Genomic DNA, 72089 nt, shown 5'->3' with positions numbered 1-72089 from the left:
GGGGTTTTATTGTACCTAGAGATTTTACTGTGGGATGGACTTTTAAAAACTGCAATAATAAACAAGTGCAGAGTTTTAAAAAATCATGAAACTGTAGCAAGCAAACTTGACTGTACATCATACAAAGAATAAAACAAAGGAAACTGATATGAGTTGTGGTACAACAATGAGAAGGGGCAATATTAAGATTATATATGAATTATTTGTGATTTCCTGAGAAGTAAAGACCACACTTATCATTATTCTTGTGTATTTTCAAACATTTCCAAACTTGAAATGAACAAAAGAAAGCAAGTACAAAACACATAAGATGCCAACATTGAGAAACAGTGGTTACATTTGACTTTTAGGTTCATTCTACCATATATATTTCCCAGTCTCTGTGGGAGAGTGGAAGCCTAACTTTGGTGGGCACTAAATACCACACAGAGATGTCCTAATCACAGAGAAAAACCATTGCAAACTCAGGAATAACTCAATGCTCTGGAAGCACCCCATAGATCAACCCCACCTCAGCACTGAGAAACTCTCCTGCTTTTTGTTTCAGTGAAGCTGAGCCCAGACTGAGTCCTGGTCTTTCTCCCTTATTACAGTAGTCTTCAATATCATCTTCCTTCCCTATTTAACTCTCTTGGGTGCAATTTTTAAAATTAATTAAGTAAGTAAGTTATTTATTTATTTATTTATTTATTTATTTATTTTTGGCTGCACTGGGTCTTCGTTGCTGTGCCTGGGCTTTCTCTAATTGTGGAGAGCAGGGGCTACTCTTCCTTGCGGTGCACAGGCTTCTCATTGCGGCGGCTTCTCTCCTTGCGGAGCACAGGCTTCTAGGCACGCGGGCTTCAGCAGTTGGGGCACGCGGGCTCAGTAGTTGTGGCGCACGGGCTTAGTTGCTCCACGGTATGTGAGATCTTCCTGGACCAGGGCTTGAATCCGTGTCCCCTGCATTGGCAGGCGGATTCTTAAACACTGTGCCACCAGGGAAGTCCTTGGGTGCAATTTTTGCTTTGACGAAAGTAAAATGTATTACAGAAGTCTTACAGCAATATAGATTTTCTTACCCTTTGTTCTTTATGTTATAGTTGTCATATGTAATACCTCAGCGTGCATTGAACTTGACCTTCTGAGATTGTGGTGTAATTTTTTCCTTCAAAAGTCATACTTATAGTAAAAGAATTTAAGAGGAGAAAACTAAGCTATCTCATTTATCCAGATGCTACCCCTTCTGTGGCTCTTTCTTTCTTCCTGAAGTTCCAACTTTAGGAACTCTTGTGTCATTTCACTTCAGCCTGAAGAAGTTCCTTTCCCATGATTTTATATCTAGCCACCTGATAATTGACTATTTTGTCTTCTTTCATCTTCATCAGCCTTTGTTTTATTTTCATTTTTGTTTTGCCTTCAATCTTTAAGGATATCTTGGCTACATCAGTATCCTGCGGTGATAGTTTTCTTTCAGTAGTTTAAAGTTATTATTCCAATCTCTTCTAGCCTCCGTTTTCAGATGAGAAATCACGTCTCGAAACTGATATTCTTTTACATTTAACTGACTGCATTCAAGGTTTTTCTTCCTCTTTGATTTTTAGCAGGTTGATAAAGATGTGTCAGGTTGAAGGTTTTCTGATTTTATTTGAGATGAATGCCAACCTCGGACACTCCTCAGGTTGTCAGAAATCACGAGTTGTCATTGGCTGTATCTACATGTGAGGTCATAGCCACTGGAGAGAGAAAATAATTTAGCAGGTAGACCGAATCCTTGGCCCAATCAGAGAAGGCACCCACATTTCCCATTTGCATTTAAGTTGGTTTATGTCTGCTCTTTCCACAGTCAATAAAACCTTTCCCCAGAAATCCTTCTTGAACTCCCAACGTAGGACCTAGGAACTGGGCCTAGATGAGATTTTTCAATACCCAACCTGAAGAAGTGGATTATTTCCTCATTTTCATAAATGAAAGTATAGCCTGGGGTATATATCTTGAACAGACTGTCCAATATATATTTCTGTGATGGAAATGATGTATATCTGTGCTGCCCAATATGGAGGCAACGAGCTCCATGTGGCTCTTGAGCCCTTGAAATATGACCACATTTCTCCTGCCACATGTAGAAATTCTAACATTTTGAAGATACTGAATTAAAAATCTATTATTTACATTGACTTCACCATTTTCATTTTCCTGGTGTGTTCATTAGAAAATTCAAAATTACATATGTGCCTGGCATTATGTATTTTTTGGTGAGCAGTGATCTAGAGGATGGAAATGTATGCCTCCTTCGACTCCTTAAACTTAACCCCACTCTGGGGCAATGTCCCAGCCAGGCAGAAACTGCAGGTGGAGCTGGAGACCTTGAAAAGTTTGGCTATACTTCCAACTCAGCCCAAAGCCCAAGGATGATTCTAGACTTCCATTCTGACTCGTGCATTTCAGATCTTTCTGGGTTTGGACCTGGTATATATGTCCCTCCTAGCCCGCCCTGGCTGCCCCTTCAGTTGTCACCCCATCAGGATCTGGGTGGCTTAGGCACTTCTGGGTTTTTTTTGGGTTTTTTTTGTACTTCTGTTCTTAGCGGCTCTTCCCTCCAATGTTACCAGGCGGGAGGGCAGGCGGACGCACAGGCACTGATGCCGAAGCTGCCACCTCGGGCGGCGGCTGCTGAGCCAGGTACCCTGCTCTTCAGCTTTCCCGCTCTGGTGGCCGGGGACCCATCCTGTACAGTTAGAGCCGGCCGAGGGAGAAGGGGCAGCTGCCCTGCCAAGAAGCTCATCACCCTCAAGGCAAACACCTCCAACCCGCAGACCCTGGGAGATCTGGAAGCACCTATGCAGCCTCAGGTCCTCACGTGTCCTCCGCGCATGCGCCATCCCTCTGGAACCTTTGCGCGCGCCTGTTCCTCATGGGCCCCGGGCACGCGCGCCCATTCTTCGCTCACAGGTTCCAGAGCTGCGTCCCAGCAACAGGTCAAACAGTGCGCACTTCGCCTTTGGCCGAGTTGGCAGCTGAAGGAGAGCGCTCGGAGCCCAGCTCTCTGTCCAAGGACCGACCTCACCCAAGTTCTCTAGAGGCAGTTACCTAGGCAGGCCCTGCCCCTCACCCCCGCCCAGGGCACTGGGGGACCAGCACCTCCCAGGAGGGCTCTGCCGCCCCCAGCCCGCTCCCCCCGCCCACCGACTTCCCGTGGCCGGCCCGGGTCACCCAGCTGTCCATGGCCCGCTATCCACTCGCAGGCCAGCCCACAAGTGTCCAGTGACTCTGCATCTGCGCTTTGCCACAGAGTCTCTGAGACCACATTGCAGCATCCCGCAGACCCTGCGCTCCTTTCTGGGGGTCCTTATCGCCATCTGCAGGCGAGGCCATCGGAAGAAGGCGGTGATGGGTGCTCACACCTCCACGATGTCCCGCAGCTCAGTGTCTCCAGTGGACACAGTCACTGTCAGTGTGGCGCGGGGGCAGCCAGTGCCGCCCACGACACCCAGGTGTGTCCCGAACAGTAGTCGGTGCACAGAGAAGACGGCATTGAGGGTCCTGGGAGAGAGCGGGAAAGGGATGGCCAAGCAGGAGGAAGTCCCCACAGTCACCGGGAGGAATGACGACCGGAGAAGCGGCCCCGATGGCACCGGGGGCACACGATCTGCATTTAGGCCCCTGGGGGTCTCTTTCTTCGTGCCCAGGCCTGGACCTCTGCAGATACACCTCGACGCCAAGAGCGCAGAAGACAGGTACAAGAGGAAACTCCAGACCGCTTTTATGAGGTCCTGCCGCCAAAGAAACGCCATCACGAGCTCATATAGCTCCACCCGAGGTTTCCCGCCAGTGCAGAGAAGGAGGGGTCCCGCCATACCGCAAGGGCTGCCCCAGACGTCCTCAAAGAAAGGGAGCGAGGAGGGCCGTCCATCGCCCTCTGCAGCTCCGGTGGTTTCCCAGAGCAAAAGCCAGCCTGACAAGGATGCAGAGGCAACAAGAGGGCAGAAGCGGACCTGGAGGAACTGCTCACCCACATCTGACAGTCCCAGGGCCCGAAAACGCAGGATTCCTCTGCTGCCGCACAGGCGAGGGGAGCCTCTGAGGCTGCCCTCACCCCCTGAGCTGGGTTTCCGGGTCACCGCTGAACACCTAGACGCGGAGAAGGAAGCAGCGCTCCGGCGCATCAACAGTGCGCTGAGGTGAGACCCAGGCCATCGGGGGCCTCGGCGCCACGCAGCCTTCCTGTCCCTTCCCCCTGCCTGCCGCAGGGGCTGCTTCTCCGCCAGCCGTCCCTCCAGACCCCAGCAGGGATCCACCGCTGGAGAGATGCAGTAGGAAGCAGGACTCCCCAGCCCCAGTGGACATCCCGGCATCCGCTGGAGGGGCGGCCTCTGTGCATCCCTTGTCTGGGAGGCAGCACAGCTCACCCGGCCGCCTCTTCTCCCTGCCGCAGCCTCTTCCAGGCACCTCTTCACACTCACGGCCCTCAGCCCCTCTCACCTTGCTGACCCCCGCTTCCCCGCCAGTATCAGGCAGGGCTGGCCTGTGTGCTAGGCCCCCAGACCCCTCCGCCCCTACTCCCTCCCCCGTGCCAGGCATGGCCGGTGCCATCAGAAGCCTGGCTCCTGACTGGCCCGCTCCTCGGCTGCTGCGGCTTCCCTTCCCTGCTTCAAGTTGAAGCTCATCTCGGGGCCTCCTACGAATGGGGCAGGAGGAGGCCGTTTACAGCCCAAGGCATCCGTCACAGCTGCCGTGGATGCCAGACCTGCCTTCTGTGCAGCTCCCAGCACCTCCCGAATGGAGTCCCGCACACCCGTGTGCGTGGGGTCTCCTGTCTTCACCCCACAGAGCCTCCCTCCCGTCACCAACCCTACTGGCCCCCCCCCCCAGCCTGCCCATTATGTGTACTGTCAGTTCCAGACCCTCAACCAGCACATCTGCAGGCCTGGCTCCCCAGGCCGCTTCTGACCCTGAGGTCACCCCCATGGACACCCCTCCACCCTCCCAGCCTCTCCTCTTGGGGTCCGCCCCTGGCTCCAATGGGAACCTCTTCTTGTCTTCCCAGGCCCTGCAGAAGCCCCCCCAGTGACAGCACATCCTCAGTCACAGTCACCAGCGACCTGCCTGCACTCAGGTTCTGCGGGCCCGCCCAGACTCTGAGATTTCCTCTTCAGCCTGGAGCCACTACCCAGCCCATCTCTGGGGCCCCTGATGGGCAGCAGCGGGGAACCACCGCCTGTGGCAGCTCTCCCCACCATAGAAAACGACAGCGCCAGCCTTAGCCTCTGCTCCGGGCCCCCCAGCTTCGGGCAGCCCCACACAAGCATCTTCTGGGAGTTCATCATCCACAAATTCCACCGTGGGCACCCATGCCAGCACCCAGCTGGGTTTTGGGAGTGGAGCGGCTGCCCTAGATCTGAGCTGCATCTTTGCAGCTCTCAGCATCGCAGCAGGAAGCAGGGGACCCCCGAGCACCACACACAGCAATGGGGAAAGCGTGGGCCTGAACTCCTGGGGCCCTCCTCACCAGAGCACCCCCATGGTGACCACGGGACCCAGCACTAAGAATAAGCCTGGGTTTGGAGGCACTACTGCCCCCATCTTAAGTCACATCTCTGGGGGCGTGCCCAGGCAGGACTCCCCTACTTCCAGCGGAGGGCCCAGCCCATGCCAGCCAAGGCTGCCTTTAGGGGCATGTCGGTTCCAGCCTCTACTCCTAGTAGCCCCGCCTCCGCGGTGGGCACAGCAAGGTGCAGCCTTCCTGTTAGGGCCCCCTCATCACCTGCCCAGGGGACATAAAACCATTGGACCATCGACCAAGTCATTCTCCTCCAGGTCGGGATTCATTACCTTGGGGTGTAAGAAGAGAAAGTTGGCCTGAGCCAATAATTTTGGGGAGAAGCCATCAGTGTCCACCTCCTCCCAGGCTGGGCCTTGAGTGGACCCTGTTTCCATGTGAAACGGACATCTTAGCCCTAACCTCTGTAATCATGGAGCAAACTGGGCACCCAGAGATACAGCATTCCATTCCCATCCCCGGCCTGCAGTCTTCCTCCCAAAGGTGGGTGGTTTGAGGCTCTTGTCCCATCCCAGCGGTCAGAGTCCTCAGGACAGTAGACAGAGGCCCTAGCCTCGTCTCCTTTAGTCCTGGAACAAGGGGATGCCCCCTGTTGCCTGGAGCTGACTCCTCCCCTCTCCCTGTTTTCCTTCCAGAACCCTTGTGTTGTGTTCATAACTTATAATAAAGCTTTGTTCTTGTTTATTTGCATAATCCTCACCTGTCTGTGATCTGTAGATCAAGTGCGGAAGAGCACTGGCTTGTATGAGTGGTAACATGGAAAGCCAGACCTGTTTACCGTTTCCTGTGACCCTGCTCATGGGTTGTGAAGAGTAGCACAACAAGATGGCTACAAGGGCCTTGTATCAAAAGTGTGTTTTGAATTTAAATGATGCAGTCCAGAATAAAATGGGCCCTGGGGGAGGGGTAAACAGGGAGGATCATCCTTGTCTGTTGTAATTGCTGCTTCTCACCCACCTCTCTGACCTGGAAGGGGCTGGATCATCCCGAGCATACACCAGCCGCCCGTACTCTACACGTTTAGTCTTTTCTAATGTAGCAGTTTCTTTGACTTTTTTTGTTTTGCTTTAATAAGTCTTAGGCAAATCACCTACATACACGTCTCACTCAGAGAGTATATGTCCATACAACCTAAAGCAATTTACAGATCCAGTGCAATCCCTATCAAAATTCCAATGACTTTTTTTTACATAAATAGAAAAAACAATCCTAATATCCGTATGGAACTGCACTAGACTTCAAAAGCCACAGCAATCCTGAGAAAGAAGAACAAAGCTGGAGGCAACACTTTTCCTGATTTCAAATTATCCTACAAAGCTATAGTAATCAAAATGGTATGGTACTGGTATGAAAACAGACACGTACACCAGTGGAACAGAATCAAGAGCCCAGAAATAAACCCACACACATACAGGCAACTAATTGACAGGGATCCAAGAGTACTCAACAGGGAAAAGATAGTCTCTTCAGTAAATGGTGTTGGGAAAACTGGATACCCACATGCAAAACAATGAAACTGGACCCCTATCTTACACCATTTGTACAAATTAACTTGAAATGGATTAAAGACTTCAATGTAAGACCTGAAACTGTAAAACTCCTAGGAGAGACCATAAAGAGAAAGCTCCTTAACATTGGCCTTGGTGATGATTTTTTGGGTATGACAACAAAACCACAAGCAACAAAAACAAAAAGCAACCAATGGGACTACACCAAACTAAAAAGCTTCTGGAGAGCAAAAGAAACAATCAACAAAATGAAAAGGCAACCTAGGAATGGGAAAAAATATTTGCAAACCACATGTATGATAAGAGGTTAATATCCCAAATCTATAAGGAATTCACACAACTCCATAGCAAAAAAACCCCAAATAATCTGATTCTAAAGTAGGCAAGGCAGGGGACTCCCCTGGTGGTCCAGTGGTTAAGACTCCACGCTTCCACTGCAGGGGGCACGGGTTTGATCCTTGGTCAGGGAACTAAGGTCCCGCATGCCATGCAGTGTGGATTAAAAAATAAAATAGGCAAAGCAAGACTAGGAAACAACTCAGTGTCCATCAACAGGTGAATGGATAAAGAAAATGTGAGAGAGAGATATATAATGGAATTTTATTCAGCCACATAAAAAGAAGGAAATCTGCCATTTGTGACAACACAGATAGACCTTGAGGGCATTATGCTAAGTGCATTAAGTCAGACGGCGAAACACAAATACTTATGAGATCACTTATATGTGGAATCTTTAAGAAAAAGAAAAAAACCTCACAGATACATAGAACAGACTGGTGGTTGTCAGAGGTGGGAGGTGGGTGAAATAGCTGAAAGTGGTCAAAAGGTACAAACTTCAAGTTATAAGATAAATAAGTCCTGGGGATATAATGTGTAGTGAAGTGACTATAGCTAACAATATTGTTGTATATTTGAAAGTTACTAAGAGAGTAGATCTTAAAAGCTCTCATCACAAGAAAAAAATAATTTGTAACTATGGGTGGTGATGTATGAAAAGCCATGGAAGAAGCTTAAATGCATATTGCTAGCTTAAAGAAACCAGTCTGAAAAGACTACACACTGGATGATTCCAACCATATGACATTCTGGGAAAGGCAAAACTATGAAAATAAGAGGACATGTGGCCCCAGTGGACATCACTGTCTCTCCTTTCAGGAGACTCCAGATGCTGGAGACCTTCCCTCCTGAGATCCAGGTCTTCATGAAGGACTCCAGCGGCCAGAGCAAGCCTTATGCCATTGACCCTGAAGACTCCATCCATGACTTGAAAGAGAAGATTGAAGAGGCTGGAAGACCTTACATGGAGGATCAGATACTCAGGTTCTGGGGCCAGAAACTGTGGAATCAATAGCTTCTCAGACCTGCACATCAAGGATTGTGACACCATCATGCTCGTTAAGAGAGGCCCCACATCCTCATGAGTGCCAAGATCTGGCTGTTCATTTTGTAGACTTCTATGGTCCTCTCCCCCTAGCTCACCCCTTTCTACCCAGACCACTGTGCTCTTTCTGAAGCATAAATAGAAACAGAATCCTCCCCTGCTTAAAATCGTCCAGTGGTTCCTATTACCTACAGAATCAAGTTCAAGTTCCTTTGCTTGGCATTCAGGGTCCTTGACCATTTAGCTCTTGCTGACCTCTCAGTCTCTCCCCATCACTCTCAAAACACACCAGACGTGGCCAAACACTTGCAATTCCAGAACACTGAATGCTGCTCACAACTCCATGACTTTGAGTCAACTGTCCTTCTCCCCCATTTTGTCATCTTTCAAAGCTCAAAACTCTAAGTTATTAATTCTCAAAAGTATGGACCCCAGACCAGCAGAATCAGCATCATCTGGGAACCTCTTTGAAAAAAAAATTCTCAGCAACTACACCAGAATTATCTGAGTTAGGTTCTCTGGTAGTGGGACTCAGCAATCTGTGTCTTAAGAAGCCTTCCAAGTAATTCTGAGCAAATATGGAAGTTCCAGGGAGTTAACACCCCAGGGGGTAAGCCTTGGCCCATTGAAAGACAGGAACCAGCGAGTGCATACTCCCCTCCTCCACCTCTCAGGTGGATAATTTTGAGGCACGTTCCTCAAAAGTTTTTGAGGCATTTGCTCCTTACGCGTTGCTCCTTAGAGAGTTAATTTCTTCAACTCATGAGGGCACGTATTAGAACAGTGTGTCCTCAAAAATGTGGTAACCGGGGACTTCCCTGGCGGTCCAGTGGTTAAGATTCCATGCTTCCACTGCAGGGGGCATGGGTTTGATCCTTAGCTGGCGAACTGAGATCCCACATGCTGCATGGTGCAGCCAAAAAATGAATAAATAAATTGTATTTAAAAAACTTTTTTAAATGTGATAACCGTACCACTCGGGGGTGTAGGGAATGATTTTTGATGGAACATGGATGGTGAATTTTAATTTTAAAGTTATGTGCTTATTTTAGTGGGTCTTGAGGGGAAATAATAAACACTCAACCTCATGATTTTGTGAATATGACTGCTTGAGCCAAAACTATAGAGGGATGACTATTAGAACGAATCTTAAAAAAAAAAAAATATGTAACCAAAGATAGGGTAAAAACCTTGAAGGTGATATTAAAATAACTGGGGTTTGGGAAGCACTGTTCTGAAAGGAGAAAAATAAAAACTCTTGGGGTTAGCAAAGCAAATCTTGGGGTCAGCATAAACATATGTTTATGTTTTAAACATGAAAAAATCAGGAACCATGAAGGGTAAGGTTGTGGGTATCTCAGGGTTGTTCCGAATTCCCCAGATGGTACCCACTGCCTATTCCCACCCATCCCCCACCTGCAGGAAAGCACATCTGGAAGTAAAGCATTGAAAACAGCATCATTATAGAAAGAAACGTGAATGTTCTCAAACTTATTTTTTAAGCAAATAATCTGCCAACTTTGGTATTTCACCAATAGCTCAGATTATTCTCCAACGTCCCTGATAACTTATGGCCACCCAGTGGTGATGCCATGCTGTGGCTGAGAACTGCTGGTCTCCAGAACCATGCCACGTGGTTAAATTAAAACCAGCTTGGGTATCAAGAAGCTGAACTCAGACTGTAAACGGAGAGAGTTGGCTCCAGCTCTTTCTGCTGGTGTTTCAGCATCTAGAGTGCTGCTAAGGCCTTTGTCCTCTGCTCTCCTAATTCCACAGCTCCCCGCTCCCTGGAAGAGAAAGCCATTCCAGGCTGGAAACTGCAGAATGACAAGCTTCTGAAGCAGCAAGCATGGGGTTAGGTTGGATGGTGGGGGAGAGAGAAGTTCTCTCATGCACATGGTTAAGAGGAGAAGCTCTTTTCCTTTGGCAAATACTAAGGAGCTGAAGGCTTTTCAGATTGCCAATGGCGGGGGTTCTCACTCAGAAACTGGGGTAAGATTCAGGAGGGCTATGGACCCCCTGAAATGACTGGCAAACCAGTGAAACCAGTGGGTGTGTGTGTGTGTGTGTGTGTGTGTGTGTGTGTGTCTGCATGCACACACATGCGTTTGAGTATTTCCCCAGGGGAAAGTCCATGGCTTCCATCAAACAGTCAAAGGGGCTGCATTGGGTTTTGTCAGCTGTTTGGAGCTTCAGTGATATGGAATCTTAATGCAAAAGGCAAGAGAAGGGAAGCAGATGCATCAGTTAAGAGCGGAGAAGGTGATATGGGGTGTGGCTGGGATAGAAGAAGAGGTTTAAGAAATACTTCTGTGGAGTAAGTTATTTTGAAATTATTCTTGGGATCATGAGACTCTTTTCTGTTGATCTCAACAGCTCTTGAGACTGGGTCATACGGAACCCTGCGGTATAAGCACTACATCAACACTCCTCTCCATCTCTCTTTTCTTCTTCCAGGTGCTCATCCCCTAGAAGGCAGGAACTCTGGCTAATTACACATCATATCCTCCACCATCTCCGAAGCCGCTGCTTGCTAAACCCTTGCGGAAGGAATGACTGTGCCGATCTTTAGGAGTCATTGGTCAAAAGGGCATGAGCTTTGCATCCAAATGGACATGGACTTAAATTGTGATCTCCATCACGTAGTCAAAAGGTTTTCTTGGGCAAGTTATGGAGCCATTTTCATCCACAGTTTCCCATTTGAAAGATGGGGGTGAACATTTCTAGTTGGCATGGCTCTCAAGATGATTAAATGAGTGAGTGGATTTCATGAGCTTAACGCCATTCCTGGTACATGTGAGGCACGCGGCCAATCGTAGTTATTGCTCTGAAAACACATTTGTTTGAAAGACCGACCCTACTTAATTGTTTAAAAATCATTTAGGGTCAGCAGCATAAATCTCAAACAGAAAGATTTGCTGAGAGCCTTCTGCATGCTTTCTGTGTAGGGCAGCAATGATGCAATTCTTGCTTTCATAGGCTCCCGAAGGAGAAGCGATGGGTAAGTTGTACTTTGCAAGCTCAGTGAGAGCTTGATGCCATGAGCAACCCCCTGGACTTGGGGTCAGAGAAGAATTCCAGATGCAAAGACATGAGAGAAGAAGATGTAAGAAAAGAGCTGGAGACGTAGCGAGGGAAAGGTGCTGAAAGAGGATTGCAGGTGAGGGACCTCCTTGTGAGGAACCCTGAGCCAGGAAAGGGCTTGGTGAGTTAAAGGATCTACCAAGGATCCCAGTGGGATGAGACAAGAAATCCCTCAGAACGTCCTGTGCTAGGACTACTGCAGGGTCTCCTACCTGTTCTTAGTCCTGTTCTTCCAGCTGCCTTTTCCATCCTGCCCACAGCAATCAGAGAGAACATTGAACAATATAACTTGGATCCTGCTGCTCCTTTTTATGGCTCCCTGCTGCCAGCAGGATGAAGTCCAAGTTCCTTTTCTTACCCTAACTGACCCCTGCCGACCTCATCTCTGGCCTCCTGACACACCAGGCTCCTCTGTGATTCACCACACACACTGTGTGTCAGCCTCCTAACAGCATCCTTCCTCTTCCCTGTCTGGCCCACGTTTGCTCCCACCCCAGGGCCTTTACACCTGCTCTTCCCTGTGCCTTGAATGCTCTGCTTCCTCCAGTCCTGGCCTTGCTGCCTCCCTCTCTCCATTCATGTGTCGGCTCTGCTGTCCTCTCCTACTTGTTTTCTCCACGTAGATCCCACAGTTGCCCTCTGTCACATCACCCTATGCTTCCTTCACATTCCTTACTATCTTCTAACACTTGGTTGCTCTGAATCAGACCTTTACATAAAAGGAAATAGAACTTTCTTCTCCCGACTCTACAGTGGCTACATTTATCCAGCGTCATCAGGGCATCCATGGGTATTTGCCCCAATTGTCATAGAAAACTTGATTTCAAATCCAGAAAATCCCTGACAAATCATAAGGTCCAAGATTTAGAAATTCTGATTAACTGGATTTTCCAGTCAATTGAAGGTTAATCAGGAAATCTTTTGCGCTTTAACCCCTCTGGCTGGTTATCTTTCAATACGTGTTGTGGTTCTCTCCTGCTCTGAATCCCAGCTCTATCCCTGAGGAGCTCTGTAGCCTTGGGCAAGTTACTGAATATCTTAGTTATCTATTGCCACATCACAAATTTCCTCAAGCTTAGTGGCTTAAAACCACATGCAATCAATATCTCGCGGTTTCCATGAGTCAGTAGTCCAGGCATGGCTTAGCTGGGTCTTCTCAGGGTCCCACGATGCTTCAGTCAAGGTGTCAAGTAGTCTCCTTCCCAGAGCTCAGGGTCCCCTTCCAAGCTTGCAGTGTTGTTGGCAGAATTCAGTTCCTTGTAGCTGTAGGACTGAGGTTCCCATTGTCTTCCTGGTTGTCATCTGGGGCTGCTGTCAATTCCCAGAGGACACCTACAGTTCTTTGCTATGTGACCCTCTTTCAACATGCTAACTTCCTTAGCATTAACTTGTTTAGTGTTCACCATGATCCTCTGAAGGAGATGCAATTATTATTCCTACTTAGCAGATGAGGAAACTAGGGTTTAATAATGTGCTACGATTGGTACAAGGATATCCATCTGGCAAGTGGCAGAGCCCAAAACAAAGTCAAGTTTGTCTGGCTACAAAGCCCATGTGCTTACGTAACCACTACAAGATCCTGCGTGTTGTGTCTTATTAAAACCTGGCTGAGGGCTTCCCTTGTGGCGCAGTGGTTAAGAATCCGCCTGCCAATGCAGGGGACATGGGTTTGAACCCTGGTCCGGGAAGATCCCACATGCCACAGAGCAACTAAGCCCATGCACCACCACTACTGAGCCTGCACTCTAGAGCCCACGAGCCACAACTACTGAGCCCACGTGCCACAACTACTGAAGCCTGCATGCCTAGAGCCCGTGTTCCACAACAAGAGAAGCCACCGCAATGAGAAGCCTGTGCACCACAATGAAGAGTAGCCCCCGCTCACTGCAACTAGAGAAAGCCTGCGCGCAGCAACAAAGACCCAACGCAGCCCCAAATAAATAAATAAATAAATAAATTTATATATATAAAAAAAAAAACCTGGTTGAGCTTTATTTTGTCTTTTTTATTCTAGAGTATAGCTCTTGCACACAGGATAGAGATGTTCTTGGGGAAAGGAGCCAGGTCTCAAGTTATATGTGTCCTAGGTCCATAACGCAAGTTGTAGCACATAATGAGTAATTAATAAACGTTTGCTAAATGGATGGATGGATGGGATAGATGGGTGGATGGATGGATGGATGGGATAGATGGATGGATGGATGTCTGGATGGATGGATGGATGGATGGATAGATGGATGGATGGATGGATGGGATAGATGGGTGGATGGATGGATGGGTGGATGGATGGGATAGATGGGTGGGTCTGAAGGGAGGTGGAGTGGGTAGAGGAATAGATGCATGAAGAATGGGGTGGGTATTAGGTTGGATATGGACTGGGCAGTGGGTGGAGGGATGAATGCGTGGCTGAGTTGGTGGGAGATGGGGATGCGTATGAGATAACTGAGTAGAAACAGAGAGTAACTTCTCCCTGAATAGCTTCCTAGACATTTTCTACTTTCCCCCTGTAATCCTCTTATACTATACACATCATGTATCTACAAGATTCAGGCTGGCCTAAGTTCGTCATTGGCTTGATACCCATAAATGTATATTTAGATTCAAGAATTCACAAATCCTAGGCTATTACAGGGACTGGCAGAGCCCTGTTTCTCAGGAATGGAGCAAGCTGAATGGCTGTTTAATAGGTGGATGACCCCAGACCAAGAGGCTGATCCTAGGAGAAATTCCCTGCCCAGTGCATCCCAGAGCTTTGGAGGGCTGAGGGATACCTCAGCTCCTACCTGCCTGGAAAGGAGAACAATTTTACTTTTCTAAGAGCCTATGATATCCCACTGATCGAAAAACTGTGCATAGCCCTCCCAATAGCAGGGGTGGGTAACCCACTGCTGTAGCATCAAATGGAGCATTCTGTGATATCCTAGCCCCATTCCGGAGTCTCAGTCTTTACCCTGACCTCATTTAGGACATGTGTAGTTACAATAACAGTTTAACAAGCATTAGCAAAGTACTGTGCCAAGGGCATTAATGTACATCCCATTTAATCCTCAAAGTGGCCCTAGAACCTGGTACTGATATTCTCTCCATTGGTTGAGGAATCAGGTGAGGTCATCCTTCAAGGTCACCCAGCTGCCAAGAGGGGAACTTGGGCTTCACAACAACTTCGATCTGACTTTAAAACTCTCGTTCTGCACTTGTGTTCCAAACTGCTCCTGTCCAAGGAGAAGAAACGCCTTGTCTCTTGACTAGCAAGATACTTGGAGAGGACAGAACAGAGCTGGGCCTCTTGTGAACAATCTCTTGGAACACATGGTTTTGATAAAGACATTGGGAGGCAACAGATTCAAACAAATATTCTCTAAATCCCCCTCTCAACCATAATAATCTTGGGAATGGCTCTTGCTTGGCTGATGTATTGCGGAGGGGGGAAATTCCTGAAATAATTGTAGGATTGTTCAAGGAAGCCCTTCTGTCTAAGTCCACGGAGAGATCCCAAAGACCATTCCCAATCACTGGCCAGAGCAAGAGAAAACCAGGGAGACTGAGAAGGTGCCCAAAGGGCTGTACATAGATGGGGCTCCTTGTGCAAAGCCCCGCAGTGCTTTGTTAATTCAAGTGCCCCACACCCCCTCTTTCGTTCTTAACTGTGCTGCCAGCTTGGGGTAAATAAGAATCAGATGGACAAAAATCATGCCATCTTCTTGCTGAGCTCACACTGTATCCTGTGCATGGTGCTGATTTATCTTTTTGTGCATTATCTCATTTAATGATCATAGCCGCCCTGGGCAGGGACTTCTATTACTATCCCTATATATGAAAACTGAGGCTCAGAGTGGTGGAGTAACTTCCCAAGGTTACTCAGCTTGGAGGTGAAAGAGCCAGGATTCCACGCCAGGTCTGCCTGACTCCACAGCCTCTTAAGGACTGCACTTGACAGCCCGGCATTGCAGTAAAAACAAGGGCTTTGCAAACACGGACTCATTTCGTCCTCATCTGTGCAATTGGTTCAGTTAATTGCCCATTTTACTGAGGAGAAAACCAAGCATCAGGGAACAGAGCCCAATTTCCTCAGAGAATCACAGGTAGAAAACAGCACAATGGAAATACAAATCCAGTTCTGTCCACTCCAGAACTTAATCTCTTTCTTCCATGCCTCATCGCCAATCAAATCTACTCTCTCAACGAGATGATGTCCTGAGCAGGTCCCAGTGGGAACTCTGGGCAGCTGTGTCCACAGCTCCCTGGACAGAGGTCGGCCTCCTCCACCCTCTGCCTCGTCTCTCCTCTAATAGCCTGGCCCCTCTCCAGGCCCTGCAAGCTCTCCACCCCCATGTCAACTGCTTTTCAGGCTGCCTGTCACCCATGGTTTACAGCTCACTCGATGAAGAGCAAATTCGTATTGATCTCAGAACAGCTCAAGCTGTAAATTACTGGTCATGATTGGCTTGGTCACCTCAAGATGAGGATCTATCCACTGCACCAGGGGTCTAAATCTAATTATCACCCCAGAAAACCCACTGGCACTGTGACCCAATGTCTACGTGAAAAGAACTATTAAGATGGCCAAGAGCTACCTGTAAAAATACATACCACATGATTCAGAGCTGGCCCTGGTCTTGGCTGATGGATCAAAGTCTTAGCGGCTTACTTTGGCCATTGAATTAAGTTTGAGACCTGACCGTGAGCCATTTCTGTTATTAATAATAGTGGTAATAATGACCATGGCACAACAATAGCTAATACTCACTGACCCCTTTCCATGCAGTATTTTATCCTCACAAAAAGCCCTGTTACTTATTAGCTATGGGATTCTGGGCAAGTTACTTAGCTTCTCTGCACCTCTGTTCCCTCACCTGTAAAATGAGGAATAATATTAACAGCTCCCTTATCACAGTGGGGGAAAGGTTAAATGAAGTGATTTATGTAAATTGCTAAGATCAGGAGCTAGGTGTACTCTTACCCTCACTATTCATAAAGAAACAGAAGCTCAGGGATGTTAAGAGACTTGCCCAAGGTCACACAGCCAACATGGGGTTTTATTATAGATCGCAGTGCATTGTTTTTAAAATGTTCAACTGCCAACACCGAAAACTAGAGATGACTTCCTCTTTCTCTTGAACACTGGGGGAAAAAACTGGCAGCACCGGGCTCGCCTTTCTTTCCGCCATATTTTTCTGCTAACCAAATCTGTTCTCTCCCATCAGCTCAGCCCAACAATGCCTAAATCTGCCCACAGACTCTTGAAAAAAAAAAAGTCTGGGATTTTGAGGTTTACTAGAATGCCTGGAGCAAATGCCTGAGTGCCCTGGAGCAGGTGACTCTGGCCAGCAGCTGCCACCATTTCACGGAGTTAGGGCTCCTGGTTTACCACAGTTCCCACCACTCCCTGCTGCCCTACACCTGGCCTACTTCTCACGTTCACAATGCCTGCCTGGCCCCTGGAGGCACCTGAGACTGTGGAATACATTAGCGCACTCGAACCTCTGAGGGATGTGCCATCGTCATTCCCAGGTGCAGAAGCACGATCAAGGAGACCGTGACTTGCCCAAGGTCACCCAGTCAGTGAGCCTCAGGACCAGAATTCCAACGCAAGCCTACCTTCTCCCAGAGCCAACCTTCTTTGTCCTTTGCCGAGTTTCCTTCCCAGGCTCGCGGGCTACGTGAAAGTCTGCAGGCAGAGACAGGAAAGAAAAATCAATATCAATCTCTCACCCTGGGGAAGGAATGTAAAAAGAGAGAGTCTTCAAGTCGTCTTTCAGGTCTCACAGCCTCTCCTGCAATGACTCTTCTGAGGACAAAGGGCTGTTTCCAGTGGTTAATGGCTTGGTCTGTGAAAGACCCATATCGGGGAGAACACAGAGCTTACATGTGTCCCTGTTTTGTGACCGTCACAAAAAGGCTCCCACGTTCAGGTTGCCTTCCCTTTTTCCATCTTCAGACTTCGCAGGAAAGAGGCAAGGAGGGCTGTGGCTGACAGACACCCCACGCCCAGCCCCGACCCCAGTAGGTGACAGCACCAAGGCCCGTGAAGAGACGGCTCCCCCGACCCCAATGAAAGCAGCGCCCCTTCCTGGCCCCAAGGTTCGGGAGGTGGGGCGGAAACGGAGGCGGCGCCCGGAAGAGAGATTTCATTTTCTCTCCTCTTCCAGAGCTGACAGCTTGGACAGTAGCTTCCGAGGAACAAACTTTATTCTAAGGCAGACCGACAGGCCTGAGCTTTACGCGATGCCATGAATATTTATGGCTTTTCTCCCTGCTTCTTCCTCAGCCTTGGCCATTACACAAGGTTCCCGCTCACTGCCGGCAGATGCCTCGTTATTGCTCCGCGGAAGCCGCTTCTCTGTGCCCGGGATGAAGAGCCACCAGGTGGCGCTGTTGTCTCTCGTGAATGTCGGCGACGATAAATCTACATCAGCCTCTGTAGTTTATGGAGTGTGCTAAGGGCTTTACACAGGTTACATCATTTAATCCTCGCAACGACCCCGAGGAGGAAGCAGTGAGGCGCAGAGAGGAGAAGCTGCTTACCCAAGGTCACACAGCTAGGAAGCATGGAAGACAAGATTCAAATCTATACGCCGGCGGCAGAAAATTTCTGTAGCAAAAATGTCAGTGTACAAACACCAGCTGTCCCTGCCTGGGAAAGGCTATGGTTATTTTTTTTTTCCTGAAATTATGTCCTTCTTATGTTTAGGTGTTAAGATGGATTTTCTTTTTGGAAATGATGGAGATGGGATGCGTGGTGGGTTTTCATGTCTTTAATAAGTAAAATTTTAAATTTCCTATCCAATGGACCTAGAGATTATCATACTAAGTGAAATAAACCAGATAGAGAAAGACAAAAATATCATATGATATTGCTTATATGTGGAATCTTAAAAAAAATGATACAAATGAACTTATATACAAAACAGAAATAGACCCACAGACATAGAAAACAAACTTAAATTACCGTAGGGGAAGGAGAGGGGAGGGATAAATTAGGAGTTTGGGATTAACACATACATACTACTATAGATAACCAACAAGGACCTGCTGTATAGCACAGGGAACTATACTCAATATTTTGTAATAAACTATAAGGGAAAAGAATCTGAAAAAATATATATACGTATAACTGAATCACTTTGCTGTACGCCAGAAACTAACACAATTTTGTAAATCAGCTATACTTCAATAAAAAAAATTTTAATAAGTAAAATTTCCTATCCAAAACTTTTTCCCCCCAATTTTCAAGCCCCAGATATTCAAGATCAAGGACCATTTCCCTTAATGGACAAGCTCTGGTGTTCAGTTAGGAGGATATTCAAGTTTGTACAACAGAACTCTGTTGGTAACCCAGTCACACAGGAGTACAATCAGTAATGCATCGTCTGGTACAAGTGGATGTAGACAGGGGACCCAAGGTCTCTGGGCCTCAGTCTCCTCACTAGTAAAATGGGATAATTACAGCAACTCACGGTCTTGTGATGAGGACTCAGTGAGATGATGCGTGTAACTTGCTTATCACGTTATCTGGCCAACAGTAGGTAATCTGGTGTCTGATTTCCTTCCTCTGTGAGGTTCGTCTATCTTGTTCCATGCAGTTGTGGTTTGCTCATTCTCTGCGTGTGTAGCGTCCCACTGTGTGAATATGCCACGCTTTATTCATTCTGCCATTAATGGGCATGTGGACTGTTTCACATCTGGGATTTCACAATCTTAGGGACTGTGGTCCTATGAACATTCCAATACATGTGTATTTGTGAACATAAGTACACATCTGTGTTGGGATTATGCAGAGGGGAGACTGTGGTATCCAAGGTATGGATGTACTCACTTTTAGGAGATACTGACACATAGCTTCCCAGAGTGTGTGTCAACTTACCCAACTGTCAGCCCTGGAGGAGTTCCAGTTCCTCCACATCCTCAGCAACACTAGATATGACAACTTTTATATACTTTTGACATTCTGGCAAATGTGTGGAACTGTCACATTGGGGTGTCAAACTGCATTTCACTGAAGACTAATGAGCACATTTTCATTTGAGTTTTAGCAATGGATATCCTCTGTTGGGAAATGTCTATTCACATCCTTTGTTCATATTTCCTTTTTTTTTTTTTGCCACATCCTTTGTAGGAAATGTGTTTTGCAGAAAGTCTTTTCCATTGCACTTTACTGTTTCTTTCACTTAATTGTGTCTATTGATGAATGGAACTGCTTATTTTAAAATAGTCAATTTTTTCCCTTCATGGTTAGCACAATTTTATCCTAGTTACGTAATCTTTGCCTACTCCCAAAGTCATGAAAACATTCTCCTTTGTTTTAGTCTACAAGTGTATTGTTCTACCTTGCATAATTAGATCCACAAGAGACCTGGAACTGATTTTGAGGTCGGTTTAAAGACTTCCATATGGAAAATTTATTGAAAAGCATGGTCAAATTTATTTTTATTTTCACTTCCAAGAGTGAGGTGTTTTAGCTGCAATCATCTTTAAGTGCTTGTTGTAGAACCTGCAGTAGTTTATTCATTTATTCAGCCAACATTAACTGAGGTTGTACTTTGTGCCAAGCTCTGTGCTGGGCACTGTGGACACTCGGGTGCTGCCCTCAAGATTCCCTGGGGAGTGGACACAGGACATACTGTCCATTGAATGGGTCTGTCATTCACCTCTGTATTCTCCAAGCCCCACACAGTGCCCAGCCCATAGTAGGAGCTCAATAAATAGCAACTGCCTTGGGCAACAGAACAATATTATGTCTCTGGCATCTGGACTTGGACAAAAACTTTGTCAAATCACAGCCTGTCCAGTTATGTGCTGTGTGACTCTGGGCAGGTCACACCATCTCTCTGAGAGTCGATTTCCTGGTATGTAGGATGGGAATTTACATCGCAGGGTCTCCTGGGGGTTTAAGGAGCTAATCCATGAAAAGAGCCTGGCACACACTGAGTGCGTGACAAGTTACAGCTTTTGGAGTTACTATTGTCACCATGATGTCAAGAAGCCCTGGTAAATACTACGGTCTCCTTTCTCCCTTCTGGAAAATAAGGAGGACGGACCACATCGCCTCTGTCTCCTCCACACCAGGACCCTAAGGGATCAGACATGGCTGCTGTGAGACCTTCAAGATGGCGGAAGAGTAAGACGCGGAGATCACCTTCCTCCCCACAAATACATCTACATGTGGAACAACTCCTACAGAACACCTACTGAACGCTAGCAGAAGACCTCAGACCCCCCAAAAGGCAAGAAAACTCCCCACGTACCCGGTTAGGGCAAAAGAAAAAAGAAAAAAGAGACAAAAGAATAGGGACAGGACCTGCACCTCTGGGAGGGAGCTGTGAAGGAGGAAAAGTTTCCACACACTAGGAAGCCCCTTCACCGGCGGAGACACGGTATGGTGGGGCGGGGCGGGGAGGGGGGCTTCAGAGCCACGGAGGAGAGCGCAGCAACAGGGTGCGGAGGGCAAAGCGGAGAGATTCCCGCACAGAGGAGCGGTGCCGACCAGCTCTCACCAGCCTGAGAGGCTTGTTTACTCACCTGCCGGGACGGGTGGGGGCTGGGAGCTGAGGCTCGGGCTTCGGAGGTCGGATCCCAGGGAGAGGACTGGGGTTGGCGGCGTGAACACAGCCTGAAGGGGGCTAGTGCGCCACAGCTAGCCGGGAGGGAGTCCGGGAAAAAGTCTGGACCTGCCCAAGAGGCAAGAGAATATTGTTCCGGGGTGCGTGAGGAGAGGGGATTCAGAGCGCCGCCTAAACGAGCTCCAGAGACGGGCGCGAGCCGCAGCTATCAGTGCAGACACCAGAGACGGGCATGAAACGCTAAGGCTTCTGCTGCCGCCACGAAAAAGGCTGTGTGGAAGCACAGGTCACTCTCCACACCTCCCCTCCCGGGAGCCTGTGCAGCCCGCCACTGCCAGGGTCCCGTGATCCAGGGACAACTTCCCCGGGAGAACACATGGCGTGCCTCAGGCTGGTGCAACGTCACGCCAGCCTCTGCCGCCGCAGGCTCGCTGCGCACTCCGTACCCCTCCCTCCCCCCCGCCTGAGTGAGCGAGAACCGCTTAATCCGCTGCTCCTTTAACGCCGTCCTGTCTGAGCGGGAACAGACGCCCTCACGCGACCTACGTGCAGAGGCGGGGCCAAATCCAAAGCTGACCCCCGGGAGCTGTGCGAACAAAGAAGAGAAAGGGAAATCTCTCCCAGCAGCCTCAGGAGCAGCGGATTAAATCTCCACAATCAACTTGATGTACCTGCATCTGTGGAATACCTGAATAGACAACGAATCATCCCAAATTGAGGCGGTGGACTTTGGGAGCAACGATATACATATTTTTTTCCTTCTTCTCTTTTTGTGTGTATGTGTATGCTTCTTTGTGTGATTTTGTCTGTATGGCTTTGTTTTACCATTTGTCCTAGGGTTCTGTCTGTCCGGTTTTTTTTTGTTTTTTTTTTTCAGTACAGTTTTTAGCACTTGTTATCATTGGTGGATTTGTTTTTTGGTTTGGCTGCTCTCTTCTTTCTTTTTTAACTTTTTTCTTTTTTTTAATTACTTTTAAATTATTTAATTTTAAATTATTTTTTATTTTAATAACTTTATTTTATTTATTTATTTATTTTTCTATCTTTTTTTCTCCTTTTTCTTCTAAGCCGTGTGGCTGACAGGGTCTTGGTACTCCGGCCGGGTGTCAGGCCTGTGCCTCTGAGGTGGGAGAGCCGATTTCAGGACATTGGTCCACCAGAGACTTCCCAGCTCCACGTAATATCAGATGGCGAAAGCTCTCCCAGAGAACCATCTCAACGCTAAGACTCAGCTCCACTCAATGACCAGCAAGCTCCAGTGCTGGACACCCTATGCCAAACAACTAGCAAGACAGGAACACAACCCCACCCATTAGCACAGATGCTGCCTGAAATCATAATAAGGCCACAGACACCCCAAAACACACCACCAGACGTGGTCCTGCCCTCCAGAAAGACAAGATCCAGCCTCATCCACCAGAACACAGGCACCGGTCCCCTCCACCAGGAAGCCTACACAACCCACTGAACCAACCTTAGCCACCGGGGACAGACACCAAAAACAATGGGAACTACGAACCTGCAGCCTGCGAAAAGGAGACCCCAAACACAATAAGTTAAGCAAAATGAGAAGACAAAGAAACACACAGCAGATGAAGGAGCAAGGTAAAAACCCACCAGACCAAACAAATGAAGAGAAAATAGGCAGTCTACCTGAAAAAGAATTCAGAATAATGATAGTAAAGATGATCCAGAATCTTGGAAATAGAATGGAGAAAATACAAGAAACATTTAACAAAGACCTAGAAGAACTAAAGAGTAAACAAACAATGATGAACAACACAATAAATGAAATTTAAAAATTCTCTAGAAGGAATCAATAGCAGAATAACTGAGCAGAAGACCAGATAAGTGACCTGGAAGATAAAATAGTGGAAATAACTACTGCAGAGCAGAATAAAGAAAAAAGAATGAAAAGAAATGAGGACAGTCTCAGAGACCTCTGGGACAACATTAAACACACCAACATCTGAATTATAGGGGTCTCAGAAGAAGAAGAGAAAAAGAAAGGGACTGAGAAAATATTTGAAGAGATTATAGTTGAAAACTTCCCTAATATGGGAAAGGAAATAGCTAATCAAGTCCAGGAAGCACAGAGTCCCATACAGGAAGAATCCAAGGAGAAACACACTAAGACACATATTAATCAAACTATCAAAAATTAAATGCAAAGAAAAAATATTAAAAGCAGCAAGGGAAAAGCAACAAATAGCATACAAGGACATCCCCATAAGGTTAACAGCTGATCTTTCAGCAGAAACTCTGCAAGCCAGGAGGGGGTGACAGGACATGTTTAAAGTGATGAAAGGGAAAAACCTACAACCAAGATTACTCTACCCAGCAGGGATCTCATTCAGATTCGATGGAGAAATTAAAACCTTTACAGACAAGCAAGAGCTAAGAGAATTCAGCACCACCAAACCAGCTTTACAACAAATGCTAAAGGAACTCCTCTAGGCAGGAAACACAAGAGAAGGAAAAGACCTACCATAACAAACCCAAAACAAGAAAATGGTAATAGGAACATACATATCGATAATTACCTTAAATGTAAATGGATTAAATGCTCCAACCAAAAGACATAGACTGGCTGAATGGATACAAAAACAAGACCCGTATATATGCTGCCTACAAGAGACCCACTTCAGACCTAGGGACACATACAGACTGATAGTGAGGGGATGGAAAAAGATATTCCATGGAAATGGAAATCAAAAGAAAGCTGGAGTAGCAATTCTCATATCAGACAAAATAGACTTTTTTTTTTTTTAACATCTTTATTGGAGTATAATTGCTTTACAATGGTGTGTTAGTTTCTGCTTTATAACAAAGTGAATCAGTTTTTGGTCACAAATACATATACATATGTTCCCATCTCTCTTCCCTCTTGCGTCTCCCTCCCTCCCACCCTCCCTATCCCACCCCTCTAGGTGGTCACAAAGCACCGAGCTGATCTCCCTGTGCTATGCGGCTGCTTCCCACTAGCTATCTATTGTACGTTTGGTAGTGTGTATATGTCCATGCCACTCTCTCACTTTGTCACAGCTTACCCTTCCCCCTCCCCATATCCTCAAGTCCATTCTCTAGTAGGAAATAGACTTTAAAATAAAGACTATTACAAGAGACAAAGAAGGACACTACATAATGATCAAGGGATCAATCCAAGAAGATATAACAATTGTAAATATTTATGCACCCAACATAGGAGCACCTCAATACATAAGGCAAATGCGAACAGCCATAAAAGGGGAAATCGACAGTAACACAATCATAGTAAGGGACTTTAACACCCCACTGTCACCAATGGACAGATCTTCCAAAATGAAAATAAATAAGGAAAGACAAGTTTTAAATGATACATTCAAACAAGCTTTAAATGATACATTTAAAGACAAGCTTTAAATGATACATTAATTGATATTTATAGGACATGCCATCCAAAACCAACAGAATACACTTTCTTCTCAAGTGCTCATGGAACATTCTCCAGGATAGATCATATCCTGGGTCACAAATCAAGCCTTGGTAAATTTAAGAAAATTGAAATCGTATCAAGTATCTTTTCCGACCACCATGCTATGAGATTAGATATCAATTACAGGAAAAAAATCTGTAAAAAATACAAACACATGGAGGCTAAACAATGCACTACTTAATAACCAAGAGATCACTGAAGAAATCAAAGAGGAGATCAAAAAATACCTAGAAACAAATGACAATGAAAACACGATGACCCAAAACCTATGGGATGGAGCAAAAGCAGTTCTAAGAGGGAAGTTTATAGCAATACAAGCCTACCTCAAGAAACAAGAAACATCTCAAATAAACAACCTAACCTTACACCTAAAGCAATTAGAGAAAGAAGAACAAAAAAACCCCAGAGTTAGCAGAAGGAAAGAAATCATAAAGATCAGATCAGAAATAAATGAAAAAGAAATGTAGGAAACAATAGCAAAGATCAATAAAACTAAAAGCTGGTTCTTTGAGAAGATAAGCAAAATTGATAATCCATTAGCCAGACTCATCAGGAAAAAAAGCAAGAAGACTCAAATCAGTAGAATTAGAAATGAAAAAGGAGAAGTAACAACTGACACTGCAGAAATACAAAAGATCATGAGAGATTACTACAAGCAACTCTATGCCAATAAAATGGACAACCTGGAAGAAATGGACAAATTCTTAGAAAAGCACAACCTTCCAAGACTGAACCAGGAAGAAATAGGAAATATAAACAGACCAATCACAAGCACTGAAATTGAGACTGTGATTTAAAATCTTCCAACAAACAAAAACCAAGGACCAGATGGCTTCACAGGTGAATTCTATCAAACATTTAGAGAAGAGCTAACACCTATTCTTCTCAAACTCTTCCAAAATATAGCAGAGGGAGGAACACTCCCAAACTCATTCTACGAGGCCACCATCACCCTGATACCAAAACCAGACAAAGATGTCACAAAGAAAGAAAACTACAGGCCAATATCACTGATGAACATAGATGCAAAAATCCTCAACAAAATACTAGCAAACAGAATCCAAGAGCAGATTAAAAGGATCATACACCATGATCAAGTGGGGTTTATCCCAGGAATGCAAGGATTCTTCAATATATGCAAATCAATCAATGTGATACACCATATTAACAAATTGAAGGATAAAAACCATATGATCATCTCAATAGATGCAGAAAAAGCTTTTGACAAAATTCAACACCGATTTATGATAAAAACCCTCCAGAGGGCTTCCCTGGTGGCACAGTGGTTGAGAATCTGCCTGCCAATGCAGGGGACACGGGTTCGAGCCCTGGTCTGGGAAGATCCCACATGCCACGGAGCAACTGGGCCCATGAGCCACAACTACTGAGCCTGAGCGTCTGGAGCCTGTGCTCCGCAACAAGGGAGGCCGTGATATTGAGAGGCCCGCGCACCGCGATGAAGAGTGGCCCCCGCTTGCCACAACTAGAGAAAGCCCTCGCACAGAAACAAAGACCCAACACAGCCATAAATAATAAATAAATAAAATTTAAAAAAAAAAAAAAAACCCTCCAGAAAGTAGGCACAGAGGGAACTTACCTCAACATAATAAAGGCCATATATGATAAACCCATGCCAACATTGTTCTCAATGGTGAAAAACTGAACCATTTCCACTAAGATCAGGAACAAGGCAAGGTTGCCCACTCTCACCACTATTATTCAACATAGTTTTGGAAGTTTTAGCCACAGCAATCAGAAAAGAAAAAGAAATAAAAGGAATCCAAATCGGAAAAAAAGAAGTAAAGCTGTCACTGTTTGCAGATGACATGATACTATACATAGAGAATCTTAAAGATGCTACCAGAAAACTACTAGCGCTAATCAATGAATTTGGTAAAGTAGCAGGATACAAAACTAATGCACAGAAATCTCTTGCATTCCTATACACTAATGATACAAAATCTGAAAGAGAAGTTAAGGAAACACTCCCATTTACCACTGCAACAAAAAGAATAAAATACCTAGGAATAAACCTACCTAAGGAGACAAAAGACCTGTATGCAGAAAACTATAAGACACTGATGAAAGAAATTAAAGATGATACAAACAGATGGAGACATATACCATGTTGTTGGATTGGAAGAATCAACATTGTGAAAATGACTCTACTACCCAAAGCAATCTACAGATTCAATGCAATCCCTATCAAACTGCCAAAGGCATTTTTCACAGAACTAGAACAAAAAATTTCACAATTTGTGTGGAAACACAAAAGACCCCGAATAGCCAAAGCAACCTTGAGAAAGAAAAACAGAGCTGGAGGAATCAGGCTCCCTGACCTCAGACTATACTACAAAGCTACAGTCATCAAGAGAGTATGGTACTGGCACAAAAACAGAAATATAGATCAATGGAACAGGATAGAAAGCCCAGAGATAAACCCACGTACCTATGGTCACTTTATTTTTGATAAAGGAGACAAGAATATACAATGGAGAAAAGACAGCCTCTTCATAAGTGGTGCTGGGAAAACTGGACTGCTACATGTTAAAGAATGAAATTAGAACACTCCCTAACACCATACACAAAAATAAACTCAAAAGGGATTAAAGACCTAAATGTAAGGCCAGACACTATAAAACTCTTAGAGGGAAACATAGGCAGAACACTCTATGACATAAATCACAGCAAGATCCTTTTTGACCCACCTCATAGAGAAATGGAAATAAAAACAAAAATAAACAAATGGGACCTAATGAAACGTAAAAGCTTTTGCACAGCAAAGGAAACCATAAACAAGACGAAAAGACAACCCTCAGAATGGGAGAAAATATTTGCAAATGAAGCAACTGACAAAGGATTAATCTCCAAGATGTACAAGCAACTCATGCAGCTCAATATCAAGAAAACAAACAACCCAATCCAAAAATGGGCAGAAGACCTAAATAGACATTTCTCCAAAGAAGATATACAGATTGCCAACAAACACATGAAAGAATACTCAACATCACTAATCATTAGAGAAATGCAAATCAAAACTACATTGAGATATCACCTCACACCAGTCAGAATGGCCATCATCAAAAAATCTACAAACGGTAAATGCTGGAGAGGGTGTGTAGAAAAGGGAACCCTCTTGCACTGTTGGTGGGAATGTAAATTGATACAGCCACTATGGAGAACAATATGGAGGTTCCTTAAAAAACTACAAATAGAACTACCATACAATCCAGCAATCCCACTACTGGGCATATACCCTGAGAAAACCATAATTCAAAAAGAGTCATGTGGGGCTTCCCTGGTGACGCAGTGGTTGAGAATCTGCCTGCCAATGCAGGGGACACGGGTTCGAGCCCTGGTCTGGGAAGATCCCACATGCCATGGAGCAACTGGGTCCATGAGCCACAACTACTGAGCCTGAGCGTCTGGAGCCTCTGCTCCGCAACAAGAGAGGCCGCGATAGTGAGAGGCCCGCGCACCACGATGAAGAGTGGCCCCCACTCGCCGCAACTGGAGAAAGCCCTCGCACAGAAACGAAGACCCAACACAGCCAAAAATAAACATAATAAATAAATAATAAATACAAAATTAAAAAAAAAAAAAAAAGTCATGTACCACAATGTTCATTGCAGCTCTATTTACAATAGTCAGGACATGGAAGCAACCTAAGTGTCCATCAACAGATGAATGGATAAAGAAGATGTGGCACATATATACAATGGAGTATTACTCAGCCATTAAAAAGAAATGAAATTGAGTTATTTGTAGTGAGGTGGATGGACCTAGAGTCTGTCATACAGAGTGAAGTAAGTTAGAAAGAGAAAAACAAATACCATATGCTAACACATATATATGGAATCTAAAAAAAAAAAAAAAGGTTCTGAAGAACCTAGTGGCAGGACAGTAATAAAAACGCAGATGTAGAGAATGGACTTGAGGACGTGGAGAGGGGGAAGGGTAAGCTGGGACGAAGTGAGAGAGTGGCATGGACTTATATACACTACCAAATGTAAAATAGATAGCTAGTGGGAAGCAGCCGCATAGCACAGGGAGATCAGCTCGGTGCTTTGTGACCACCTAGAGGGGTGGGATAGGGAGGGTGGGAGGGAGACGCAAGAGGGAGGAGATATGGGGATATATGTATATGTATAGCTGATTCACTTTGATATACAGCAGAAACTAACACAACAATGTAAAGCAATTACACTCCAATAAAGATGTTAACAAAAAAAAAAGAAAAAAAGAAATGGCTGTTGTGTTGGGTGGGTGTAGAGTGGCATCTAGTGGAGAGGAAGAAAAAGTGACAAAGTGTCACAAGGATATTTGGAAGAGAATGTTTTCAAGGCTGGCAGAAAATCCAGGAAGGTGACAAACCACTTTTCCATACAGTAGAAATTAACACAACATTGTAAATCAACTATACTTCAACAAAATTAAAAAAAATTTTTTTTATATATCAAAAAGAAATCATGTGATTAGATGACTCTTATAGATTCAATGTTTTAGCAATGGGAATAAAGACTCGGGGAGATGGTCTGTAAGAGGCCAGGTTAATTCTCAATGGTTGGATTAAATTGTATTGCATCTAGAAAGTAATCACCCGGTGTTTGCTTTTTGCTGGATCCTTCGGTCATTGTAAACACAGAGCCCAGCGCTCCTGTATTATCTAATTAAGAAAAACTGAAAAAGACGCATCTCCAGCTAAAAACTGTGACCCGTGTTCTGTGAGGTGGGGGCTAAATTTCAAGTGTAAGAACAAAAGACAGTGGAAAGTATTTATCTCAGTATAAGAACAAGTTTATACAGCATACGGCCCTCCCGTGCATATGAGCTGGGCTTTCAGTTTTCGTGGAGCCAAATACGGTCATCTCTGGGCTGAAAGGAGGGCATGTGGATGTCGCTGGAAGAGGGAAAACAACACAGGCTAGTTTTTTGTTTTTTACCTTTTGGCCCTGCTACGCAGCATGGGGGATCTTAGTTCCCTGACCAGGGATCGAACCCACGGCTCCTGCATTGTGAGCGTGGACTCTTAACCACTGGACCGCCAGGGAAGTCCCTGTTTATTAATCCTGTAGATGTAACTTGTAGGCAATAGGAGGACCCTGATGACCGCGCTAATGGGCAAACGCACAGTATGTCCATGAGGTGGCGCGAGGACCATATTCTGTGACCTGTGGAAGGATGTACGGTATTTGCGGTATTTGCCTGCGGTGCTCCCAGCAGCTGTGCTGATGAGCATCCTGCGTGGCGGGGACGGCTGGGTGCTGAGACCAGGATGAAGGTAGTCATGGTTTGGGGGAAAGTTAACAGAGAGCAAGGAGCTGAAGTCTTGGAGCAATGACGGGGTAGGCCCGGCAGCTATTGCGTCCCTGCGGTGAATCCATGTATGGCCCTAAGCAAGATGCACAGTCCCCAGCAGAGAGGTCCATCAAGGCAGCAGTGTAACCAAGGAGACGCCAACTCCGGTGATGGAAGCAGCGGGTGGAACCTTCAGAGAATCAGCTCAGGACACGTGGGAACTGTGGGTGAGTGTCCACGATTCTGAGGCAGCCGGAGGAGGGTGGACGGGAGGCCAGGGGGTGAGGCGCTCCAGGCCCCACCTGCACAGAGCCAGGGGTGATCCAGGCAGTGGGTGGGCTGTGAGGTCGACACCTGGGGGCAGGAACATCAGACAGCAGGTGTGCCAATTTTTCAGATGCTGGTTACTACTATAATTAATTTTGTGAATGATGGAAATATTGATGACATCATCGCTTAAAATTCACGGTGGGTAACATTTGCTTTGTTTCACCAAGAGCCCAAATTGACCTTTTTTAGTCTTTTATATGATGTACATATTATTTTGATAATGTTATTTAAAAAATAAAATTTCCAAATTGTGTTACATTTTTAAACAATATTGAATATTTTTAAATTACATTTTCAGAAGTTTCTTTCCTGAGTGTTCACCAATTTCACCATGTATTGCTTTCGTCCAGTGTTTATTTTTTTATTTTTATTTTTTCTGGATGCTGATTCCTATTTTATTTTATTTTTTTTTTTTTTAAACATCTTTATTGAAGTATAATTGCCTTACAATGGTGTGTTAGCTTCTGCTTTATAACAAAGTGAATCAGTTATACATATACAATATGTTCCCATTTCTCTTCCCTCTTGCATCTCCCTCCCTCCCACCCTCCCCATCCCACCCCTCTAGGTGGTCACAAAGCACCGAGCTGATCTCCCTGTGCTATGCGGCTGCTTCCCACTAGTTATCTATTTTACATTTGGTAGTGTATATATGTCCATGACACTCTCTTACCCTGTCACATCTCACCCCACCCCCTCCCCATATCCTCAAGTCCATTCTCTAGTAGGTCTGTGTCTTTATTCCCGTCTTGCCACTAGGTTCTTCATGGCCTTTTTTTTTTTTTCCTTAGATTCCGTATATATGTGTTAGCATACTGTATTTGTTTTTCTCTTTCTGACTTACTTCACTCTGTATGACAGACTCTAACTCCATCCACCTCATTACAAATACCTCCATTTCATTTCTTTTTATGGCTGAGTAATATTCCATTGTATATATGTGCCACATCTTCTTTATCCATTCATCTGTCGATGGACATTTAGGTTGCTTCCATGTCCTGGCTATTGTAAATAGAGCTGCAATGAACATTTTGGTACATGACTCTTTTTGACCTATGGTTTTCTCAGGGTATATGCCCAGTATTGGGATTGCTGGGTCGTCCAGTGTTTATTGATGTTGCTTTGACCTTGAGGAAGAAGTTTACATTATCAACAAAATTAAATCTAGACATTCTACGTCATTGTTGCATGTACATATATAATTATTACTGTATAAATACATATATAAGTATAATATAAATATAACATTAGATATATATATGTGTGTTTGTATATGTGTGTGTAAATATTTCATGCTTAATCTTTAGCCAGTGCAATAGTGGGTTTTTAAAAAAAAAACAACTCTCATTTTAACTTCACTTGATGGCTTTTTAAGATTTAAAAAGTTCATTATCACATAAATCATATCAATGTTTTGTTAGGTCAGTCTCCCAAGGCAATAGAAGTAAAAGCAAAAATAAACAAATGGGGCTTAATCAGACAAGTTTTTATACAGAAAAGGAAACCATAAACAAAATGAAAAGAAACCTACGGAATGGGAGAAAATATTTGCAAATGATGTGACTGACAAGGGATTAATTTCCAAAATATCCAAACAGCTCATACAACTCAATAACAAAAAAACAAACAACCCAATCAAAAAATGGGCAGAAGACCTAAATAGACATTTCTCCACAGAAGACATACAGATGGCCAACTAGCACATGCAAAAATGCTCATGATCGCTAATTATTAGAGAAGTGCAAATCAAAACTACAGTGAGGTACCACCTCACACTGGTCAGAATGGCCATCATTAAAAAGTCTACAGATAACAAATGCTGCAGAAGGAGTGGAGAAAAGGGAACCCTCCTACACTGTTGGTGGGAATGTAAATTGGTGCAGCCAGTATGGAGAACAGTTCGGAGGTTCCTCAAAAAAAACAGAATTGCCATATGATCCAGCAACCCCACTCCTGGGCATATATCTGGACAAAACTATAATTCAAAATGATACATGCACCCCAATGTTCATTGCAGCACTATTTACAATAGCCAAGACATGGAAACAACCTAAATGTCCATCAACAGATGAATGGATAAAGATGTGGTGTGTGTATACACATACACACACACACACAACGGAATATTATTCAGTCACAAAAAAAGAATGAAATAATGCCATTTGCAGTAACATGGATGGACCTAGAGATTATCATACTAAATGAAGTAAGTCAGAAAGAGAAAGACAAATACTATCTGATATCACTTATATATGGAATCTAAACTATGACACAAATGAACTTATCTATGAAACAGAAACAGACTCACAGACAGAACGGACTTGTGGTTGCCAAGAAGGAGGTGTCGGGGAGGGATGGATTGGGAGTTTGGGATTAGCAGATGCAAACTATTATACAGAGAATGGATAAACGACAAGGTCCTATTGTATAGCACAGGGAACTATATTCAATACCCTATGATAAGCCATAATGGAAAAGAATCTGAAAAAGAATATATGTATATGTACAACTGAATCACTTTGCTGTACAGCAGAAATTAACGCAGCATTGTAAATCAACTATACTTCAATAAATTTTTTAAAAAAGATTTTAAAAGTTCAGTGTTGTTATTATTCACTCCATTGTTCATTCATGATATAAATTTTCACTTGCTTTAGCTACAGTACTTAGAAAATGTAGGTCCAGGAAGAAGAACGGATGGCATGTTTTCCAAATAATCATGTTGTATTGTGATCTAAAGTAAAGTGAGATGGAATCTGAAAATGTTTTATTGCAATCTGATTCTTTTCCTTGGCTTCATTTCCAAGCAATGAGTAGAAAGAAGGAATCTTATTGTCTTGTTTTACCCCTTGATTAAATGTAAAAAAATTTAATGATCAAAAATAATGAAGCTGATTCTCTTTTTATAAATTTATTTATTTATTTATTTATTTTTGGCTGTGTTGGGTCTTCGTTTCTGTGCGAGGGCTTTCTCCAGTTGTGGCAAGCGGGGGCCACTCTTCATTGTGGTGCGCAGGCCTCTCACTGTCGCGGCCTCTCGTTGCGGAGCACAGGCTCCAGACGCGCAGGCTCAGTAGTTGTGGCTCACGGGCCCAGTTGCTCTGTGGCATGTGGGATCTTCCCAGACCAGGGCTCGAACCCGTGTCCCCTGCATTGGCAGGCAGATTCTCAACCACTGCACCACCAGGGAAGCCCCTGAAGCTGATTTTCAATATTTTTTAAACTCATAGAAATGAATAGGCCGTAAGGGCAGTTCACAAATTGCAATAATTATTTAATATCTTTAGAAATTACTGGGCACTCTCAATGCAATTTGATGGTGTGTGTCAAAGATCCTGCACAGGTGTTAGTGACAACTGCAGACCCTTTGAACATAGTAAATGACCCTTTGACTAATAAATTTGTGCTAAAATGAGCAGCAACCGTCAGGGGTCGTTATATCACCATTTACAAAGGGATGGGTACCTCCCTCTTCTGATGCAGGTTCCAGGATTCCATTCTACTTTCTGAACACCCACCACAGTCCAGGACTAAGGTGAAACCATCTCTGCTCAGTTCAGTAAACATATGTGCCTACTAAGACCTAAGACTTGACCCTGCTCCTTACAAGTTTATTTGAAATTACAGCAGTTTCAATTCATATGCAGCCAATGTTTTTAGGAGAAGATGCACCTACACTGCCCTCCCTTCTGCTTCAAAACCTGTAATTCCGGTTATAAGATAAATAAGTACAAGGGATGTAATGTACAACATGATAGTTATAATGATCACAACTGCTGTATGGTATATATGAAAGGCGTTAAGAGAGTCAATCTTAAAGGTTCTTATGAACCCAGGAGGAAATCAGGCTGCTACCAGATGAAGGGGGTGCAGTCTCTGGCAGTCAAATGTATCAGCCCTTATACTTGGGCTTCCCGAAAACACTTCCTGTGCTTGTCCCTGGGGGAGGGGCCTCAGCCACCCACGTCCAGGCATTTGCAGTAGTCCCTAGAGGGCATGGAGATCCAGGCTGGAGGACTGTTCAGGGTGGGGCTGCTGAGATTATCAAAGATGGGGCAGGCAGACCACTCCGGCTTCCAGATCTGGGTCTTTCGCAACTTATCTGGGTGGCCACTTATTTATTTATTCAGATCAGGCCCTCCATTTCACTGAATTACATGTGTTTATTTCATGCCTCTGAGCCTTCACTCCATTTCTTTTAAAAGAAGCAGAGAAGGGCAAAATACAATGTTGCAGTTCTGCTTAATCCGGTGCAAGGCTTAAAAACCAGACTTTCCTCAATTTCCTCATTCGTTGAAATGGAGACGACATAAGGAAACCACTAGAACAGTAGCATGCTGCATCATTTAGGGGCTGAAACGTGACACTATTTAAGGACAGCTGCCCCCTGTTAGGCCCTTAAAATACTGAGCACCTGGTTTGTGGTGACCCCGCCATCATTGAACGTTAATTGAGTAAATTCGTTCCTTAAAGACGCGTTTATACATTGCCGCCTACAGATGGCGCCAGAGACCGCGATCCGCGGCCTAGGGCCCAGAGCACTTTCTGGTCTGGCGCACAGGCTGCTGCTGGAACCCCACATGTCTCAGCCTTCGACCTTCTCACTCTCGCAGGACACACTAATCACGCACACGAGCCTCTCACCTCTCATTCACTCTCTCTCACACGCACTCGCACACTCTCACCTGTACCGTCTCTCTCTGATACATGCTCTAGAAGTTTCTCCCAATATACAGCATTAAGTAGCCCTGGCAGATCCCATGGCCCGGAAGCCTAAAACACGTGCTCTGGCTCCTTGAGAAAACATATGCTGACCCTTTCAGCTGGCGCTTTGCAGGACTTCTCGTGCCCGTCACCCACAGCACCTCCAGGCCATCAGTGGCCCCAGTCCCCGTGACAACCATCTGGCTCCCCGTGGGTTTCCAAGAGGCTTCCACTGAGAAACTGCTTTCAGGTCTTTTGTCTCCTACTGACTGTCTCTCCAAATCTTTATCCTACTTTTAGGGATAATGCTTAAACAGTAAAATATTATTTAATTATTTTACTTAGTTTGCACACTTACGATTACAAAGCCTGGGGCTGTCAGGCAGGGCTTCTGAGAGATGCAGTCTGAGCTGATGGGAGGCAAGGGGGGGAAGCTGCCGAGGAGGAGAGGTAACAGGAGTTACAACCACTTCTTTACGGGCACTTTCTGTTTGTCAGATGTTTTCTCGGACTGTTACTGCTTCTCTAATCAGAGTATTACTGAGAAGGAAATGAAATCAGAGGTTTGAGGGTGGGGACTTAAGAGGAGATAGAAGAGCTGGGGCTGGAACCAGTCTCGCTGTCCAGCCGGGTACTCTTAACTTCTGGGCGTCCTCCTTTTCTGAGGCCTCTGCATCCTCAGAGGCCTATGGGGTGCCAGGAGATCCACTGCTAATGTTATAAAAGGAGATGACGCCAAGATCCATCTCCAGGAAAATCCATGAAGGTCACTAGACCTGGGCTGCCCAGTACTGTAGCCACCAGCCCCACGTGGCCGCTGAGCACCTGAAATGTGTCTTATCTGAATTGAGATGTGCAGTGAGCGTAAAATGCTTCAAAACTGATTTTGAAGACGTTATAAGAAAAGTGATTTCAACTATTTCATTTTGAGATCTTTTAAACATTGATGACTCATTGAAATAACATTTTGCCAAATAAAATTATTTTGACTTGTTTCCTTTTACTTCATTTAAAGTGGCTACTAGAAAATTTATAATTAGATATGTGGGTTACATTCTCCTGGACATCCTGGTCTAGACTCAGAGACCCTCCAACTTCCGCCAGCTGGTCCGACTCGGCTGTGGCTCAGATCCCCAGCAGCAGCTGAGAGGTTGAATCAGTCAACGGGGGAAACTCGGTTCACCATGTGGTAGAGGACTCCAACCAGGATCTGATTAAGGAAAAAGAGCATCATCTCTCCAGCCTGGGTGCTGAAACCTAGTCCTGCCTACAGCTCCTGGAGCAGAGGGCCCAAGGGTCCCTAAGTGTACACACTAGGTCTGGGATTGAGCTGGCCTCGGCATCACTTGCTGTATTAATAAATTACTCCATTCCCCAAACTTTGTTCTGTCATATTTGCCTTTTGTAGAAAACTGAGAAGCAAAAAAGAAATTACATAAGATTGGACTTGCCTCTCTACTAGATCCTCCTCTGGCCTCCAACTCCTTCTGAAGGTGATTCAGCTCTTGAGTGAGATCCACCTACAAGGGGCTTTTAATTTTTTTAATTTTTTAGAAGATTCTTAGTTACACATTTAATGAGACTTGTATAGGACTTGTACAGGGTAAAATCTGTAACACTTTGCTGAAGGATGTGAAAATTGATTTTTTTATTGAAGTATAGTTAATTTACAATATTAGTTTCAGGTGTACAGCATACTGATTCCATATTTTTACAGATTATACTCCATTAAAAGCTATCTATTCTATACGTAATAGTTTGTATTTCTTAATCCCTTTATCCCATACCCTCCTCCCTTCCCTCTCCCCACTGGTAACCACTAGTTCGTTTTCTATATTTTGAGCCTGTTTCTGATTTGCTATATACATTCATTTGTATTATTGTTTAGTTCCACATATAAGTGATATAATACAGTATTTCTTTCTCTGTCTGACTTATTTAACTAAGCATAATAAATACCCTCTAGATCCATCCAATTGTTGCAAATGACAGAATTTCATTCTCTATGGCTGAGTAATATTCCATTGTATGTATATACCATATCTTCTATAAGGGGCTTTTTATACTGAAGGATCTCTTCCCACCCTATTCATACCAGGCCTCTTTAATCTGATTGTATTTTGATTTACTTCTAGCAAAAATGAGATTTTTACTAAAGACAAAGAAGTTACCACAAACATTCTTTATTGAAGTAAATTATCACAAGCATTTTTACTCAACATTTTAAATGAATTGCACTTGCATTAATTAATTACAATTCATTAATATTACTTCATATATATTTGTAAATATGTCATGCTTAATCTGTAAACCACACAGTGGTGGGTAAAATTCTCATTTACTCTGACTCATACATTTTTAAGATTAAAACATTCAGCTTTGCTAATTAATATTGACCTTTCACTAATACCTGATGTAAATTCTCACTTCAGCTAAACTATTTAGAATATGTGGGTCCAGTTTGATGGACACACAACGTATTTACTAAGGAATCACGTGGTACCAAGGGAAGGTGAGATGGGATTTGGCCGTGCTTAATTCCCATCCTATGAGATAGATTCTTCGTCTTGATTTTATTGTCAGTCAGTGACTAGAAAGAAGATATTGCAAATTGCCACCTTGTTTTACTGTGCATTAAAATGTAAGAGTGAAGATGTAGCAAAAATCATGAAGCTGATTTGAAATAGTTTTGAGATTCAAAATATGAGGTCATAATGGCAGTTCATAAATTGTACATATTTTAAATATCCATATTACTGAACACTCAATGAAGTCTGAGAATTTGTTGTTGTTTTTAGACACTTCCCCACATATTTTGACCTTCTTTCTTCATATATAAAAAAACATGGACAGGTTTTAGTTCTTGAGTGACAGTTGCAGACATATTTAACATTTGATTAATGAAGTAATCATAAAAGGCTCCAGCCATCTCACAGCTACCCGCTAGGTGGCGCTATGTCAAAGTCTATGAAAGGATTTGGCTCTTCCCTGTTCTGATCCAGGTTTCCTGCCTCCTAGATTCTACTTTCTGAAATGCTCACCAGAAAGCAAGGACCCATCTGATCCTGTGACGGCTCAGTTTTGTAGACATTTCTGTCTCTTGATAAATAGGATATCCTGACTATCTGCTCCTCACAAGATTATTAAAAATTACAGCAGTTTAAATTCGTAGGTAAATGTTCAGCCTTCCTTCTTCCTGGAGACCTTTCACCCTGAGTGACATGGCAAAACTCTGCTGCACCCAATGCCTGGATCAGCTGTTCCTTCTTCTAGGAACCGTGCCTTTTGTCCCAAGACAAAACATTGCTTTATGTTGCTCTCCCAGGACAATTTATAAACATTTCTAATAGAATCTGTTACCATTTTTATCTGGATTGGTGTGGTCTTAAAAATTCTTTAATGAGACAAACTTAGTAGAAAGCTGAGTCTGTGGCCTTGATTTTGGATATGAAATACCAGCAAAAAGTAGACAACAAACAATTACCGTTGGATTGATAGACAATTGTATGTAATAATTTGAAATCAATCTGACTTCCTTTATATTTTCTCCTGATTTTCACCCTCCCCACACTCTCCTGGTCCTCTAGGTGTCATCTAAAACAATAAAAGAACTCAGCTGGCCTCCTACCTCCAGACCCTGAGTAAGGAACCCAGGTTAGCCAGAACAGACTTCTGACTTACAGAACTGTGTGATAATAAATGGCTATTGTGAAAGAGAAAAACAAATATCATATATTAACGCATACATGTGGAATCTAGAAAAATGGTTCAGATGAACCGGTTTGCAAGGCAGAAATAGAGACACAGATGTAGAGAACAAACGTACGGACACCAAGGGGGGAAAGCGGCTGTGGTGGTGGGGGTATGAACTGGGAGATTGGGATTGACATATATACACTAATATGTATAAAATAGGTAACTAATAAGAACCTGCTGTATAAAAGATAAATAAATAAATAATCTCCTATAAAAAAATGGCTATTGTTTTAAGCTGAAAACAAAATTTGTGAATTAATAATGTAATTTTATTCATTGATTAAGTGGGTGGTATTTATCCACTCATATTTATTTTATAACCCAGACAGACGTACTGTACGTTACTTTGTCCATTGTTTAATTCATTGAAGACGCCTAGAGAAGACAAGGCTTGTTTTCAAAGCTTGACCATGGTGTAAAAAATTAATAAAGGGAAACCTCAGTTAAATAGAGTTGGGAGACCAGAGGGGGAGCTCTCGTGCCCTGTGACCATAGCAGAGCCCAACAGGAAGAAGAAAGACTCCTCTTCTTTCCTGGCAAGACTCAGCCAGTGAAAAGCCGTGAACTCTTGACTAGAGCCCTCCCAACTTCTTTGTCCCCTCTATAAAAGCATTCTCCTTCCCTTGCCGCTTGGGGACTTACACAAAGCTCACCATGGTGGCTGACCCTGAACTGCAATTCTCTGCTGACCCCGAATAAACCTGTCTTTGCTGAAGAAATATCTGGTAGTCTATCTGTTTCAAGTCAACACTTTCAGAATATATAAATGCCAAGGTTTTCTGATTTAGAAAGTACCCATTTTGGCCAATTAGTTTCTATTTATTGTCTCCTCTGATGCTCATTTTAAAAAATCTGATTTTTTTTTCTAAAGACGAGTTTATCTTTAAAACACATGTGGGGTTTTATTGTACCTAGAGATTTTACTGTGGGATGGACTTTTAAAAACTGCAATAATAAACAAGTGCAGAGTTTTAAAAGATCATGAAACTGTAGCAAGCAAACTTGACTGTACATCATACAAAGAATAAAACAAAGGAAACTGATATGAGTTGTGGTACAACAATGAGAAGGGGCAATATTAAGATTATATATGAATTATTTGTGATTTCCTGAGAAGTAAAGACCACACTTATCATTATTCTTGTGTATTTTCAAACATTTCCAAACTTGAAATGAACAAAAGAAAGCAAGTACAAAACACATAAGATGCCAACATTGAGAAACAGTGGTTACATTTGACTTTTAGGTTCATTCTACCATATATATTTCCCAGTCTCTGTGGGAGAGTGGAAGCCTAACTTTGGTGGGCACTAAATACCACACAGAGATGTCCTAATCACAGAGAAAAACCATTGCAAACTCAGGAATAACTCAATGCTCTGGAAGCACCCCATAGATCAACCCCACCTCAGCACTGAGAAACTCTCCTGCTTTTTGTTTCAGTGAAGCTGAGCCCAGACTGAGTCCTGGTCTTTCTCCCTTATTACAGTAGTCTTCAATATCATCTTCCTTCCCTATTTAACTCTCTTGGGTGCAATTTTTAAAATTAATTAAGTAAGTAAGTTATTTATTTATTTATTTATTTATTTATTTATTTTTGGCTGCACTGGGTCTTCGTTGCTGTGCCTGGGCTTTCTCTAATTGTGGAGAGCAGGGGCTACTCTTCCTTGCGGTGCACAGGCTTCTCATTGCGGCGGCTTCTCTCCTTGCGGAGCACAGGCTTCTAGGCACGCGGGCTTCAGCAGTTGGGGCACGCGGGCTCAGTAGTTGTGGCGCACGGGCTTAGTTGCTCCACGGTATGTGAGATCTTCCTGGACCAGGGCTTGAATCCGTGTCCCCTGCATTGGCAGGCGGATTCTTAAACACTGTGCCACCAGGGAAGTCCTTGGGTGCAATTTTTGCTTTGACGAAAGTAAAATGTATTACAGAAGTCTTACAGCAATATAGATTTTCTTACCCTTTGTTCTTTATGTTATAGTTGTCATATGTAATACCTCAGCGTGCATTGAACTTGACCTTCTGAGATTGTGGTGTAATTTTTTCCTTCAAAAGTCATACTTATAGTAAAAGAATTTAAGAGGAGAAAACTAAGCTATCTCATTTATCCAGATGCTACCCCTTCTGTGGCTCTTTCTTTCTTCCTGAAGTTCCAACTTTAGGAACTCTTGTGTCATTTCACTTCAGCCTGAAGAAGTTCCTTTCCCATGATTTTATATCTAGCCACCTGATAATTGACTATTTTGTCTTCTTTCATCTTCATCAGCCTTTGTTTTATTTTCATTTTTGTTTTGCCTTCAATCTTTAAGGATATCTTGGCTACATCAGTATCCTGCGGTGATAGTTTTCTTTCAGTAGTTTAAAGTTATTATTCCAATCTCTTCTAGCCTCCGTTTTCAGATGAGAAATCACGTCTCGAAACTGATATTCTTTTACATTTAACTGACTGCATTCAAGGTTTTTCTTCCTCTTTGATTTTTAGCAGGTTGATAAAGATGTGTCAGGTTGAAGGTTTTCTGATTTTATTTGAGATGAATGCCAACCTCGGACACTCCTCAGGTTGTCAGAAATCACGAGTTGTCATTGGCTGTATCTACATGTGAGGTCATAGCCACTGGAGAGAGAAAATAATTTAGCAGGTAGACCGAATCCTTGGCCCAATCAGAGAAGGCACCCACATTTCCCATTTGCATTTAAGTTGGTTTATGTCTGCTCTTTCCACAGTCAATAAAACCTTTCCCCAGAAATCCTTCTTGAACTCCCAACGTAGGACCTAGGAACTGGGCCTAGATGAGATTTTTCAATACCCAACCTGAAGAAGTGGATTATTTCCTCATTTTCATAAATGAAAGTATAGCCTGGGGTATATATCTTGAACAGACTGTCCAATATATATTTCTGTGATGGAAATGATGTATATCTGTGCTGCCCAATATGGAGGCAACGAGCTCCATGTGGCTCTTGAGCCCTTGAAATATGACCACATTTCTCCTGCCACATGTAGAAATTCTAACATTTTGAAGATACTGAATTAAAAATCTATTATTTACATTGACTTCACCATTTTCATTTTCCTGGTGTGTTCATTAGAAAATTCAAAATTACATATGTGCCTGGCATTATGTATTTTTTGGTGAGCAGTGATCTAGAGGATGGAAATGTATGCCTCCTTCGACTCCTTAAACTTAACCCCACTCTGGGGCAATGTCCCAGCCAGGCAGAAACTGCAGGTGGAGCTGGAGACCTTGAAAAGTTTGGCTATACTTCCAACTCAGCCCAAAGCCCAAGGATGATTCTAGACTTCCATTCTGACTCGTGCATTTCAGATCTTTCTGGGTTTGGACCTGGTATATATGTCCCTCCTAGCCCGCCCTGGCTGCCCCTTCAGTTGTCACCCCATCAGGATCTGGGTGGCTTAGGCACTTCTGGGTTTTTTTTGGGTTTTTTTTGTACTTCTGTTCTTAGCGGCTCTTCCCTCCAATGTTACCAGGCGGGAGGGCAGGCGGACGCACAGGCACTGATGCCGAAGCTGCCACCTCGGGCGGCGGCTGCTGAGCCAGGTACCCTGCTCTTCAGCTTTCCCGCTCTGGTGGCCGGGGACCCATCCTGTACAGTTAGAGCCGGCCGAGGGAGAAGGGGCAGCTGCCCTGCCAAGAAGCTCATCACCCTCAAGGCAAACACCTCCAACCCGCAGACCCTGGGAGATCTGTTAGCACCTATGCAGCCTCAGGTCCTCACGTGTCCTCCGCGCATGCGCCATCCCTCTGGAACCTTTGCGCGCGCCTGTTCCTCATGGGCCCCGGGCACGCGCGCCCATTCTTCGCTCACAGGTTCCAGAGCTGCGTCCCAGCAACAGGTCAAACAGTGCGCACTTCCCCTTTGGCCGAGTTGGCAGCTGAAGGAGAGCGCTCGGAGCCCAGCTCTCTGTCCAAGGACCGACCTCACCCAAGTTCTCTAGAGGCAGTTACCTAGGCAGGCCCTGCCCCTCACCCCCGCCCAGGGCACTGGGGGACCAGCACCTCCCAGGAGGGCTCTGCCGCCCCCAGCCCGCTCCCCCCGCCCACCGACTTCCCGTGGCCGGCCCGGGTCACCCAGCTGTCCATGGCCCGCTATCCACTCGCAGGCCAGCCCACAAGTGTCCAGTGACTCTGCATCTGCGCTTTGCCACAGAGTCTCTGAGACCACATTGCAGCATCCCGCAGACCCTGCGCTCCTTTCTGGGGGTCCTTATCGCCATCTGCAGGCGAGGCCATCGGAAGAAGGCGGTGATGGGTGCTCACACCTCCACGATGTCCCGCAGCTCAGTGTCTCCAGTGGACACAGTCACTGTCAGTGTGGCGCGGGGGCAGCCAGTGCCGCCCACGACACCCAGGTGTGTCCCGAACAGTAGTCGGTGCACAGAGAAGACGGCATTGAGGGTCCTGGGAGAGAGCGGGAAAGGGATGGCCAAGCAGGAGGAAGTCCCCACAGTCACCGGGAGGAATGACGACCGGAGAAGCGGCCCCGATGGCACCGGGGGCACACGATCTGCATTTAGGCCCCTGGGGGTCTCTTTCTTCGTGCCCAGGCCTGGACCTCTGCAGATACACCTCGACGCCAAGAGCGCAGAAGACAGGTACAAGAGGAAACTCCAGACCGCTTTTATGAGGTCCTGCCGCCAAAGAAACGCCATCACGAGCTCATATAGCTCCACCCGAGGTTTCCCGCCAGTGCAGAGAAGGAGGGGTCCCGCCATACCGCAAGGGCTGCCCCAGACGTCCTCAAAGAAAGGGAGCGAGGAGGGCCGTCCATCGCCCTCTGCAGCTCCGGTGGTTTCCCAGAGCAAAAGCCAGCCTGACAAGGATGCAGAGGCAACAAGAGGGCAGAAGCGGACCTGGAGGAACTGCTCACCCACATCTGACAGTCCCAGGGCCCGAAAACGCAGGATTCCTCTGCTGCCGCACAGGCGAGGGGAGCCTCTGAGGCTGCCCTCACCCCCTGAGCTGGGTTTCCGGGTCACCGCTGAACACCTAGACGCGGAGAAGGAAGCAGCGCTCCGGCGCATCAACAGTGCGCTGAGGTGAGACCCAGGCCATCGGGGGCCTCGGCGCCACGCAGCCTTCCTGTCCCTTCCCCCTGCCTGCCGCAGGGGCTGCTTCTCCGCCAGCCGTCCCTCCAGACCCCAGCAGGGATCCACCGCTGGAGAGATGCAGTAGGAAGCAGGACTCCCCAGCCCCAGTGGACATCCCGGCATCCGCTGGAGGGGCGGCCTCTGTGCATCCCTTGTCTGGGAGGCAGCACAGCTCACCCGGCCGCCTCTTCTCCCTGCCGCAGCCTCTTCCAGGCACCTCTTCACACTCACGGCCCTCAGCCCCTCTCACCTTGCTGACCCCCGCTTCCCCGCCAGTATCAGGCAGGGCTGGCCTGTGTGCTAGGCCCCCAGACCCCTCCGCCCCTACTCCCTCCCCCGTGCCAGGCATGGCCGGTGCCATCAGAAGCCTGGCTCCTGACTGGCCCGCTCCTCGGCTGCTGCAGCTTCCCTTCCCTGCTTCAAGTTGAAGCTCATCTCGGGGCCTCCTACGAATGGGGCAGGAGGAGGCCGTTTACAGCCCAAGGCATCCGTCACAGCTGCCGTGGATGCCAGACCTGCCTTCTGTGCAGCTCCCAGCACCTCCCGAATGGAGTCCCGCACACCCGTGTGCGTGGGGTCTCCTGTCTTCACCCCACAGAGCCTCCCTCCCGTCACCAACCCTACTGGCCCCCCCCCCCCAGCCTGCCCATTATGTGTACTGTCAGTTCCAGACCCTCAACCAGCACATCTGCAGGCCTGGCTCCCCAGGCCGCTTCTGACCCTGAGGTCACCCCCATGGACACCCCTCCACCCTCCCAGCCTCTCCTCTTGGGGTCCGCCCCTGGCTCCAATGGGAACCTCTTCTTGTCTTCCCAGGCCCTGCAGAAGCCCCCCCAGTGACAGCACATCCTCAGTCACAGTCACCAGCGACCTGCCTGCACTCAGGTTCTGCGGGCCCGCCCAGACTCTGAGATTTCCTCTTCAGCCTGGAGCCACTACCCAGCCCATCTCTGGGGCCCCTGATGGGCAGCAGCGGGGAACCACCGCCTGTGGCAGCTCTCCCCACCATAGAAAACGACAGCGCCAGCCTTAGCCTCTGCTCCGGGCCCCCCAGCTTCGGGCAGCCCCACACAAGCATCTTCTGGGAGTTCATCATCCACAAATTCCACCGTGGGCACCCATGCCAGCACCCAGCTGGGTTTTGGGAGTGGAGCGGCTGCCCTAGATCTGAGCTGCATCTTTGCAGCTCTCAGCATCGCAGCAGGAAGCAGGGGACCCCCGAGCACCACACACAGCAATGGGGAAAGCGTGGGCCTGAACTCCTGGGGCCCTCCTCACCAGAGCACCCCCATGGTGACCACGGGACCCAGCACTAAGAATAAGCCTGGGTTTGGAGGCACTACTGCCCCCATCTTAAGTCACATCTCTGGGGGCGTGCCCAGGCAGGACTCCCCTACTTCCAGCGGAGGGCCCAGCCCATGCCAGCCAAGGCTGCCTTTAGGGGCATGTCGGTTCCAGCCTCTACTCCTAGTAGCCCCGCCTCCGCGGTGGGCACAGCAAGGTGCAGCCTTCCTGTTAGGGCCCCCTCATCACCTGCCCAGGGGACATAAAACCATTGGACCATCGACCAAGTCATTCTCCTCCAGGTCGGGATTCATTACCTTGGGGTGTAAGAAGAGAAAGTTGGCCTGAGCCAATAATTTTGGGGAGAAGCCATCAGTGTCCACCTCCTCCCAGGCTGGGCCTTGAGTGGACCCTGTTTCCATGTGAAACGGACATCTTAGCCCTAACCTCTGTAATCATGGAGCAAACTGGGCACCCAGAGATACAGCATTCCGTTCCCATCCCCGGCCTGCAGTCTTCCTCCCAAAGGTGGGTGGTTTGAGGCTCTTGTCCCATCCCAGCGGTCAGAGTCCTCAGGACAGTAGACAGAGGCCCTAGCCTCGTCTCCTTTAGTCCTGGAACAAGGGGATGCCCCCTGTTGCCTGGAGCTGACTCCTCCCCTCTCCCTGTTTTCCTTCCAGAACCCTTGTGTTGTGTTCATAACTTATAATAAAGCTTTGTTCTTGTTTATTTGCATAATCCTCACCTGTCTGTGATCTGTAGATCAAGTGCGGAAGAGCACTGGCTTGTATGAGTGGTAACATGGAAAGCCAGACCTGTTTACCGTTTCCTGTGACCCTGCTCATGGGTTGTGAAGAGTAGCACAACAAGATGGCTACAAGGGCCTTGTATCAAAAGTGTGTTTTGAATTTAAATGATGCAGTCCAGAATAAAATGGGCCCTGGGGGAGGGGTAAACAGGGAGGATCATCCTTGTCTGTTGTAATTGCTGCTTCTCACCCACCTCTCTGACCTGGAAGGGGCTGGATCATCCCGAGCATACACCAGCCGCCCGTACTCTACACGTTTAGTCTTTTCTAATGTAGCAGTTTCTTTGACTTTTTTTGTTTTGCTTTAATAAGTCTTAGGCAAATCACCTACATACACGTCTCACTCAGAGAGTATATGTCCATACAACCTAAAGCAATTTACAGATCCAGTGCAATCCCTATCAAAATTCCAATGACTTTTTTTTACATAAATAGAAAAAACAATCCTAATATCCGTATGGAACTGCACTAGACTTCAAAAGCCACAGCAATCCTGAGAAAGAAGAACAAAGCTGGAGGCAACACTTTTCCTGATTTCAAATTATCCTACAAAGCTATAGTAATCAAAATGGTATGGTACTGGTATGAAAACAGACACGTACACCAGTGGAACAGAATCAAGAGCCCAGAAATAAACCCACACACATACAGGCAACTAATTGACAGGGATCCAAGAGTACTCAACAGGGAAAAGATAGTCTCTTCAGTAAATGGTGTTGGGAAAACTGGATACCCACATGCAAAACAATGAAACTGGACCCCTATCTTACACCATTTGTACAAATTAACTTGAAATGGATTAAAGACTTCAATGTAAGACCTGAAACTGTAAAACTCCTAGGAGAGACCATAAAGAGAAAGCTCCTTAACATTGGCCTTGGTGATGATTTTTTGGGTATGACAACAAAACCACAAGCAACAAAAACAAAAAGCAACCAATGGGACTACACCAAACTAAAAAGCTTCTGGAGAGCAAAAGAAACAATCAACAAAATGAAAAGGCAACCTAGGAATGGGAAAAAATATTTGCAAACCACATGTATGATAAGAGGTTAATATCCCAAATCTATAAGGAATTCACACAACTCCATAGCAAAAAAACCCCAAATAATCTGATTCTAAAGTAGGCAAGGCAGGGGACTCCCCTGGTGGTCCAGTGGTTAAGACTCCACGCTTCCACTGCAGGGGGCACGGGTTTGATCCTTGGTCAGGGAACTAAGGTCCCGCATGCCATGCAGTGTGGATTAAAAAATAAAATAGGCAAAGCAAGACTAGGAAACAACTCAGTGTCCATCAACAGGTGAATGGATAAAGAAAATGTGAGAGAGAGATATATAATGGAATTTTATTCAGCCACATAAAAAGAAGGAAATCTGCCATTTGTGACAACACAGATAGACCTTGAGGGCATTATGCTAAGTGCATTAAGTCAGACGGCGAAACACAAATACTTATGAGATCACTTATATGTGGAATCTTTAAGAAAAAGAAAAAAACCTCACAGATACATAGAACAGACTGGTGGTTGTCAGAGGTGGGAGGTGGGTGAAATAGCTGAAAGTGGTCAAAAGGTACAAACTTCAAGTTATAAGATAAATAAGTCCTGGGGATATAATGTGTAGTGAAGTGACTATAGCTAACAATATTGTTGTATATTTGAAAGTTACTAAGAGAGTAGATCTTAAAAGCTCTCATCACAAGAAAAAAATAATTTGTAACTATGGGTGGTGATGTATGAAAAGCCATGGAAGAAGCTTAAATGCATATTGCTAGCTTAAAGAAACCAGTCTGAAAAGACTACACACTGGATGATTCCAACCATATGACATTCTGGGAAAGGCAAAACTATGAAAATAAGAGGACATGTGGCCCCAGTGGACATCACTGTCTCTCCTTTCAGGAGACTCCAGATGCTGGAGACCTTCCCTCCTGAGATCCAGGTCTTCATGAAGGACTCCAGCGGCCAGAGCAAGCCTTATGCCATTGACCCTGAAGACTCCATCCATGACTTGAAAGAGAAGATTGAAGAGGCTGGAAGACCTTACATGGAGGATCAGATACTCAGGTTCTGGGGCCAGAAACTGTGGAATCAATAGCTTCTCAGACCTGCACATCAAGGATTGTGACACCATCATGCTCGTTAAGAGAGGCCCCACATCCTCATGAGTGCCAAGATCTGGCTGTTCATTTTGTAGACTTCTATGGTCCTCTCCCCTTAGCTCACCCCTTTCTACCCAGACCACTGTGCTCTTTCTGAAGCATAAATAGAAACAGAATCCTCCCCTGCTTAAAATCGTCCAGTGGTTCCTATTACCTACAGAATCAAGTTCAAGTTCCTTTGCTTGGCATTCAGGGTCCTTGACCATTTAGCTCTTGCTGACCTCTCAGTCTCTCCCCATCACTCTCAAAACACACCAGACGTGGCCAAACACTTGCAATTCCAGAACACTGAATGCTGCTCACAACTCCATGACTTTGAGTCAACTGTCCTTCTCCCCCATTTTGTCATCTTTCAAAGCTCAAAACTCTAAGTTATTAATTCTCAAAAGTATGGACCCCAGACCAGCAGAATCAGCATCATCTGGGAACCTCTTTGAAAAAAAAATTCTCAGCAACTACACCAGAATTATCTGAGTTAGGTTCTCTGGTAGTGGGACTCAGCAATCTGTGTCTTAAGAAGCCTTCCAAGTAATTCTGAGCAAATATGGAAGTTCCAGGGAGTTAACACCCCAGGGGGTAAGCCTTGGCCCATTGAAAGACAGGAACCAGCGAGTGCATACTCCCCTCCTCCACCTCTCAGGTGGATAATTTTGAGGCACGTTCCTCAAAAGTTTTTGAGGCATTTGCTCCTTACGCGTTGCTCCTTAGAGAGTCCACGGTGGGATCAAAGCTCAGCTGCCCACAGTAGTGATCAATTTCATGATATTTCTTGGACTGGTTTTTCCTCCTTCTCAATCTCCCACACCTGTCCCTTGGGATCATTTCCCAAAACAAGTCTCATGCAAATCCTTGTCTCAGGCTCTGCATTTAGAGGACCACAAGCTAAGAGAAAACCCATCTTTATGTATCTTCCTCCTTCCTAAAACCCAGCCCACACCCTTCCTAACCACTAGCTCTTCCCCCACCTCCATAGGAATGTGCCCAACTGGATGGCATTTCTACAAACCATAAAGCCAATACACAATCGACTTCATGTTCCCTTTTTCAATCTTTTTTTGTTCTTTTTTTGGCCACGCTGGGGATTGAACCCCAGTCCCCGGCAGTGAAAGCCCAGAGTCCCAACCACTGGACCACCAGGGAATTCCCCCTTTTTAAAACTTGAAAGCTGCTGAACTCCCAGATATTTCATGAAAATCAATAATGAAAATGAATCAAAACTAATATGTAAAGTCTATTGAGCAAAGTGGTGGCTACCAGTGGGGAGAAGGAAGGGGGGAGGGGCAAAATAGGAGGAGGGGATTAAGAGGTACAAACTACTGTGTATAAAATAGATAAGCTACAAGGATATATTGTACAGCACAGGGAATAGAGCCAATATTTTATAGTAACTATTTTTTTCAAAGATTTATTTATTATTTGTTTATTTATTTTACTTATTTTTGGCTGTGTTGGGTCTTAGTTGCGAGATGCAGGATCTTCATTGAAACATGCGGGATCTTTCATTGCAGCGCATGGGCTCTTCATTGTGGTGTGCGCGCTTCTCTCTAGTTGTGGCCTGCAGGCTCCAGGGCTCATGGGCTCAGTAGTTGTGGCGCGCGGGCTTAGTTGCCCTGCGGCCTGTGGGATCTCAGTTCCCCAACCAGGGACTGAACCTGTGTCCCCTGAATTGGAAGCAGATTCTTTACCACTGGATCACCAGGGAAGTCCCTATAATAACATTAAATGGAGTATATAACCTGTAAAAATATTGAATCACTATGTTGTACACCTGAAACCGATATAGTGCTGTAAATCAACTATACATCAAAAAAAATGTTTTAAACTAAGATGTAAGGTCTGAATGTTTATTGTTTGAATAACTTGTATATTGCCTTGAAGCTCATTATCTGTCATTATAAACATAGGGCAAATGTTTGGAATCTCACTTTATTGTCGACTTTGGTTTGCGAAATTGCCACTGCTCTTTAAACAGTTACAATATAGGACTGTTTAAGGACCAGGCACTACCAACCTCTGAAAATATGGAGACTTTTAGAATTCATGTAATGAAAAAAGTGATTCTTTCTGTTTGGGGTTAGCCAGTTGGAAAATTTAAATTGAAACGTGTCATGATTGAGGGGTTTTTTGTGTTTTTTTTTTCCCCAAAATGGTATTTAAGACAACAGACACCCTCCACCGCACCACTTCCTCCAGCTAACGCCTGTCTTTCTCCTCCCTTTCACGACAAAGTTCTTGAAAGTGTTATCTACACTCCTGGTCTCCATCTTCCTCACCCAACTTACTCTTCAACCCCACCCCTAAAATCTGGCTTCTGCTCCCAGCTCTCCTTTACATTTCACCCACAATGATCACCAGTAGCCTCTTGGGTGCTTCTCAGACCTATATTACTGAACTTATCAGAAGCATTAGGCAATGTGGACAACTTTTTTAAGCTCTCTGGCTTAAACAGCTACCCTTCTAGACCTCTCCCTTTCCCATTCCTCCTTGTATCTTCCTCCCTTTGTTAATAGTACCCTCCATCCGTTACCCAGGTACCCAAGCCAGAGAGCTGATAGCCATCCTGTCTTTTCCCTCACCTCCTACCTGTAGTCACCGAGTCCTGTCCACCCTTCCTCCAAGGTAGACCTAGAATCCCATCCCTTCTCCAGCCCAGTCCAGGTCACCTTCCCTCTCACCTGGACCACAGTACAGTGTCCTGACACGTCTCCCTATATCTACCCCTGCCCCCTGCAATCCACCCTCCCCAAAGAAGCAGCCAGACCAATCTTTCCAGAATGGTAATTTCACCTCTGGTCGCTCCTCTGATTTGCCACTGCCCTCAGGACAAAGTCAGCACAGATTCACCTGATATTTGACCCAGTGGATCACTTTCTCTTTCCTAGAACAATGTTTCCACTTGGCTATCAAAACACACTCCTGATTTTTCTTCCACCTCCCTGGCTACTCCTTCTCATTCTTGTTTGCCGGATGCTTGCCTCTCCCCAATCACTTAATACTATTAAGTATTTCAGGGCCCAGTCATTGGTCCTTTTCTTGTCTTACTCTATACTCACTCACTTGGTGATCTCATCCAGCCTTATGGCTTTAAATATGTCTATGCTGGTAATTTGTATCTCAACCCCAGATTTCCTCCCTGAAATCCAGACTCAAATATGCAACTCCCTACCCCATTTGGATCTCACTAGACACTCAAGTTCACTTCCAAAACCGAGCTCCTGATCTTCATGCCTACACTGTGCCCTTGCCCAGTCTTTCCCTTCTCAGTTAAGGACAATTGCATCCTTCCAGTTGCTAAGGCCAAAAGCCTTAGAGTGGTCCTTGACTCTAATCTTTCTCTCACATCACACTCTATCCATTAGCAAGACCTGTTTATACTCAAAATATAGCTAGTGAAATGATATGATGTCTGGGATTCACTTCCAAATAATACAGGAGGGGAGATATGGATGGAGATATCGTTGAAACAAGATTGTCTATAGGCTGGGACTTCCCTGGCAGTCCCGTCGTTAGGACTCTGCGCTTCTACTGCAGGGGGCACGGGTTAGATCCCAAGTTGGGGAACTAAGATCCCACGTGTTGGGCGGCCAATAAAAATAAAAATGGGCAGAAGACCTGAAAAAACATTTTAAAAACTGTCTACAGGTTGATGATTGTTGAAGGTGGGGGATGGTACATGGAGGTTCATTATATTATTCTACTTGTGTTCATGTTTGAAATTTTCCATAATAAGAAAATTGAATCATACCACTTCTCCCTACCTTTCACTGCTACCATTCTGACCCAAGGTGCCACACCTCTTGTCTGGACTGTTGTAGTAGCTTCTTAACTGAATTCCTGCTTCTGCTCTCACCTCCACTCCCCACCCTCTGCTTTTAATCTAATCTTCCCACCAACAGTCAGTGTGATACTGTTAAAATGAAAGTCCAACCATGTCCCTCTTCTGCTTGGAACTCCCCAGTGGCTCCCCATTTCAATCAGAGTAAAAGCCAAAGTCTTAATAGTCTTCAAAATCCTACACAATTTACCCCCCACCCTTGTACTCAAACCTCATCCGCTCCCACTCTCCCCCCTTGATCATTCCATTCCAGTCACACTGCTATTCCTCAATCCCACCAGGCATACTGCCGCCACAGGGCCTTTGCACTTGCTGTTCCTTCTCCCATTCTTTTTTTTTTTTTTTTAATATTTATTTATTTTTTTCTTTTTGGCTGAGCCGGGTCTTAGCTGCAGCACACGGGATCTTTCGTCGCAGTGTGTGGACTTCTTAGATGCCGCATACAGACTCTTAGTTGCGGCATGCATGTGGGATCTAGTTCCCCGACCAGGGATCGAACCTGGGCCCCCTGCATTGGGAGAGTGGAGTCTTACCCACTGGACCACCAGGGAAGTCCCACCTTCTCTCATTCTTCCCTCTGACATACATACAGCTCACTCTTCGCCTCCTTCATGTCTTGGCTCAAATGTCTCCTTTTCAGACCTTCCCTAACCACCTTCTTTGAGACTGAACCCCTAAACATCGCCACTTCTCACTCCCCACACGTAGTCGGTACCTTTTAACCTCTTTCCCTGCTTTATTTTCCTGATTAGCACTTATCACCGTCTTAATTACTATAATGTTACTTATTTATCCTGTTTGCTATCTGTCTCCACCATTAGAGTGTAAGCCCTCTGCAGTCTAAGAATTTTGCCTATTCACTGCTGTATCCCCAGGACGCCTGCCTGGCACACAGCAGGCACTCAACAAATGTTTGTTGAATGAATGAATGAATGGCATTCTGAGTCTCAATCCCTGCCCACCTGTCCAGGCACAGCTCTCACCTCTCCCCTCCCTGCCCTCCATGCCAACGTGGATCTGAAAGCCGAGTCCTGGCACATACCAGGATGATTCACACTTCTCAGCCTTATCCCGTCTTGTGCCCTCTGTCTCCTGGCCGCATTCCCAGTCTTTTAAGACTCATCTCAAGCAGGTGTCCACTGACACCACAGGTGACCCCAAAGAAACTCTTCTGCCTGAATTTCCACCAGGTTTCTGTGCCCTCTTTTCTCCTAGTACACAGGACGCTGGACTCTCTGTGTCTCCTCTGTCTCCCCTACTGCTCTGGGAGCCCCTGCGGCAGGAACCACATCTCATGTTTTCTTCTTAGCACAATGTCTGGCACCCAGCCAGCACTCACTAGATGTACGGTGAACGAATAACAATACTTGCATTTACTTAATGTTTCCTCTGCTAAATGTTCTCACGCTTAATCCACACAACCTATGGGGTAGGTATTATTCTTAAACCCATTTTAAGGATTATTTATGTGAGGATCAGAGAGGTTAAGAGTCTGGCAGAGGGCAGAGTGGAATTCTAGAGTTTGTTCTGCGGGACCCTAGAATTCCCACTGTTCAGCCCAACCTCGAGCGAGTCCCTGCTCTTACTGACCTGTTTCAGGTGACAAGGTGGTGGGGATGGGATTGGTGGATACCGTCCAATTCCCATCTCCTGGGGGAGTTGCCTTTCCCAGGGCCATCCTCAAGCCAATTTCAGTTTCCAAGTTGTAAAAGGGAAACTAAAAGTTGAGAAACGAAACCTACAGCAGAAAGGGTGACTAAAAGCCACGCCTGTTAAGGTGGTTTCACTCAGTGTCCCTCGGTGCCCCAGCTGCAGAGAACAGCCTCCAGGAAGAGGATCCCCTGGTCAGCCAGACACCCCTTGTTTCCTCTCCACTCTGGTCCTTTATTCCACAGGGTGCTGGAGGTCAGCTGAGGAGGAGTCCCCTTAAAGAAGAGTGTGTGTGCCAGGAGCTGGGTTGGTGTGTGTGTATATATCTAGCCACCAGTGGTACTCTCAAGACAGAGATGGCAGTGCCCCCGGAGCTGTTTGTCACCCCGGCTTCCAGGCTGAACTCCTTCGTGGCTCACTCTCTGCATCCCAGCCAGGAGTGGAAAAAAGAGGTGCTGGAGACTGTGCAGACTGTGGAGCAGTTCCTGAGAGAGCAGAGCTTCCAGGGGGAGCACGGGCTGGACCAGGAATTGTGGGTGCTGAAGGTGGTCAAGGTGAGACTGGTCCCCTCCATCCCCAGACCAGGGCTGGGCAAAATGCAGCTTGTGGGTCTACATCCCTGAGGATGCTGGGACCTCTTGCCTCATTATCCCTAGCCCCTGCTACTGACATCTCAAGACACTCCATCCCAGTGCACTGCTGCCTTGAGCAGAGCAAGTCCAGTAAGGAAGCTAATAATAAGAGTGCACTTTTTTGGATGCACTACCCTAACCCCTTAACGTATATTATCTCTAATTTGTGTACCCTGTGAGGTATGTACTATTCTTTTCCCATGTTACAGATGAGCAGAATGGAAACTCAGTGATTTAAGATCCATAATGACCAAATACAATGCAAATTCTCTGATTGGATTTTGGTGTGAATGGACCATCTGTAAAATATAATTTGGGAACAATTGGGGAAATTTCAATATGGCCAGAATATTAAATAATATATATAAGGGAATTTTTTTAAAATATTTATTTATTTTATTTATTTCTTTTCTTGGCTGCGTCAGGTCTTAGTTGTGGCAATGCAGGATCTTTCGTTGCAGCGTGCGGGCTCGGGCTTCTCTCTAGTTGTGGCGTGTGGGTTTTCTCTCTCTAGTTGTGGCGCGTGGGATCCAGGGTGTGTGGGCTCTGTAGTTTGTGGCCCGCGGGCTCTCTAGTTGAGGCGTGGGAGCTCAGTAGTTGTGGCATATGGGCTTAGTTGCCCTGCGGCATGTGAGGTCTTAGTTCGCTCACCAGGGATCGAACCCGAGTCCCCTGCATTGGAAGGTGGATTCTTTACCACTGGACCACCAGGGAAGTCCCAGGGAATTGTTTTTTTGAGACATAATAGTTTTGTGGTTATGGGGGAAAATGTTCTCCTTTGTTGGACACAAATGCTAAAGTATTTAGGGACAATAGTCCTTAGCGTCTGTAATTGACTTTAAAGTGGCTTAGTTGAAGCAAATATGGCAAAGAATTTGGACTTGTTGAATCTGGATGGATGTATAAGTGTTCATTGTATTCTCTTTCTATTCTTCTGTTTAAAATTTTTGATAATGGAAAATTTTTTTAAGGGAAGCTCAGAGAGGTGAGGTCACTTGCCCAAGGTCACACAGCTAGTGGTGAAGCTGGGATTTCAACCAGGATCTATCTTACTCCACTCCAGGCTGAGCTTTTTTCCCCCAAGCCCTTCCTGCAGCTGCCTCATGTCACCTCCTGTCCTAGCTAGGATAATAATGCAAGAGGGTCAAAACTAGAAAGGCGTGATGAGAAAAACAACTTTTGAGGAAAACAATTTTGTTTTTCTGAGTGGCTGCCTAGGCCTTTTACAGTATGGTGACCCTACTAACACCAAAAGTTCAGAGTCTGGACTTGTAGATAGGTTTAGGGTATCCCCACAGGTTCCTGCTTTGCCTTTCCCAGTGGAACCTTTTAAAATAACCACTGAGTGGGCTTCCCTGCTGGTCCAGTGGTTAAGACTCTGAGCTTCCACTGCAGCAGGCACGGGTTCGATCCCTGGTCAGGGAAGTTCTGCATGCCACACTGTGTGGCCAAAAAACATAAATAAATAAAATTTTTTAAAAAGGTAGAGCTAAGAGCGTTTTTAAAAAAATTTTTTTTAATTAAAAAATAATAACCACTTAGAGTTAAGCCTGTGAAAAGTTAGTAACCTCTGCCCCAATCACCTTGTAAGTACTAGGTGCTTGCTACCCTGCTCTATCTCCTGCTGGCTTGTGACCTGGGGCGGAGAACCGCCCTTCCCCCAGCTCACTGCGTCCCCTTGCTTCTGGGATCTGTAAGTAATAAATCTTTTTTTTTTTTCTTTTTTTTTTAAAAATGGTGCTGAAAGAAAGGTTGTGACCAAACTAAAGGTTGTTGACCAAATTTTTTTTTTTTAATTTTTATTTATTTATTTATTTATTTATTTATGACTGTGTTGGGTCTTCGTTTCTGTGCGAGGGCTTTCTCTAGCTGCGGCAAGTGGGGGCCACTCTTCATCGCGGTGCGCGGGCCTCTCGCTATCGCGGCCTCTCTTGTTGTGGAGCGCAGGCTCCAGACGCGCAGGCTCAGTAACTGTGGCTCACGGGCCTCGTTGCTCCGCGGCATGTGGGATCTTCCCAGACCAGGGCTCGAACCCGTGTCCCCTGCATTGGCAGGCAGATTCTCAACCACTGCGCCACCAGGGAAGCCCTAAATTTTTTAAATTAATTTTTGTTGGAGTATAGCTGCTTTACAATGTTGTGTTAGTCTCTGCTGTACAGCAAAGTGAATCAGTTATACATATACATATAGCCCCTCCTTTTTAGATTTCTTTCTCATTTAGGTCACCACAGAGCATTGAGTAGAGTTCCCGGTGCTCTACAGTAGGTTCTCATTAGTTATCTATTTTTGAAAGTAATAAATCTTATGACTCTACTCCCTTCGTATGGGTGTATTGAAACTGCACCTTTCCACCAAATGACCCCGTGGGTTTCATTTCCCCACGGAGGGAGTTTGGATGCTGAGGGAGCTACCTGCCCACCCTGTGTGGGCGGCTTGTGCCCCCCCAACACCAACGAGAAATTAACACTTTATTTGGGCTTTAAACCCTCCCCCCACCCCTGAAAATCTGGTGAGCTGTGCTGGTCCACAAGAGTGAATGCTTGTCCTTGGGTTTGAATAGGTTTGGACTGAAGCAAGTCATGAAACCTGTTCTAGAACGCTCTTTCCTCTCTGCCTGTATCTTACCACTGGAAAAGGTGGGAAGGGCAGCGCAGGCACAGCCTTCAGCGGGATGTGCTCTTCATCTGCACCCAGGGTGCCATTCCCAACACTCTCACATGGGGCAGAAACGCTGAGTCCGAATGCAGGTGGAGAAAGAAAATGGAAAAGGAAGAGGAAAGAAAAGATGGCGGACTCCTGCACAGAAGCAGGGCCTGCCACATAGACTTGGGTCACAGGGAAGAAAGAGGTAGAACCACCACACCTGGTGTTCTGACTCTATCTGACTGTGACTATCACTCCTGGCTGTGAGTCCATGGCAAGTTGATTAACCCCCAACTGCCTCCCTTTTCTCATCTGTACAATGGGGATAATTATACTAGTCCCCCCACCTCAATTAATGGGGGTGAGGATTAAAAGACATTGTGTGTATAAAGGGCTTTCAGTGGTGCCAGGCACAGCGAGGGCTCAATTGGCGGCAGCTGGGTCATCATCAATGTTCCTTGACTCCACCCACCAGCAGAGGTAGCCGACCTGTGGTCTGATGCATCCCTGGCAATTCCACCTCCCGACCTGGAGTGAGAAAGAGAGAAGGCCAGAGAGTTGGGGGACTTAGTATACCAGAGGCAACAGTGCTGGAGAGCAAGTTTAGGATCTCAGAACATCAAAAAGACCCTTTCAAAATCATCCAGCTCAGGCTCCTTCAATTCAGATGGGGAAGCTGAACTCCAGGCAGCAGAAGAGATGATCTAAGTCAAGTAGAGCAGAAGGAAGAGAGATATATTGCTGACTTCCTGTGTGCCAGGCACCACGGCAAGCCCTTGGCACACATTGTCTTATCGAATCCTCCCAATCACCCAGTGACTCATGTGCCATCATTACTCTGAGGTGACAGATGAGGGACAGCGTTCAGAAGGATCACGCAACTGAGAAACAGGGGCAAGAGGCGAGGTCAAGATCAGGCTGCCTCATTCCTCAGCCCGTGGTTCTTATCCACCAGGCAATACTGTGCCCCCCTTTTTATTTTTATTTTATTTTATTTTTTAGATATTTATTTCTTCATTTATTTATTTATTTAGGCTGTGCCAGGTCTGAGTTGCCACAGGCGGGATCTTAGTTTTGGCATACAGACTTCTTAGTTGCGGCATGCATGCAGGATCTAGTTCCCCAACCAGGGATCAAACCTGGGCACCCTACATTGGGGGGGGGGGCGGAGTCTTACCCACTGGACCACCAGGGAAGTCCCTGTGGCCCCCCCTTTTTTTAAAATTTATTTATTTATTTATTTATTTTTGGCTGTGTTGGGCCTTCGTTTCTGTGCGAGGGCTTTCTCCAGTTGTGGCGAGCGGGGGCCACTCTTCATCGCGGTGCGCGGGCCTCTCACTGTCGCGGCCTCTCGTTGTGAAGCACAGGCTCCAGACGCGCAGGCTCAGTAGTTGTGGCGCACGGGCTTGGTTGCTCCGCGGCATGTGGGATCTTCCCGGACCAGGGCTCGAACCCGTGTCCCCTGCATCGGCAGGCAGACTCTCAACCACTGCGCCACCAGGGAAGCCCTGCCCCCCTTTTTAATGTCATGAAATTATTCAGACCCCCCCCCCCAGAATCCTCCTACCACCACCCTGTGGAGGATGACTGTTCCCTTGGAGTGGGGATCACTCTGCCGATAAGGCTGAGTCTCAGAAGCGAGGCAGTGGAGTAAATAAGAAACGTGGGCTGTGGAGTCTGGCTCCCTGGTTGGAAGCGCCCACTGTGTGACCCTAGAGGAGAGGCTTGCCTCTCGACATCCCCGCTTTCTCCCCTGTAAAGAAGGGATGTTAATACTCCCCACCCGGACATCCCTGGTGGCACAGTGGTTAAGAATCTGCCTGCCAATGCAGGGGACACGGGTTCGATCTCTGGTCCGGGAAGATCCCACATGCTGCAGAGCAACTAAGCCCATGCGCCACAACTACTGAGCCTGCGCTCTATAGCCTGCGAGCCACAACTACTGAGCCTGCCTACCGCAACTGCTGAAGTCCGTGCGCCTAGAGCCCGTGCTCTGCAACAAGAGAAGCCACTGCAATGAGAAGCCCGCGCACCGCAATGAAGAGTAGCCCCCGCTCGCCGCAACTAGAGAAAGCCCGCGCACAGCAAGGAAGACCCAATGCAGCCAAAAATAAATAAATAAATAATTTTTAAAAAAGGAAATACTCCCCGCCCATTCCTCAGGGCGGTGGTGATCATCCGTGGAAAGAGCCTCAGGGATTGCCTGGTCCAGGCAGTGGCCTCGTGGTGACGGGACTCTGTGCTCTGCAGGTGGGCTCTTTCGGGAACGGCACAGTGCTCAGGGACAGCTCGGAGGTGGAGCTGGTGATGGTCCTGAGCGGTTTCCACAGCTTCCAGGAGGAGGCCAGGCGCCTCGACGACGTTCTGAGCCTGCTATGTGAAAAGCTCAGGTACTGCCAGGACCTCCGGAGCCTCCAGCTCCAGGACCTGAGGCTGGTCCAGGGAGTCCCCTCTGCTGTCGCCTTCACCATCCAGTCCTGGGAGACTGCGGAGCCCATCACTGTCACCGTCGTGCCGGCCTACGGGGTCCTGGGTAAGGGGAAGCCCACCAGACTCACACGACCGCCCTCCCGGGGGACCCGCAGCTTCCTCACCTCTCCTTCGTGGCCACGTGCAGACACCTGTATTCACCCATTCAACCCACGTCCTGTGCTGGGTGCTGGGTGACCGCAGTGCCTGGGACTGACTCAACTCTGGCTGTCCTGTGGCTCAACTTAGGAAACAGATTTATCAAAGAATCACGCAGATAAATATATGGTTGGAGAGGAAGTGAGAGCCATGGAGGGGAAGGAGGAAGAGCAACCTCGGGTGCTTCTGGAACATTTACCGCGGGGGCGGGGGCCTGTCATTGTCTGTGCTTTCCCGGAAGCAGACCCTGAGACAGGGATTTGGGGATAAGCAGTCCCAGGAGATGCTGGTAGGGAAGCAGGGGAGCGAGACGGAAGGGGAGGAGCCTGACAAGGTGCACGTGGAACTAGTCACCACGGTGAGCAGCTGGGCTTGTGCCCCTGCAGAGCTCCGGTAAAAGTGCAGAGCACGTCTCCCAAGTGGGTTGTTGAGTGTTTCATCCACGAGCTTCCCATCGGCCATTGGCTGAGGGCTGCTTCCCGGGAGCACCGATGGCAGTAGTAACGGTATCAGCTACAAACCCAGATGATACAGCTTTCACCTGGTGCACCAGCTCCTCTTAACTAGAGTGGCTGCTGGGAGTTGCTCCATGGAGAAAGTGTCACAATTGGGATCCCATCTGAGCCAGAAAGAGACAGTGGGAGACATTAGTGGTAGTGATGTACGCCCCACCCTTCAGCAAACGTGCTCTCTGAGCCCAGCTTTCTTATATGGAACTGGTCCTTCCCTACAGTGATGGAAGCTTCATATAAATCGCTGAGAGATCCAAAACAGACATTAAGGGAAACTGAGGGTGTTGGGCACATCAAGAGAGGACAATAGTCCTTGAGTAGCCTGAGGAATAGAAAACCCACTTTTAAAAAAAATGTATTTTATTGAAGTCTAGTTGATTTACAATGTTGTGTTAATTTCTGCTGTACAGCAAAGTGAGTCAGTTATCCATATATACACCATTATGTTTTATCACAGCATAATGAATCTAGTTCCCTGGGCTGTACAGTAGGACCTTGTTGTTTCTCCATCCTATGTATAATAGTTTGCATCTGCTAATCCCAAACTCCCAGTCCATCCCTCCCCCACCCACCCTCCCCCTTTGGTAATCACAAGTCTGTTCTCTGTGCCTGTGAGTCTGTTTCTGGAAAACTCACTTTTGATTCTCCAGAAGGACAATCAAGAAGGCAAGCTGTTAGTCTCTTAAGCTATGTGGTCCCAGGTTTCCCTGGAGAGATACTCCAATAATTACCAGTCTCTCCCCCATGGACTAGTCAGCAACCTGGGGCTTCCTGAGCCCTCACTCTCTCCCCTTTGCCTCCTCTCTCCTCAGGGCCTTCTGTTCCCAACCCTCATCCCTCCCCAGAGGTCTACGTGAGTCTGATTAAGGCCTGCGGTTCCCCTGGACATTTCTCCCCATCCTTCAGCGAGTTGCAGAGAAACTTCGTGAAACACCGGCCAGCCCAGCTGAAGAGCCTCTTGCGGCTGGTAAAACACTGGTACCTGGAGGTGAGGAGGCTGCCAGGCTGGGGGCAGGAGCGGAAGATGGAGGAGGGAGGGGAAGAAAAAGGCAGGAACCATATCTGTTATCTCGGGAAACTGCACCCAGAAGCAATGAAGGTTGGGTGGGAGGGAAGGCTCATCTTTTAAAATGTAAACCTGGCAGAAGATGCAGATGAAGAAGGAGGAAGGAGAGGAGGGGGAGGAGAAAGAAACAGAGGAGGAAGGAGAGAAATAAGGAACGTACTGTATTTCAAAGAACGAGTGCTTGTAATGGTCCAGCTACAGTCCAGTGCTGGCTAAGGTCAACTTCTCTGGGCTCTCTGGACATTAATCTCAGCTGATTAAGGACTAACAAGAGGAAAAATTCGTTTAATTCCACACTGCACCAATTCCCCCTCCAAATGATTGAGTTCCTGAGTATCATGATCATTACTGAGTGAATACATCCACAGCAGCTACTTTTTAGATTTCACATATGATGTCTGCATGGTACCAGGTATATTTCAAAATACCCAGATGAACATGTCATCTGAACTTATGAAAGGAAGACTCAGAGACAAGCAAAAAATGAGAAAGAAAGAAAAAAGATGCTTTCTTATTTTAAAAAAAATGGTAAGGGTCAGATTTTAGAAAGACCGGCCCAGTCCAAAAAGAAAAAAAAAGTATTTAGAGATAAAAATCAGAATATTACCAAAGTTAGTTTATAGTTAGTATGTTTATGGTGGGAAAGCAGTCATTTTCTTACATGATTATCACTTCTACCGAGGTTGTGATGTATCTTCAGATGTTAGCATCACAGAAGCCAAGAATGAAATTGGTTTTTTTGGTCAGTCAGGCACTTAAGAGGAATTGATCCAAGGTTTTGTGGATTTGGAGAGCTAGAACTCAGCAAAATGATCTGTTTGCTTTGTTTGTCTGCCTGTCTAAGTGTACAAAGTGTTTTCTTCCTGTATATGACTTGCACATTTATTGTAACGTCCACAGAACAACATATCAGCTTTACTTCTATAGCCCTTTCTTTGTTCAAGTCTCTGCCACTAAGGGACTTCCCTGGCAGTCCAGTGGTTAAGACTCCATGCTTCCACTGCAGGAGGCACAGGTTTGATTCCTGGTCAGGGAAACAAGATCCCCGCGTGGCCAAAAACAAACAAAAAAGCAAACAAAAAAACCCCAAAAGTCTCTGCCTCTAAGACAAGAATTTGTCTGCATATGGTTTTTTGAAACAGTTTTTTGATTCAGTATTATTATTTATTTATTTATTTATTTATTTTTGGCTGTGTTGGGTCTTCGTTGCTGCGCCCAGGCTTTCTCTAGTTGCGGCGAGCGGGGGCTACTCTTCGTTGTGGTGCGCGGGCTTCTCATTGCGGTGGCTTCTCTTATTGCGGAGCACGGGCTCTAGGCGCGTGGGCTTCAGTAGTTGTGGCTCGCAGGCTCCAGGGCGCAGGCTCAGTAGTTGTGGCGCACAGGCTTAGTTGCTATGCGGCATGTGGGATCTCCCTGGACCAGGGCTCCAATGTGTGTCCCCTGCATTGGCAGGCGGATTCTTAACCACTGGGCCACCAGGAAAGTCCCGATTTATTCTTGATTTATCTAATTCTATCCTGGTAGGAAGGAGGACAGATTTTTTGAACGTATGTAAACACTACATATTCCTGAAAAGGAACTTAATAAAGACACTTTGTGAATATTAAGCCATCATTCTGAATAGTTTTATAAACAAGGCCAATTTACATATGCTATTATTTTACAGAATAATTATTTTTGTTTTCCTGAGGATTTGTTAGTTCATAATCTATAGTAGGAATTTTTATAGGGATTTTTTAAAATTCTGAGGTGTCAGTTGGAATAATATATCATTTACAGAATGTATCTTAGTTTGTACATGTATTTCCGTATATTGAGGGTAGGAGAGTAAGAAAGAAAGGGTTTATTTTTTTTTTCTCTCTCACATAGTCATCAATAGAACATTAACCTGAGTAATTAATTCTCATTTTGTTAAGCAATCTGCTCTTATGAAGTTGCCTACTTCTGAAATAAAAGATTCTGGTGAAATTCTGACTCAGTCCCCTTTGGTGGCCATGAGTCTTTATCCACGAATTTATTACACTTCATAAATTTCCCATAGTGGAGTTGGGAGGAAGAGATTTGCTGGCAGATAGATTATATTGTAATCAGACCATTCTTTTATGAAATCCTTTTTTTTTCATTTACATACATAAAAACAAAAAGAATTGGCAGCTGTGATTTTACTATTTTAATTATGTGTCCAAAATAAACACAGCATAAAATCTAACAGTCCATCAGCTCCTAATTTTACAGGGCGGTTTTCCAGGAATCACATGTGTGTGCGTGCACACACCACACCCCTACCCCCCAATTTTTGAGTGATTTAAATTCATAATGGCATAGAAGACAACAATAACAGGGCTCCCAGGAGATCTCTGAATTCTCAAGACAAACAGACCAAACGAGAGCGAGAGAGAGAGAGAAACACAAAATACAATCAAATTCTCATCGACTGCCACCCAGGAGAGAATAAATTCCTATCATCTGTCTCCCGATAGAGACCACCAGATGGTCAAACCATAAAAGCAGAGTTACAGATTGTAGTCATCAGTGGGGACATAAGTGGCCCCATACAAATACGTACAAGAACCAGAATCAGACTTGTCCAAGAATCAGACAATCTAGAATCAGAAATAAAAACAGAGTAGAGGTGGGGAGGGAGGAGAGAAACATCAGAAGAGTAAAAACTATTGTGCTACAAGATTCACCCTCAGAGTTGAAAAAAGGGGCACATCTGAGTGTAAACAGCCCATGGGGCGCGTTTCTCAGGCAACACAGTTTACTCAGCTTTGGAACAGTCTCAGTGGAACCTCCAGCTGCAAACAGAAACAAGAGGTAAAAAGTCATTTATTAAATAAGAACTTGCAGAGAAGTTGCAAGGGAATCAGACTGCAGAAGGAAAGGCTTAATCCAATAAAAAATATAATAGGTGTTTAAAGAAAAAACGATTACCAAGATTACTAGGTTTATAGTTCATCTCTGTCGGTGGTGGAAAAATAGCAAATTTCTCACATGCTTATCAGATCTAGAAAGGTCATGAAGTATTGCAACTTCGCAAAAGTCAGAGAAATCCAAAATATGAAGAAATCAGAGCATCGCTAACATAAATCAGCACTGGGAGGGAACATAAATCTTTTCTTCTGGTTTGCTCTTTTTTTTTTTTTTTAATGTACCATTAAATAGTCTATCAAAGGTCCTAAAAGAAATGAACGGCTCATTTTTCCTAAGGCTTACATCTTATGATTACAGGCATTCTGCATTTTCTTTGTCATGTAAATTTAAGAATCTAGCTAGTAAAATTTCACTAGTATTGGAGAAAATAAATTGTCTTGTCATGAGTTTACATTCTTAACAAAATTATAATTTTATTAGTTAAGATTTACAGCTTTGTGAGATGTGAATTCACAAAATGTTACAAAAACAAATTCATTAATTTATGAATAAGTTTGAAATCAATTAAAAAATTTTAAAGTCAAGGATAAAGTTGTTTTTGTTAGTGAGTCAATAACTTACAGGAAAGGCACAGGTTTCATTTATTTTGGGGACTAGAACTAGACCAGATGGCCTCGTTTCTGTTTGTTTCAAGGTCAAAGTGGGTTTTTGTCCCTTTGAGGGGCGTGATATAAAATTTATTTATAATGGCCACAGGCCAAGATGTCAATTTTGCTTCCACAAACCAAATAGCTGGATGTTTGACAGAAATTTTCATTTCCTAGCTCAATGTTAGAGAGAGGTTCTTTAGACAGGAGGTGACTGGTATCCGTTAAGATGCTTTCTTTTGCAAGTAACAGAAAAACAGAAAAACCAACTCAAACTGGCTTAACCAATAAAGAGAATTATCAGCTCATGTGTGAAAACCCACAGCAGTGGAGAGGAGGCTTCAGGCACTGTTTGATGAGTGCTCCAGCTCAGTTTCTCTATAATACTCTCAGCGTCTCTCAATTCTATATGTCACCTTGGTCCTCAGGCTGGCTTCCCTCGTGGTGGCAAAATGGCCACATCTGTTCCTGCCCTCACATCCACATACAAGAGAGGACTTCTCTTCTTTCAACCACTGAACAAAAGAACTAAGCTTGACTCAAATTAGGCCAACTTAGATTACAAAGCTTCTCTTGAACCAATCACTTGGCAAGGGGAATAGGTTTATACTGGTGACCCTGTCCAGTCAGGGCCAACCCTGGACAGGAGGATTGGGTCAATCCCGTCCAAACAGCATGGCTACTATACAATGGGGAAGGAAGAAACGCCTGTTAGAGAGGCAACCCCGATGTTCACCATGGATTCTCAGCTATTACCTAGTCCTATAGTCCCCCAACACACTCATACTATTTTTTTTCTCTTTAGCTAAGAAGACTTTTCTTTAAAAGAAATCTTTCAGAGGCCCAAATAGCTTAAAATGGGGCTGCTTAGGCTGGGGTGCTGGTGACAGAGCCCAACCTGCTCACTCCTTGGGACACCCCTTTATCATTCCATTTCCGGGAGTTATGTCAAGCACAGCTTGAAACCAACTGGACTAACCTAGCTGCTTAATTCTAAAATGGAGAAACCCATTTAGGGTCAGAGAGGGAAAGTGACTTGGCCATGACTACGCAGCCAGTAGGTAGCAGAGCTGGGACCAGAACTTGGATTTTTCTAGTTTCTGGTCCAATGTCATCCGTATAAGGAATCTTGGGGTCTCACTCTCTCTTCCCATGTCTTTCAACAGTGCGTGAAAGCCTGGTGCCTTCGGGCCGAGCTACCCCCTCTCTATGCCCTTGAGCTACTGACCGTCTACGCCTGGGAAGTGGGTACTCAGGAGAAGGAATGTTTCCGGTTGGACAGAGGCCTGGCCACCGTGATGCGCCTGCTCCAGCAGTATCAGTTCCTCTGTATCTACTGGACCAAATACTACACGTTCCAGAACCCAATCATTGAGGACTTTGTCAGAAAACAGCTCAGAAAAGAGAGGTACTAGATCACTGCCTGCCAACCACATCTCGAAGAGAAAAGAAAGAGAATTAAGGGAAAGGCGGTATCGAGTTTTCTGGGTGGGCTTCATTAAGTAGGAAAGCTGATACCTCACCCTGACACACTTGACATCTCAAGTTGACTGCCTTTCAAAATTGCAAGGACCTTAGGGGCTATAAGCCTTTCCCTTGTTCCTCGAGCCACCACCCCACCCTACCTTAGCCCTCTTGCCCTCGGAAGACCATTTCAGAAAAACATTTCAGAAAAGCTAAGCTACCTTAGCTTTTTAGTGACAGCACAGGAAACTGGAAAGAAACGTGGAGACCCAAGTGTGAGCCCAGCTCCACCATTTTCTCATCTCTGTGAGCCTCCGTTCCTCATCTGTAAAACAGGAGTAATTGGCACCAACATGCAGGACTGTTGGGAGAGTCAGACAAAATATTTGTAAAGGGCCTACAGTATCTAGCCTATGGTAGATGCCAGACAAATGTTGTAGCACATGCTGCCTGTACCCATTCATATCCCCTGGGCCTTTACCGTTTCCAGGAAGGCTGGTTCAACCTCCAGCTGTCAGCACCTGCGTCCCTTTGCCTGTGGGTTTTCAGCTTCCCCCAGTGACTGATGGAAGTTGGTGTATAAATACCCCAGCTCCCTCCCATCTCAGATGGAGGGGCTCTCTTTGGGACACATGTTCTATACTACTTCCCAGAGTCCACCCTGGGGGACTAACCCCCAGTTGCTCACAGTGGTAATCACCTTGACACATACCCTTTATTGGCGTCCTTCCCTTCCCTGTCTCACTTTCTCACTCTCTTATTGGTGCTTCCTGGTATCTCCTTCCAAATAAATGACTTGCACTCAAATCCTGATCTTAGGATCTGCTTCTGGGGGAACCCAACCTGGGACAACTCTTTACATTAGAAGTTTTAGGTCAATGCAAGCAATATCGCAAGATTGTTTATTATTCCCTTATGTGAGTGTTGGGTCTTTTTTTACAAGGGAGAAAATCCCGGCTTCCTAATGAAAAGAGGATTTATTGTAAGGATGACCAGAAAATTGACCTTGGAAAACCACTGGGACCTGAGGCAAATCTATAGACTCCCCCTCTCTCTGTTGCTCACTCTCATTGCCCACGTGCTCCCTTTCCTCTCACTGCTTCTCTCTCCACACCTGTTCGGCTCCCCTCTTACTCCTAGTTGATGAGGAACCTCCATCATTCCTGGTCCAAACTCCAGAGGGAACCAGTCTGATCGCTGGGCACAGGCCCTGCATATCAGGTCACCTGGTGGGTCACTTTGGGTCAGGTGACCCCATCCCATAGGACAGCGTGTTATGACTCTAAATGAGGCAGGACCATTCAGTGAGCCAGGGATGTTGGGAGTTGAGAGCATGGAGCCTAAGGTGTCTAGTTCATGTCAGTAGCCTGCTATCACATTCTGTCACTTAGATCAAATCTCAGCTCCCATCTAAGTCAAAAGCTCCTGGAGTACAAGGGCCGGGTCTTGATCATGGGCTTGCCATCCAACACATGTGGTCACCCCAAGCAACCCAAATAGGCTATTAGACCCCCTTCAAGCCAATATTCTTTAAAGTATTTATTCAACATTTACCTAGAGGAGAGATGCTTGGAGACAGCCCAACCTCTCCTCTGTTGAGGCAGAGGAGATGGGTAAGAACCTCACCTTCAGGTTGGGAGAACCTAGGGAGGTCTGTGCCTCAGTTTCCTCATCTGTAAAATGGGGGAAAATCATCATCATCACCATCATCATCATCATCATCATAGTCCCTACCTTATAGAATTGTTGTAGGGATTAAAATAGGTTAATTCACATAGGGTTTGAGCCCGTGCCTCAATAAACATCAGTAAATAGTGGTGGTGGTGTTACTGTCATCCAAAGCAATTCAGCAGCTCTCGCCTTGAACTCACTTACGTAGCCTGTTCAGCAAAATGAAAGCTCTGAACTTGAGGCCCACCTGCCTGAGTGGGCCGCTGTTACTGTTCCAGCATGCCTTTGGGGCTCTCACCCTCCATACACCTCAAAAATTCCTTGCAAACACCTAAAGTACTCTCCCCAAGAGGAATTCTTGGAAATAGAATCCTCTCCATTCTGTTACTCTCCGGCAATGTTTTTGGGCCCTCCTAGACTGATAGTCCTGGGCTCTGGACATAGCAGATGCTCAGATGATTGCCAAGAAGGTTTCTTTCTGGCTTGCGGGCCTCCAAACCAGAAAGAACCTGGGCGCCTTCTCTCTGTGTTGCAGACCTATCATCCTGGATCCGGCTGACCCCACCCATAATGTGGCAAAAGGCTACAGATGGGACATAGTCGCTCAGAGGGCCTGCCAGTGCCTGAAACAGGACTGTTGCTATGACGACAACGAGAACCCAGTCCCCAGATGGAACGTGAAGGTAATGGCTCCTCTCTGGGCTGCCAGGGACTTGAAGCTCAGAATGAGATAACTGCATAGTATTTACTTCTGTGTCGATGGAGCCAAGAGGACTTTAGTGTCAGTTTGAGGCCTGGCTGCACCACCTACCAGCTCTGTGAACTTGGGGAAATTATTCAACTGTCTGAGCTTCAGATTCCTTATCTTCAAATTCTTGTTTTCCTGTTTTTTCTTCTTCCCATAACCTACCAAAGAATCACTGGGATTCTTTGCTCTCAATCATTCTCTGCATAAGCTGAGCCCAGGCAAGTCAATTCAATCAGCTGTTTTGTGTTAGCACCAGGCTTGGGGTTGATGGGGGGTGACGAAGGGGGCAACAATGGTTCAGAAATAAGACATGGCCACAACCCTTAAGAAACTTGCCAGATGGAAGCAAACTTGCACAAAACTCCTAAATAGAATTACCAGAGAAGATACTCAGAAAACAAAAAAATGCCATATAATATTATAATGTGATGTCAAACCCACAGTACAGGTAAAGAACATAATAATCTATTTTATTCACATTGTGCTTTACGATTTGCATAGCACTTGTTCAGGGACAAGTCTGTAAAATGGAAAGGTCAAGTAGTATTATTATCTTGTCATCATTATCCCCATTTTACAGATGAGGAGATTGAGGCTCAGAGAGGTAAAGTGAATTAACCAAGGTCACACTGCTAAGAAGCAGCAGAGCCAGAATTCACACCCAGGTCTTTGTGGGGCTGTGGAATCGGAAAATAAATGTCATCATCATAAGTCACCAAGGAAGATTTCTTGAAGAAATTAAGGCTTGAGGTGGGCCCTAAAAGCCAAGGAGGGATGTAGACACTCAGAACAAAGAGTACTCCATCCAGGTAGAGGGTCAGGTAGGGGATGAGGGGCAAAGGACTAAAGTTGTGTTCAAAAGACTGAGGTGCTTAGAGCAGAAGGCAGAAGCAGAATCAGAGGCTCCCTAATAAGGAGCAGAGATTACAAACTGGGGGCCCACCAGCCATATGAGGCCCACAGATGGGCTAAAAAGTATATGCCTTTGGATTTTTCCTGAATATAAAAACCATCATGAAAAGATTTTTATCTTGACAAATCAGAAGACTTGGCAATGCTGGGCCTATATTCCTTCTTAAAAGGATCAGCTAGAGGTCTGCCCACCATTCCCCTCCCCCAGCACCTTCCAGATGTTGCTCTTCAGACATCTGGGGCTCTCAGGCCCTTGAGTGTGGCCTCCAGTGGTGAAGAACAGACTTTGGAGTCTGGCTGACCTCAGTTCAAATACCCGCTCTTGTGGGCAGAAGACCTAAATAGACATTTCTCCAAAGAAGACATACAGATGGCCAACAAATACATGAAAAGATGCTCAACATCACTAATCATTAGAGAAATGCAAATCAAAACCACAATGAGGTATCATCTCACGCCAGTTAGAATGGCCATCATCAAAAAATCTAGAAACAATAGATGCTGGAGAGGGCGTGGAGAAAAGGGAAGCCTCCTGCACTGTCGGCGGGAATGTAAATTGATACAGCCGCTACGGAGAACTGTATGGAGGTTCCTTAAAAAACTAAAAGTAGAACTACCATATGACCCAGCAATCCCACTACTGGGCATATGCCCTGAGAAAACCATAATTCAAAAAGATACATGTGCTACAATGTTCATTGCAGCACTATTTACAATAGCCAGGACATGGAAGCAACCTAAATGTCCACCAACAGACGAATGCATAAAGAAGATGTGTCACATATATACAGTGGAATATTACTCAGCCATAAAAAGGAGCGAAGTTGAGTTATTTGTAGTGAGGTGGATGGACCTAGAGTCCGTCATACAGAGTGAAGTAAGTCAGAAAGAGAACGCATATATATGGAATATGAAAGAGCATTACTGATGAACCTAGTGGCAGGGCAGGAATAAAGACGCAGACATAGAAAACGGACTTGAGGACATAGGGGGTGGGGAAGCGGAAGCTGGGATGAAGCGAGAGAGTAGCACTGACATGTATACACTACCAAATGTAAAACGGATGGCTAGTGGGAAGTTGCTGCATTGCACAGGGAGATCAGCTCGAGGCTTTGTGACAACCTAGAGGGTGGGATAGGGAAAGTGGGAGGGAGGCTCAAGAGGGAGGGGATATGGGGATATATGTATACATATAGCTGATTCACTTTGTTGTACAGCGGAAACGAACACAACATTGTAAAGCAGTTATACTCCAATAAAGATGTGGAAGAAAAACAAACAAACAAATACATGCTCTGCTCCTCACTACTTTTGTGATGGTCAATAAATGGCGTAACCCTGCTCAGCCACAGCTTCCTCATCTGTAAAATGGGCTAATAGCAGAACCAACCTCATAGGGCTGTGAGAATAAAATACATTAAGAGGAGTATGAACGGCGCCCAGCACAGGGCCTGGAAGGTGACTGGCACCCCCTAAATATTTGCAGCCGCTGCTGTCGTTGTAAAGATGAGGGCAGGTAAAGGGCACTTTTGTACTCAGACAGAGGGATGTGGACTTAACCCCTCTTTATCCTCTCCCTTCCAGGGGGCACGAGACATCCAAGTGACAGTGGAGCAGTGGGGCTTCTCGGATTTCATCATCACGGTGAACCCTTATGACTCCATAAAGAAGGTTAAAGGGAAGATCCAGGGGAACCTGGGCTCCACAGCCCTACAGCGTCTGTCCTTCCAGGAGCCCGGTGGGGAGCGACAGCTACTCAGTAGCCAGTACTCCTTGGCTGATTACGGGGTTTTCTCCAACACTCGCATCTGTCTGCTGCAGACCATCTCCCCTGAGATCCAGGTCTTTGTGAAGAATCCCAGTGGTGGGAGCCACGCCTATGCCATTTGCCCTGATAGCCTTGTCCTGAACCTGAAGCTGCAGATTGAATTCAAGGAGGGGCTGCTCAGAAAGGAGCAACAGCTAGAGTTCCAAGGCCAAGTCCTGCAGGATGGGTGGAGTTTGAGGAGCTATGGTGTCCAAGACAGCACCACCTTCACGCTGAAGAAAGAAGAAGAACGTGGAAAGAAGACGAACCCAGCTAGTTCCTCTGAAAGACCTCTCTGTGCATTTCTGCCATTTAATCCAGACCCCATCAGTTCCACCTAACCTTGCCAGTAGACGGATGACGAGGGATATGAGAGACTAGATATACAAACGAACAATGGCCAGACTATATTCGACAATAGAACTCTGACCCACAAGCTCTGCAGCTACCAGCCCGAAGCCAAACCACAATCCCTGCATCAATCAACCCCAAACCATCAGGATTTGGTCAATAACTGCCAGCTTCCTTATTCCCTCCCTTCCAATTTAGGATCGATGAAAGAAAGCCAAACAAGCTCCCTAACCAATCACATAGGACACCCTGCTTCTGCTTAGCCCACCTCCAGCTTCCCCATGCAAACAACCTCAGTCAGGGTATGCCTGAAGCCTTCTCTTTTTCCCACTATAAAGCTGTCCCACCGCCCTGCTTGACTTGGAGTCTCTGCCAAAGGCAAGGGATGGTGGCTGATTCCCTGGTTATGGCAAGTTGGGAATAAATAATCTTTGTTTGTTCTCTTTCGGATGGTCTTCATTTCTTTCCACAGATGCTAAGGCTGTCCTGGCATTATTGCTGAAACATTTGAGCCTCTTAACTCTGGAAAGTGAGGGCTGTAGGGAAACTGAGATGAAGAAAAGCAAAGTCTGGGAGAGCGAGGATGATGTGGTGTTAAACGTCCCCTTGGAATTCCCTGGTGGCGCAGTGGTTAAGAATCTGCCTGCCAATGCAG

At 45.7% G+C, this 72089-nt stretch overlaps 1 protein-coding gene across 3 annotated transcripts; it reads left to right on the top strand.

The window, feature by feature from the left end:
• The first annotated feature begins 53660 nt into the window (after positions 1-53660).
• OASL (2'-5'-oligoadenylate synthetase like) lies at positions 53661-71848 on the top strand. 3 transcript variants are annotated; one of them, XM_068563119.1, is made up of 6 exons: positions 53661-54033; positions 59005-59287; positions 60707-60882; positions 65648-65889; positions 68152-68299; positions 70861-71848. In XM_068563119.1, the coding sequence occupies exons 1-6, from the start codon at positions 53836-53838 to the stop codon at positions 71422-71424; spliced, it is 1611 nt and encodes a 536-aa protein (XP_068419220.1). In that variant the 5' UTR covers positions 53661-53835; the 3' UTR covers positions 71425-71848. The 3 variants fall into 3 exon arrangements, with proteins under 3 accessions (XP_068419220.1, XP_068419221.1, XP_068419222.1); XM_068563120.1 differs by lacking the exons at positions 65648-65889; positions 68152-68299; XM_068563121.1 differs by lacking the exons at positions 65648-65889; positions 70861-71848 and having other exon boundaries at positions 68152-68175.
• The last annotated feature ends 241 nt before the right edge of the window (positions 71849-72089 follow it).

This window comes from Eschrichtius robustus, chromosome 14 (genome assembly GCF_028021215.1).
Source record: "Eschrichtius robustus isolate mEscRob2 chromosome 14, mEscRob2.pri, whole genome shotgun sequence".
NCBI lineage: Eukaryota > Metazoa > Chordata > Mammalia > Artiodactyla > Eschrichtiidae > Eschrichtius > Eschrichtius robustus.
The sequence above is the reverse complement of the archived record's forward strand: the minus strand, read 5'-3'. Positions and strand labels throughout refer to the sequence as shown.

Coding starts and splice junctions, on each gene's coding strand:
- OASL (XM_068563119.1), top strand. CDS start 53,836: ATGGCAGTGCCCCCGGAGCTGTTTGTCACCCCGGCTTCCAGGCTGAAC. Junction 54,034..59,004: donor GGGTGCTGAAGGTGGTCAAG/GTGAGACTGGTC, acceptor TGTGCTCTGCAG/GTGGGCTCTTTCGGGAACGG. Junction 68,300..70,860: donor TCCCCAGATGGAACGTGAAG/GTAATGGCTCCT, acceptor TCTCCCTTCCAG/GGGGCACGAGACATCCAAGT.